This window comes from Danio rerio, chromosome 19 (assembly GCF_052040795.2).
Source record: "Danio rerio strain M-AB ecotype USA chromosome 19, GRCz13ab, whole genome shotgun sequence".
In the NCBI taxonomy this organism is placed as follows: domain Eukaryota; kingdom Metazoa; phylum Chordata; class Actinopteri; order Cypriniformes; family Danionidae; genus Danio; species Danio rerio.
Window position 1 is genome coordinate 8,084,264 of NC_141039.2, and position 71,475 is coordinate 8,155,738.

The window sequence follows — 71,475 nt, forward strand, 5'->3', positions numbered from 1 at the left end:
GGTATCTTTTTCTGAATAGAACCCAATGCTTGACAATTGGAAAATGTAACATTGACATATTGACCTTCATTCTACAACGCGGAAGCTAACTCTCTTCTGCGATCATTTTGAAATTTTGGAAATAACTAGGAATACCTAAAGACTGTGAATAGTCGAACTACTTTTGTAACAAGTGTGTTTTTGAAAATATATAGAAATGTTATATAAAAAAAAATACCAGTTTGCAACATTAATCAGCATAACTAACGTTTTTATGGCTAAAACTCAATGGAAGTGAGTGAAGCCTGAAGTCTTGAGCCAAATAAGTTTCCAATAGATGTTCCCACTCTTACGCAAAAAAGAATAAGATCAATGTTTACTTTTCAAAGCCAAAACACTAATTGTATTGCAAGTAATAAATGAGTCAGATGAAAGAAATGATTTCACAAAATCATCGTCTTGTTCTTTTCAGGACAGCTTTGTTCCCTACCGTAACTCCAAGCTCACGTACCTCCTCCAGAACTGCCTCGGAGGCAACAGCAAAACGTAAGCAGGATGCTAAGGTTTTACTGAATATCATGTTTTGGTACCGTGTTTGAGTGTGTAACTTCTTTATTTTTCTCCTGTGCAGTTTGATGTTTGCGAATATTTCACCTGAGGAAGAAAGCTTCAGTGAATCTCTGAATTCCCTGCGCTTTGCCAGCAAGGTAGTCCTCTAATGTGATCACATCTGTGTTTTTTGAAAATTTAGGTTGCGTCCTAAATGACACATTATACACTATGCACTTCTACACCTAACCGTGTAGTATATGAGGTTAGTGTTGTCCCAAATTGAACACTAATAATTAGTCTTTTACTAAATGGAAATTCAAACTGTTTCCCAGGTAACGTTTACCATTTGCCAAGTTAGTGAAATAAACTACCAAATATTACCTGAGTACATCCACATATAGTCAGCAGGAAGCATAATCGCTCATAGGAGAATTCTGCTTTCACAAAACAAAGTAAAAACGTAAATCCAAACTCAAAGAGCACAAAAAAGGTCTTCTCCTTTATCATTAGCCCTTTCCCTTCTGCTACACGAACAAAGATGCGACAGTTTAAGTGTTCAACATTACACACTTTTATTTGTTTAATCTTTTTTTCTTTCCACACAGTTGAATGAGATGCAGATGCAGTGTCAAGTTGAAACAACTAACTTGCACACGCAGTGCAGCTCCTCACTGTCATTTACATAGCAGTGGACCAATAAAAAGAGCTTGGAGGCGGGGCAATCGTTACAAGTTGCTGTTTACAAGCGCTCTGTAGCTCTGTTTTCATCCACCTATTTTTATGTGCATTTTGGGGATGCGCATGAAAAAAACGGTTTATGGAAATGCCATGATGCGTATAAATTTTGAAAATGCGCAGAAAAGGCTTATCTGCATAACTGAGTAGGATAAACTTTTTATTCGCTAAGAAAAGATGCGCACTATGATGGAAACACTTTAACCGCACAAAGTCCAGTATGCGCATTAAAAGGTCATGTGATTTTGTTATAATTATATCATGTGATGATAACGTGTGTGAATGGACAAACCAGCAGGCTGAGCACATTGTAAACCATCTGAAATGTTGTTTTGGTCATTCTAAATCGTCTTAATGTTTAAGTATTAGTGTTATTATATTATTAATAACCTCCAGAATCAAGAGCGTCTGTACTCCGCGTCTGACACCTTCAAACGCCACCGCACGTTCACTGCGTGTCAGGATTGCCTTCTGAGGCGCAAGTCATTTATTAGATGAAGAAAAGATTGACGCAGCTTCTCCTACTTCAGCAAATTCAGTTCTTACTGTTGATATTTGGCACCTGTTAATCGGGAAGTGACCATTTTGTTCTCTTTGACTCGTTGGATGGAAACACTGCTTTATTCGCATGTCTTTTATGCGGTAATCCAGTTTTGCGCATAAAGTTCATTCGTATTTTTGGATGGAAACATAGCTAATGAGCACCTCCTGCAAGTTATTCTGACTGGTCCAATTTTTTTGGACCTAACAGTGATGAACTGTGCTTTTGGTGTGCATGCATTTTGAATGAGCCCTAAGTGCATCATCCGGTTATTTAAAGCGCACTTATTCCTTTTAGAATTTTCAGAGTGAAAACAACACTATTTATACTACAGAATGGCATAGAATAGTCTATAAGTAAGCGATTTGCAATGCACCTATACATTTTTCACAATGGTTTACGTCTGATTTACTGTGTTGCAGGTGAACGACTGTGTCATCGGAACAGCTTCTGCTAACAAGAAGTAGCCTGGCTGTCATCTCCGAACATCCATTTTAATGCGTTTTTAACTTTTACCTGAACTTCAGTTATTCATTGTATATTCTCATCTCCCTCCATATTTTATATTTCTGTTATGCTTTTTAATGTTCAGTCTCCCTGACAGAGTTTTAATGTTTTGCAACCATCAAAAGCATATTGTAATTCAACCTTTCAGTGATATCAATAAATGTTTCATGGCTTTGTAATGCAGTGGTGATTGTGATGCAAAGTGTAGACAGTTTTGGAAATGCATATGAAAATTGGTCATCTGTGTTTGTGAAAAATGCTAGTACAATTAAAAACAAGGTTACCATTATGTTGACCACTGTTTTAGTAAGACATATTTTGTTTTTGTAAAAACTATTTTAGTATAAATTTTGTTGTTTTTTAAGTAATAGTTCACAGTATGTGCATTTCGATGTATTTTGGATCAAACAAATGCATAAATGGTACATATAGAACCTGTACGTGTGTGTAAATGTTTGCTATATTTTATCTATATGTTTGTTTGATTTGTAAAGCATAGTATAGGAAATTTAACAAAGCAACACAAAGCTAAGGACAAAATCAAAAGACTAAAAAGTCTTGGTTCCTCTTAATTTGTTTGTGTGGATTTGGATGAAATGTTATTAAATATTATTTTATTCTATAAAAGTCTGGTAACATAAAATACTGACATTTAGAGCTTGTTTTCCACCCCATTTTTTTAAAAAGTGGTCTCAATTTTTTTTTTTATATCTGAGGATGTACACTGCATTTTTATTTTATTGTAGTCAAAACTATTAAAAAATGATCTAAGTATATTGTTATGAGTCATTAATGTGTAATTTAAAAGTATATTTCCCTAATTTTAATTATTGACACGATATTATGAGTCCAAATCGATTTTAAAGTGATATTCTCGACGTTGTTATTCTAATAGCCTATTTATGTTGCAATTGTGTATATTGAACGTATATTTTCATAATGAGGTAAATTTGCTGGTGTTGTTTAACGGCGCTTGTTGCCATGGCGACACAGAAAAGGATCCCAGTGTTTGGTTTCCTTTTTCCGTCGGCCGAGTCTACAGCAGCTGTCTGGGATTTCTTAAAGGCGAAACCAGACTCAACACCCGATGTCGGTCCACCATTACACTCGGCGTTCCTGCACGGTGGGAAACGGCGATTTAACACAATGAAAACCTCTCGTTTGAGTGCCTGACGGAGAAATTTAAATCGGTAAGATATCCCGCTTTATAAATTGAGGCTGATTTGGGAAACAATCCGCTTCTGTGCTTCTTAAGGCCACAGACGGTCGGTTTGGCAGCGGTTGGCTAACGTAAATAAGAGCAGAGCCCCCCTGAACACTGACGACAACACAGAGAGGGGCTGTGGATATTTATACGTGGCGAATTAGTTTTAATACACGCTGAATGCGAGCAGATAACAGCTGCGTGTGTGTGTTGAGTTAACGTAAACAATAACGACATTTTAACAGAGAGAAAAATATGAACGCATCTAAGGCGTTATAACCGGATTGAAGCAAAATAATTGAGATTATTAGTCAACAGAAAGGCTATTTAGCAAGCCTTTAGGGTGAAATAAAAAAGTGAAGTGTTCATGCAGTGCCTGGTCAATGCCCCTTGTTCTTTGGACTTGCAATATCGTTTGCTGTGTGTTCAAAGAGAAATAAGACATATTTCATCAAAAATAATGTTGTAACGTTAATATGTTTGTGAAACTTCAAAACCTCAGCAGCTTCGTGTATCGCTCTCTCTGTTGCAAAAATAAATAAAAATGAGAGGAAAAAGAGACTTCGGAAGCTTTGGTTTCTGCTCTCAGCTTTTAAAAAATAATTACCTTCAACCCAAATTTACCTTTTCGAGCAGCAGTTTAAATTCCAGGTAGCATATTTCAACATTATATCCCTTAATGTTTAAGAATTAGGAATAATCCTTCTTATTTTAGCTCACACAACCTGAACTAGCTAATTCAGATCTACATGCAAACTTCCAGATACTCCAGATGTGTGTTGATGCATTTGGAGCTAAACTCTACAGGTCAGGAGCTCTCTAGGACCAAGTTTGGACACCCCGATACTAAGAAAACAATTGGATTGAATGCATCGTTGACTGTCTGTGGAAGTGGTTAAACCTGTATTACATTTAACTACCATTTTCACCCTTTTGGTTCAGCTGCAACCTTCATCAAATACACATGTCTTTAGTTAGCAAGTGCTCCTTCAGATCCTACTCAAGCTGCGTTCACATTGGACTTTTCCTCCCATAGACCTCCATTCACACGCATGCTAATGCAGAACGGAAACGCAAGCTCATGCGTCAAGTTTCGCAGTTTGCTGGGCCGCAAAGTTCAAGCTTGCTAAACCCTTACCTGCAAAATCACACACTTGACTGCGTAAGACCAATCGAAGATCAAAACATGACCTCTCTGGACAGATTTTTATAACATGGACCAATCCTTTGTTTTTTTAAATGTCCAATCATCTTGTTTAATCCTGCCCCTTTTCGCAGCGCCATACTACAGATGTTCGCAAGCTCAAACTCTAATGTGACCAAAGCTTGAGTTGTGTTTGATTAGGGTTGGAGCTATGTAGTAAGGTAGATCTTCAGGAACTGGGTTGAGCACCCCTGTTTTAGACCCATTTTTCAGAATTATCGAATAATTGCATCAGCGAAACTTTTAACAACGGCACTACACATTTTCAAACTCTCCCCAAACAAACACACCTTAATCAACTCGTCAGAACGTTAGAAAAGACTCCAAAACCTGAAATGATTTTGTCAGGTAAGGGTGACATCCAAAATATTCACTGTTGATGTGACTCCAGGAACAGCATTGGGAGACATTGACCTAGAGTAAACATGCCCTGTATTCGGCACTTTTATACCTGACTGGCAAGCAAGTTCTGCTGCTGTGAGAACGTACACTGAGTAACGTAAGTTTGCACTCAAATAAACTATTATGCAATGGCTATTTTTTAAGGCTCGTATTCTTGCAGGAATGCAGTCAGCCACAGCGGACCAGACTTTTGTTGACTCCACGGGTTCGGTGGTGCAGGTGTGCTTCCCCAGAGCGCAGACCTCAGTTCTGGATAGCCTGAATCGTCAGCGCGAAGAAGGCCATCTCTGCGACCTCTCCATCCATGTTCAGGGCCAGGTGTTCAAGGCACACCGATGTGTGCTGGCTGCTTCATCCCCTTACTTCCATGATCAGGTATGGCTTCTATGTCCATTCATGCCCTGTATGTTGTTAAAGTATTTATTGAAGTACAGTAACATGAAACATCATGCTCCCCTTGGTTACTGTTTCTAGGAATATTTCTTATTGAAATACTGAAAACTAAGAAACAATCAGATTAAGTGATTTTAATATCGATCAAAGTTTGTTTGGATAATCCTATTGAAATCCATAGACACTATTTTAATTATGTAGACATGCAAACAAGTTAACAAAGTAAAGTTTAGTTATAGACTAATTTCGAGAGGATCACGTGCTTATTATTGTTCTCAGCTGCTCCCGCATCAGCTCATGGTTGAACTCACTTTAGATAAGATAGTTTTCTTATCTCTATATCTTCATCTTGAAGAATCCCCCCCGAAACCAGCCCCTACTCCCCCTCTTTTCCAGATGCCAGACACAGCGGCCCAGTGATAAGCACTTTTGCCTCACAGCAAGAATGTCTCTGATTAAAATCCATAATAAACCAGATGACATTTTTGTGTGGAGTTTGCTCGTTTTTCCTGGGCTCACATGGGTTTTCCCTGGGTTCTCCGGTTTCCTCCCACAGTTACGCAACCTATGTAAATTAAAAAAAAATGATGATACCTTAGTGAGTACACCTCTCCTCAGCCATACATATCTGTCATTAGCCACGAATAAGCCTGGGGGAGTTCGAGATCTACCTGAGCTCAAACTCCCCTCTCGTCCTGCAAACAGGAGGGAGCCCAGGGCTCAAGGATCTCATAAGCTCAAAGCTCTCTCTCGGGTGTGCATGCCAAACAAGCTTTATTATCAATTATCAGCTAAGTGTGAACTCTTGAAACTGCTCAAAGATGATCTAAAATTAAAAATAAAGGATTTACACCTTGATTAGTTGGGTCAAGTGTGTTAAATCATAGTTGAAGCTAAACTCTAGAAAACAGTGGGGCTTTAAAATCACCTTATACCCTTAAATAGAGCACTATTGGAGGGAGTGGCTATCTATACTGGTGTCTGAAACCATAGTGGATGTTCTGAAGTATACTAAATATATTACAAAATGCATTGCATGTACAATAGGTGTACATGCAATGGGTAGAGAAAACCCACAATGCACTGTGAGAGTTTGCACACCAAATAATGTTCTGCATCCTAAATCCTATCTATGTAAATGTATCGTCATAACAGAAATCAAAATACTTTGTTTCAATACTAGTAAACAGCTTGCTAAGTGTGAAATAACTATCACAGGATCTGATCAAGAATGTGAAAATCTAATTTGTCTGTGGGATTAATCAACCTGCTAAACTCAAATAAACAGCATCCTTTCTAGAGTTCCAGATCAGTCAGTGCTCAAATTCACTCTTTTTAAGTTGACTATATTAGTTGACTAATGTAGAGAATCGTGAATGAGGGTATAAGGGGTGATTTCAGATACAGAAACAAGTCCGAGCATGCTTGAACTAAATAATTAAATGGTGCGTAAATGTTTAAGTATTGATTAAGTTTATCTTTATTAGTCATTTCACAATATTTGATTCTGCTTGAAAGGTGCTGCTGAAGAACATGTCCACTGTCTCCATCCCGGCCGTCATGGACCCTCTGGCCTTCGAGAGTGTCCTCAGCTGTGCATACACCGGCCAGCTGCGAATGCTTCGCGAAGACATCGTTAACTACCTCACTGTTGGCAGTGTGCTTCAAATGTGGCACATTGTGGACAAATGCACTGAGCTTCTCAAAGAGGGGAAGGGAGGTTCCAGTGGGCCTCAGGGATCCGGAGAGAAGGAGAACATAGGACAGGGCAGCGGCACCAACAAGGTGGCACAAGCAGACGGAGGAGAAGCACCTTCTACACCTCAACCTCCCAGCCGCCCCTCCTTCAGTGAGAGCCAGTCCCCAAGCAGCACCAATTACTTCAGTCCTAGAGACGCAAACTTTGGCGGAGCCATGGTGTCCACCATAGCAGTAGGAGAGGGTGCAGTACACTCCACCCCGTCCTACTGCATGCCCTCCGGTGGAGAAGAAGGTTTCATGATCGAAGATGAAGAAGATGATGACGATGAGTTGTTGTTTTCCAGGAAAAGAGATAGAGGAGGTAAGCAAAAGAGCACCTCCTCTGTGTCCGATCAAGAGGTTGGGGTGAGTGACAGCTTTGGTGTCTCGTCGTATCAAGACGGAGATTCCTCACCACCCCAGAAGCACCCATCGTACATTCAGCCAAGCATTATGCCCAGAAAACAGTGGGTGGTGGTGAAGACGGAGCACTCGAGAGATGATGACCTGATCGTGGTGTCAGGAGGAGAGGAAGGAGGCGACGATGAAGAGGAACGAGAGATGGCCATAGTCAGGGAGAGGGACAGGACATTTAACATATCCAATGTTAGGACCCTTTCTGGACTTAGAGAAGATGCTGAAATGGATGCACAGGTGAGTCAGAACTTTTGTTGATATTATCAACCAGAAATACTTGCAACATACATTAAGATTAACTTTCGTCTTTACTCAAATACCCATAGGTTGACTATTGTCAGTCCTCGGAAGACTACCTCAAATTTGAGAGGGGTATAATTGACCAAACATCCTCTCAACACCCTCCTGAGAACTCCAGTCAGTGCCCCAACAGGGCCATGTCTGGCATGCTCGGCTCGGTTCAGTCAACGTCTGCCAGAGCTCAACTCTTCCCTCTGGATATGCAAGGAAACCAGATTCTTCTGTACAATCAAGCTGCCCTGGAGTCTACGTCTCCATTAGGCCTCACAGGCGGAATGTCCGGGGTGTCTCTCAAAGGAAGTCTTGAACACGGAGCGGTCCACTTGCCTAGCCAAGGGGCTTTGGGTAGTGGTATGGAAGGCTTAGACGCCGGCTCTGCTGGCAGTTCAGGCAAGGTCTTCATGTGTCATTGTGGGAAGACGTTCACTCACAAGAGCATGCGTGACCGCCACATCAACATGCACCTGAACCTGCGGCCCTTCCACTGCCCTGTTTGTGCCAAGAAGTTCAAGATGAAGCATCACCTCACAGAGCACATGAAGACCCACACCGGTCTGAAGCCCTATGACTGCCATGGCTGTGGGAAGAAGTTCATGTGGCGCGACAGCTTCATGAGGCATCGCTCGCACTGCGAGAGACGCGGCAGGTCGGAGAGAGCATCTGAGAGGTCAGTCATCTCTCCGCCACATCACCTGAAGCTTCCCTCAGCTAGTGAGCCCAATCAAGGTGGTGCCGGCGCTAGAAGTGGGCTTCCCATTTTGTCTCCGCAACATTCCATCAGCAGCAACGGCGTCTCCTGTCTTAGCATGGCTGCATCGGGGTCTCTTTTAGGAATGAGCTCTCAGAGTGGGTCGCACAGCCTTGGTTCTGGCATTCTGGGCATCGGTGGCAATCGTAGTGGGTGTGTTGAAGACGTCTGTGAGGAAAACGTTGACGAGAGCAGCGTCACATAAGAGGTGACCCCGCATGAGATGAGTGTCCCGCAACACCAGAGCACTTGTCTTTGGTTTAACAGGGACTACCATGCACAGTTGTCTCAATTCTTTACCTCATGTCGGTGAGTGCGCCATACAAGATGTCCCACGTGTGTTTAAAAATAATACCAATGACCAAGTGCCCATTGCTAGCTCACGTATGTATCTACTTAAAGTACAGGCTGCTATGGTGACTATCGAAACCATATCCAGGCCAGGAATATGGGAGGGTCGCCATCATTTTTAAAGCTGCCTCACTAGCACAGAACTTTTGTTCACTGTTGCTCTAAGTGCCATTCCGTTATGTTGTCCGATATTATGTTGTACAGAGGTGTACATTACTGTAACTCATTTGGTCCGCTCTTGATGTGAAGTTTTATTGTACTGTCACAACTATATACAGTATGTTCACTTTTAAATGTGTTGATCTGAAAACAACACGGCTTCCAGTGCTGGTTTCCTTAGACCGTTTCACACCAAGAACGATAACTATAACGAAAACTATAAATGCCCATTCACACCAATGACGAGAACTATAATGAGCACTGAGGGGTTATCAGGTGTTGAGCATGGTTTTGTCTGCACGGGTTTTTATAGGCAGTCACAGATGAGCACGGATTAATTTATTTAAGATTAATATGTCATGTCAGCAACAGTGGCTATTTTCATGAAAAAAAAACTGTTTAATTGAATCATGTAAACAGCACAATTTTAATAGTGGTCCCTCGTTATTCGCGGGACTTACATTCTATAAATAACTCATGATAGGCGAAATCCGCAAAATAGTCAGCTTTATTTTTTTTTTTACAATTTTTATAGATGTTTTAAGACTGTAAACCCCACCTACACACTTTAAACACTTTTGCCAAACAGGCATTAACATTTTAACACATTTCTCTTGTTTAAACACTCTCAAAGTTCAAATCTTCATAGAAAAATAAGTCCAATATTATAGATCGAAACTAAAGATCTAAATTTGATCTTCATTTATTTATTCCGTAATGGCGCTCTACAGCCTCGTAACTTCTACCTTCCTTTAGCATGTCCAGATTTCCAACTTTTTGTGCGATGGCTAGCATCTTCCTCTGCCTTTTAAGTGCTACCACAGGTGTCTTTAATGGTGCAGAACATTTAATCGAAATTGTGAGGTGAAAACTTGCAAACATACCACTTCATACCACACTGCTAGCAAGATTTATGATTGAAGATTTATGTAAATCTTGTCAAGCTGAACGCATTCTGAACTGCACAGGAGACACGGCGCGGAGATTGATTGACAATGGTCAACAGCCAATCAGGACGTAGAACAGAAAGCGCTGTAGAAAAAAATATGCGAAACTGCGAGGCCACGGAAAGTGAACCGCGTTATAACGAGAGAACACTGTACAATATTTACAATCGTTAACCAAATTTGTCTTTAAAATAGTGTTAGTAATTGATCAACGTTTACCTTGTGCAAGTGCAGTTATAAAACTGATGTAGGCAAACTGTACAAATGTCCACAGACCTTCCTAATCATGCGAATTCCGTCATGTGGAGGAACAGAGTTGAACGAATTATACGTTAATAAGTGATTCGTTGTATAAATACTAAAAACTAAAATGTAATTTTATATTAATTTCTTGTTTGTTAGACCACTGCACTAAATTGATATCACATTTGCAATTGGGTTAATGCTAGGGCTGTGTGATTTGGGGAAAATATCTAATTGCAATTTATTTATTTTTTTTAATTGACAGATTCTGATTTCGATTTGATTTGCAAATTTACTTTTGTAGTCAAGCTTTAGCTCTAATCTGTATCGTAGCTTCTTACTGCTAAAATGCTGTGAGTGTTTAAGTGTTTAAGTTTAAGTGACATTAACCTACTTAAACATTTATTCAAATTTGTTTATAAATTGATTTAATTTATGTTACATTTAATTCAATATTTATGAAATATTTAATTCAAATTAAACACTATTTTTTCTCTGAAGCCAACCGTAGTGTGTTATGGGGTTATCTCCTGGTGCATTCGTGACTTTTTTTTCATGTGGTGTAATAGCTGCAAACAACTCTGAAATTGCACTTTGATGTTGCACGCTAGTACATGGAGCGTCACTGTCAGTACTTTTGGTTGACTTTTTAGCAAGACACTCATATGAGGAGCTTTTTTTTGCTGGTTGTTTTATTGCCTCGTGCTGCGGCACCAATTTTGCGAAAGTTCTTTCAAATGACCTGTTTTTGTTCAGTGTCTGTGACTTTGAAACCAAAATATTCCCATATTACCGACATGCTGTTTTTCTTTGATATGAATTAGTCTATTTTTGCTACTAACGCGCCAATCATTCCACTTGTCCACACTTTCCTGTTTGTTTCATTGTGGGCTTTCTGCATAGTTCGATCGCACAATTCTGATTGGGCAGAGCTAAAGTGTGCTCACTCAATTTTCTAGTAAAACTATCACACGCAGACTGCAGACACGCATTTTCTCTGGGTAGAGAATATTATATAGTACATATATATTTCATATCACAGCCTCTTGCGATTAGCTAATCAAACATTTCAAATCACAATTCCTCTTCGATTTCGATTAATCGCACAGCCCTAGCTCATGATGATTTTTACTACACGTTCTACAACTACACAGATACGACATGTCACTGTGTGATTTGGGGAGAATATCTAATTGCAATTTTTTTGTCATATTTCAACTTTATTTACGATTTAATTCAAGCTACAAGCTGATTTTAATTTAATTCAAGCTTCAGCTCAATAATCTGTAAGCCGTGGCAACAATTATGTGACAGCTCTTAAAAATGACTTGTTTTTGTTCGTTGTCTGTGACTTGAAATCGAAATATTCCCATATTACCAATTCTGTTTTTCTTTGATATGAATTCATCTATTAATGCGTCTAAAGCAGCAGATGCTATAATCTCACTTGTCAGCGCTTTTCTGTTTGTTTGTTTTTATTTTATTATTGTGGCAGTAGTTCAGTTGCGCAGTTGTGATTGGGCAGAACGAAAGTGTGCTCAAATTACTAAATTAGTACACTCAATTAGCTAGTTGTAAACCGCCTGTCAGATCACGCGATTTCAGTATGATTTCCTTGATGTAGGGTGTCGTGGGGAGTCGTAAACGACAATGGACGTCGTGACGCAAGATTCAATCATTTCTTCTCGTGTAATGGGGCATAGTTCACGACAACCAATACCATGTCTGCGATGCCTTGCAGAAAGTCTAGCGGACAGGTTTTAAAGCACTTCACCTCAGATGTTATTCGTTACTCTTGTTTACATATATATTTTATATTGCAGCCTCTTGCAATTTTTAACAAATCGTAACATTTCAAATAGCGATTTCCGTTTATTGCACAGCCCTAAGACAAGGTATACACCAAGTCAAGTTTAATGGTTGAACAATAAAAATCAGTATCCAACAGACTTTTAAAAACTTTAAAAAGACTCCAACATTGTTTTATAGTAAACAAAACATTAAAATGCGTTGGTGTGGATGCTAATATAGTTATTATGCTTAGCGTTTTTGGTGTGAATTGGCATTTATTACCATTCTATAAAAAGTTTCCATCACAACTACATCTATAATGGTTACAATATTGTTGAAATTGCGTTCAAATGTTGACAGCCAATCAAAATCCATCCCACATTAAATACATTTGAAGCTGCAGACGACAAAACGGCAGCATATTATACAAATCTGAACATTATTATGGTGTTGACGCTTGGTAATCTATTGAATTATCGTTCTCAGTGTGAACAGCTCTATAATGCTTGAAGCGCAGGGAAGTGCAGGGTTGTGTAGGTAGTTGGATCACTTTAAATAAATCAACTAGCAGTGCTTTTGGCTTTATGCATCTCCTTAAAACTACCCTAAACGTTGAGTGGGATGAATAATCGGATTATGGAGGACAACTGAAGCACTCAGCATCCAACTACTGAACTCCTGCGGTGTATTAGATGTAGCCTATATTGTACTAGTAGTGATAGTGGACATGTTTGCCTTCCATGAAGGCCCGAGACTCGATTTGCAATGAGAAAACGAATGGATGAAAAGCTTGAATGAAGTATGCAAATGACAAGACCGAATGAGCTCAAACATCTGCAACTGCCACGATCGTTTAAGACAGGAAGTTGATTCTGCAGAGCCCTGATTTGTGTTTTAATTGCCAGAGTGGATGTTTGGATGTTAAATGCAGTGTGCGGTTATTGCCTTGTACCACAGATGAACATTCACCACAAAAAAAAACCATATACCTCAAAAGATTTGCGCAAATATTCACTATATTTACAATAACTGAACTGGGATCTGAAGATTGTGGAAGGAATCATGTATCTATCGCTTACCCGCACATTCTTCTTACTTTTCTATCAAACGTGTGTGCATTTCAGATTAGAGGACGGTGAAGTAGAGAACATTCGAAATCCAATTTAAGAGTAAAACCAGTAGGTACAAAATAGCATGATTCGTCGCTCTCTCGATGAGCGATCCGGTTAGACATCTGTATTTTGTATTGATAAATAAACACTATTTGTTCTGTCTACAACTGTTGTGGTGAATCTGAAGTAAATATGAGATGGGCAGTAGTAGTATAAACAATTTCCTGATGTGGACAGACTGTCCACAAGACTCGATACCTGGATGAAAAAGAAATAAAGTTCCTTCCTTGTGCACAAGTGGTGATTTGTTCTTTATTTAACGCTGTTCTCAAGCTGATTTTCTGAAATTTTAACTCTCTGTTTCTCATATTTCAGATTACTCTAGTGATGGATCAATATAGAAATTTTGGCAGATAAAAAAAGTGATAAAGCGATATATTAAATGCAAGCCGATGACCTACATATAGCCAGCTATATAAACTGCTTAAAAAATAGATATATCCAGCTGCAGACCCACACACATTGATATTTAAACATATATGCAGGGGCGCCGCTGGCCGCCACGGGCCCTTTGACAATTTTTCCTTAAAGAAAGTTGGGACATTGTGGGCCCCTAATAACATCTAACTCCCACCCCACTAGCGGCACCCCTGATTATATAGTCAATGACGGATCAGTCGTCTTCTTCTTTCTTGTTTAACAACCACATAATCTTTTTACATTTGTGCAGTTTTGGAACTCAAATTATGTAAATAAAAATTATTAGTTGAACACTTACGGCTTTATTCACGTATCCACATGCACAAAAAAACATAATAGACCATCTACTTGTAGGATAAGGTGTAATAAACTAATTCAGGACCTTAAAGTTGTCATCCTTGGTTAAAATCGTTTTGTAGTATACATGAGCAATATCACACGAGTAGCAGTGTGATTTGTCTGTATATTGGCACTGGTGGGAGGCGTGCATTGCCTTAGTGCCCCCACCAGTGCCGATATACAGCCATATCGCACTGCTAAGAGTGTGATATTGCGTTTATACAACAGTTTGATGGCATAATTGTGTATATAAAAACAAAATCATAGATGGAGGGTCTCAAAAACCCTTTTGTATGAGGAACTACTTTCTTCCACATTGGATTCAAAATCATAAGCTGACATTTAAACAGTTGAGCAGGCATTTTTAAACTTTAGATCTGTAGTGTCTGCTTTTTGCTGGCTGTATGTGGGCGGAGTAATACACAAAGGGTAAAGAGGCTGTACGGGTGCTGATATTACTTAACTATATCATGGCTATCAGCCCATCAGATTCGAGAACCAGACAGAACTTTTGTGTGTGTGTGTGTGTGTGTATGTATGTATGTATATATATATATATATATATATATATATATATATGTATGTATGCATGCATGTATGCATATATATATATATATATATATATATATATATATATATATATATATATATAATTTTTTGTTTTATTAATTATTAACAGTTAATTTGTTTGTATAACTATATTTCTTGTAACTATAATTATTAACTGACTAAGTATCACCATACTACCATAGTACCAGTAAACCGTGCAACCCTAATTTATAGATTATAAAAAAAAAACTGAAGGTAAACAAATACATTGGACAACTTATTTTATTTTTAAAACCTTTTTTTTTTATCCAAAATCATTTCTAATCTGCAATTCTAATTTTTTTTCTCAGTGAAAATCTTCCAGTCGTGTGACGTCATGTGAAAAGCACCAATTAAAACCCTGACAGCCAGTGGCACATCTTAAGTGGATCAAACGACAGAAAAAATCCATAATTGATCCTATTAATATATCGAACTGATAACAATAATGACTAATCATATCAGTTATTAATCAGCCGATACTAAAATAGCAGCTGAAAAAAGCCACACATTCCCACAATGATTTTAAAATGAGAGTTCACTAAAAATATAGAAATTCTGTCTTTATTTGAAGATTCTGATGCGTTTCCAAAGCTGTACAGATAAATGTACAATAAAGACAATGTAGAAAAAATAGCTTCAGATCATATTTTGTGTTGTGGAGAAGAAATCCAAACCGGTTTAGAACCACCAGAAATAGTTTGATTAAAGAGTAATTGTAATTTCGCACATAATACTAACTAATAATAACTTTCAACAGCAGATTTAAAGGAACACCCCACGTTATTTTGGAAATAGGCTCATTTTAAAACTCCCCACTGAGTTACACATTTAGTATTTACCATTTTTAATCCATTCAGCCAATCTCAGTATGGCAGGAGCACTTTTAGCTTAGCTTAGCATAGATCATTAAATTAGATTAGACCATTAGCATTCCGCTCAAGATGACAGAGATTTGAAAATCTTTCTGTTAAAAGCATATTAAAGTGTAGTTACACTGTGTTTTACACTGAGAGACTGACAGGAAATGAAAAGTTATTTTCTAAGCTGAGATGGTTAGGAACTATACTTTCATTTTGGTGTAATAATCAAGGAACTTTGCTGCCGTGCCATGCACAAATTACGCATTGTAGACAATGTAACTACAACTTAATACACTTTAAATAGGAAAACTATCAAACTCTTTGGTAATTTATGAACAAAATAGTCTGGATGAATTAAGAGTAATTATAATTTCACATAATGCTAGCTTTAACTTTCAACAGCAGATTTAAAGGACACACATTATTTTGTAAATAGGCTCATTTAACACTCCCCACCGAGTTACAGAGTCGCCTTTTATCATGTTTAAATCCATTCAGCTGAACTTGGTTTCTAGAGGGAGAAATTTTAGCTTAGCTTAGCATAATTAAATCGGATTAGACCATTAGCATTTCACTCAAAAATGACTGGCATTTTCCTATTTACAGCTCGACTCTTATGTAGTTGCATTGTGTAGTTCACTGATGAACTGATGTGAAATGAAAAGTTGCTATTATCTAGGCAAATATTTAAGAACTATTTTCTCAATCGGGCGTAATAATCAAGTATCCTTGCTACTGTACCAAGGCTACACTAGGTGAAATGATATTACGTAGCTTACATAATGTAACAATCGAGCACGAAATAGGAAAATTATCATACTATTCGGTAAATTATGTACGAGATGCTAATGGTCCAATCTGATTCAATTATTTATGCTAAGCTAAGCTAAAAATGTTCCCGCCGGACCAGAAAAATCGGCAGAATTGATTAAAGAATGATTAAAAAAACAACGGTTAAACTATAGGGGACATATAAAATTAGCCTATTTTCTTAAAAAAAAAAAAAAGAGGAGAGTCCCTTTAATATAACTCCAATTCTCTAGATATACTCCATTTTAAATATCAATTAAATTTCTTGAGCAGTGAAATAAAAAACATCTTTAATATGACAATATTAATCTATTGAACAGATCAGCAGTTGACAGAAATGGTCTCAGTGTCAATGTGAAACGCAGGAAGACACTCAACTCTTGTGCTTTATCCCCTGAGAGCAGTTAAAGGGAGAGTTCACCCAAAAATAACACGCGTTAATATGCCACATACTGGAATATTCTAATCAAATAGTCCTGAAAATCCACATGAAAACAAAGAAAAACAAGAGGAGGAGATTTTAATGTCTGTTTTTTATTTTTGGGTGAACTATTTCTGGCGTCCTGTGAAAACAAGTCTTCAAATGTGGCGAGTTGGAGCTCAAAGTAGCTTACGACTTCAATTATGAAAACCGATTCCTGTAGCTGTTAAAAAATAATAATACTCCACAGTGCGCTGTACAAAGTTATCAAGTCAAACACTACACAAAATGAGATCGTTTATTGATTGAGCAGGGAAATCTGGCTTCCTCTAAAGACTCTTGGTAGAAATGAGGATTGCGTCCGAACCCTCAAAAATAAAAGCATAAATATGAGGTGAAGTAAGAACGTTTAGAGGCAAGACTCATTTACAGTATTCCAAAATACCTCTAGAAAGCCCCAATCAATAACGGCATGCCATTATGTATAAAAAGTAAACTGGCATGAATGGTGGAGGTTCAAAAGCGGACTGAACCAATCCTAAAATAAAATAATAAAATAAACCCTTTTGTCCTCGGTTCACATTAGCAGGCACTATTGGAGCAAGAAGCTGACTGGTTGCCAGTTCAGTACCCTGTGACGGCAGGATTCACTCGGAATCAGACAGAACGATCACTTCCTCCGGATCGCATTGTGTTGCTACGTTTACCTGTGAACACATGAAGGACAGGAGTTAGATGAGATGGAATAGGTGGATTTTTTTAGTGTTGTCTAAGATATATACAGCAGGTAGGGCTGGGCAATTTTTACGTTAAATTTGAATTTACGTTTTAAGACGATTTAATTTTATATTAAATCAAGGTATCGCTATTTTTTATTATTTAATATTAGATACATTATAACTGCACCAATGCGCTTTGGTCCACTCTCTGTATTTCTCTGCCTGACTGCATGTCTGGGTTTCAAGCATGGTAGTGACGGACTGAACACAGAGACTTGACAGCCTTATTTAACCCAATGCATGAAGATGTGGGCATGCATCGCAGAGCTGCTACAAATACAACAAATACAATAACTTAAGTGTTAAGTTGTGTATTTTTCTTTTGTTAATACCCTTGCATCAAACACACTTTGGTCCACTCTCTCACACTACTGCAGCACTGCCTGACGAGGGGATTTACATTCAGACTAATGCAAGTAAAATCCTACATGACTTCACGCTTCACCAAGTCACGTCTGTGTGGATTGTCAAGACATATTTCCTTATCAAGTCGATAAACTCGATCTCTCAACATGTATGAAGGATGTAAAAACCTGCCATGTGAAAAACCGCACTGATCTTAGTTTGGTTTGAACACGAGCAGAGGTGAGCAGTTGTAGCAGTGACAATTGAAAGACACACAGACCCATCAAGATTTTTACACTCTGCTGAAGTCTGAGCAATTCATCCTCCAATGAGAGGCGTCTTTAAGCTGCCATAACTAAAACGCCTTTTGTTTAATGTGCTAAATACATTTCAGTAAATCAGCACTTTTCTTGTTCCATTGTTATTACACATCACCCTTTTTTTTTTTTTTTTATTTGTTTTATTTTCATGTAAGTATCGTTTGGGTTTTACCAAAATCTGGTTCAGTTCCATGTCAACCGCTCCTTCAGAAATTCGCAGGAAAACTGGACAAACCATCTCATCCAAATTTAAACATTTTATTTTCACAAAAGATGCAAATTATTATTAAAACAACTAACCTACTTTAAATATGTAAAAGAAATCGCTTTTGTACATTTTATTTGATGGGGACACCAAAACAGGATGTTTAAGCCCAATCCCAATTTTATTTTTGTACCCCTTCCCATTAGCCCTTGAAACATAGGGTTAAGAGGAAGGGCTTCAAAATTTACCCCTAAAAAATAGGACAGCACTACAGCACCTGCACACATCACCATATGCTGTAGTTATTCCAGTTGTGTTACTTTTTTGTATTTACCTTTAGAAATTCACTGAATGAATTTATCATGTTATTATAATGATCCAATGTGGCAATAAGAGTAGTACTGTGTATTTACACAGTGGCCATATTCATCTATATAAACAAACAAAAGCAACTTTAACATTATAGCAGACACTGTGAAAAGCTCATTCACGACCACTAGTCTTTTCTGACAGAGTATTCGAGTGTCATCGAGTGTCTGATGAAAACGAATGTTGTGGGGCTACTATGTGAAGTTTCACAAACTAATTTCGAGAGGAGCACGTGATATGATCGATCGCAGCTGGTCTCTCATCTAGAATCATTAGTTAGCCAATCAGATTAATCCAAACTCACATTAAGTAGCCCGGCTAAAACTACTCCCTTGTCCTCGTTTTCTGAAGAAACCCCCCATCCACCCCATTTCCCCCTTCTCTCCTTTAAAAGAAGGAGCTCTCGAGAACTTTCTGATCTCGTACCTCCCTGCATGCTCATCGACCAGGCGGGAGCCCTGGGCTCAATTATCTCGGAGCTCAGGGTTCTCTCACGGGACAGCATGCCAAACCCCACTAATAGCCTCAAGCAATATCTAAGTGCGAACTCTTGAAACAGGAGTTATTATTAGAGATTATAGATTTAGCCTTTTTTTTAAAGCATTTTTTTTTAAAAAGCATGACAGTAAAACACAAACACTGTTATGAATGTAATAAAACATGTGCTTGTTAGTTAAACAAATTTGAAAATAATGACAAAAATACTAATTTGTGTATCTTCTGACTTCCGGGTGCAGCCCTGCTGCCGTTGTGGCTGGTGTATTCTGGGAAATTTTCGTACCCCTTGGATTCAAGTGTGGTCCTGAGAAATCTCTGTTTCAAGGGATATCTAGACCTTCCTTTTAACCCTACGCCTTAAAGCTAAAGAGAATTGGGACACCCCTACCCCTTCACATGAACGTGCAAAACGAGAGGTAGGGGTAAGGGGAAGGGCTAAAGGGTAGAATTAGGATTGTTGTAGTTAATTTATAATAGTTTATTCTAAATACCAAGCATAAAATGTGTTATATAAATGTGTCTCTCATTCATTAGGGACTAATCCAAATGTTTGTGCACTTTTAGGATTTTTTTCTATTAATGCTAAAAAGCTAATTTTAACGTTTAAAAAAAAACTTAAATTAAAACAATTTATTTCTAAATATTGTTACTTTATAAACTATATTTATAGAGCTAACTATAATTATCATGAAAACAATAACTAATTTGAACATAGAAGTAAAAAACACTTTTCCCCCCAGGTTCTGCAGGTTGCAAGGTCCCGAATTCTGCTTGCCAATCTTAAGCCAATTGTTATCAATTGTTTTGGTACAATTTGGAATTTCCCCAACCAGCGCAGAGCCCGGGGGACCAGAGGGAGTGCTCTGACTTGGCCCCGCCTAATCCAAAAAAGACTTTTAAAGATACTAAATAAATGCTGCTGTGAATGAAATGTACATGATTCTGTTCTGCTAAAATCAGCTTTTCCCCCAAAGTAATGTTGTAAGAATAACATGCAAAACCGAGCATCAGAAGCTCTTACAGCAGTGTTTCAGTGCACGTTACCTTATTTTTCTTGGGTGGTGGTGTGGCTTGTGAGTTCCTGGCTGTTTTTCGCGGTGGTGTCTTCAGACAGGTCAGATCTTCCTGTTCAGAGCAGCAGATCACTCCCATATCCAGAGGAATATCACTGAGACAAACACAAGAACAACAGCGCTGCATTAATGAAGGAACAGTAAACTGAGAAAAATATGATAGAAAACTTCCTTTTAATTTTAAATCTGTGTATTCTTCATTTCTCTGAGGAATAGAGAAGGAAAGACCCCAACTCTTGGATTGGCAACATCACAAGATACATGACAATGCAAAATTGATGAACAGATTCGTCTTTGGAGTCAAAGAAGGGCAAATCTACGGCTTTATTTCCTTTCAATGAAAGCATTTTACAGTTTCCTTGGTTGTGTTTTGGATTATTGTCTTGCTAAAAAGTCCACCCTGCTTTCATCTTCGCAATCCTGCTAATGTAGATGTTGGACTGAAGCAGGGCAAAGGATTACTGAAGAACTACTGAGAGATTTCAGCTGCTGTCTGGTCTTTCACTGCCTTTCTACACCTCCCTTTCTTCATGTGTTCCAATACTTTTTCCCGGCATCATTTCATTTTATTATACAAGTTTATTTGTAAACTATTTAGATTTGTTTTTATTTTATATATAGAGTTCTTCGTCAACATCTGGTGGAAAGTCAACGGCACCTTTGAAGAAAAACGATGATGTGTTGAATACTTATTTCCTCCACTGTCTGTCTGTCTGTAAGAACGATGTTCAACAGAACAAGGTAATTTTCACAGTATGTCTGATAATATTTTTTTCTTCTGGAGAAAGTCTTTTTTTATTTCAGCTAGAATAAAAGCAGTTTTAAATTAAGGTCAAAATTATTAGCCCCATCAACCTACATTTTTTGGAGGTGTTTTGAAAAATATCTAGTAAAATATTGTTTACTGTCATCATGACAAAGATAAAACAAAAATCTGTTATTATTAATGAAAACTATTATGTTTATAAATGTGTTGAAAAAATCTCTCCGTTAAACAAGAGTGGGTTAATAATTCTGACTTCAACTGTGTGTGTGTATATTGTATGTATGTATATATATATATATATATATATATATATATAAAATCTGTATTAATAAAATAAAAATAAATGAAAATATAAAACAAAAAAATATGTATTTTTAATAACAAAAATATAAAACATCTGTATCTGCATAAATAATTATTATATTTATTAATTTTTATTATTATTTAAAAACATTTATTTTAAAAAATATTATTTAAAACACAAGGTAATTTTACTTCATTTTGTTATAAACATTTTCATTGTACTTGTCATGACAGGCTTAATTTGGATAGTTTTTTCTCATGCAAAATAATTCTCCATATCTCACATTCCTTTATTGTATTTTGTTGTATGGAGGGAAATTGTGAAAGAGATTAGATCTACTTCAAATAACAGTATAAGCTTATGATTTTCAGAATGTATATAGAAGAACAGATCTGATTGCAGTTTTATGGTTTATTCAGTTGGAAAATGTATATATGTATAAAAAGAATAAGATGACAAAATAATGAGAGTTTATTTGAGGATTACTGTTGTGGATTAGCATTTATTGTTATGGATCGTTATTATTATCATTTTCTCAATAGACTGATTGGCGCGACTGTGCTTTCAAAATGGTTTTAGGGGTGGTCAAATGTATATTTATATTATCTATTATTTAAATTATTAAAATTATTATTTTAAATGCATATCAGAGTCAAATATTTCTCAGTAAAAATGGACTGACTCCCCTTTACATCATGTTTTGGCATCCATCAGGGTAGGATCAAGCCCAAAATGACTTTATGACATTTGTAGTAGTTCTAATTCTCATGCTAAGCTTATATGATGGAGTGAGTTTTACCTGTCCTCAGTGCAGTTCCCGTTGTGAGCAGAAGTGTGGTTCTCTGTGGATCTGCGTTTCCTCTTCCTGTAGTTGCCCGTCTCGTCGATTAGTAAAGGGCTGGTTGGGAGCAGCGGACTGCAGTTGGCGGATCTCGTGACGGCTGTGGACGACTCCTCGGATACAATGGACACAGTCTCAGTGCTTGCAGACACAGCTTCAACGTGATTGGAGGAAACCTGTTCGGTCTTGACTTCAGCTAGAGAGTCTGTGTTCTCTGGCTTGATGCTCTCCGGCTTGATGGTCTCTGGCTTGATGCTCTCTGGCTTGATACTCTCCGGCTTGATGCTCTCCGGCTTGATCTCTGTGGACTCGAGGCTCTGTTTAGCAGGTCCGTTCGTGTTTGTATTTGTTTCTGCAGATCCTTCATGTGTGCTGCTGAGCGGAGACTGCTCCTCATCCTCTTCTGTGTCCTGAACAGAGGATTTGATTGACAGAGGAGAGCTTTCATTGATTGGCTGATCGTTGTCACTGATGTTAGCAGGCTCCTCTTCCACATCTTCTTCATCATCTTCTGAAATTGGGAGAAATCAGGGTTAACTCAGTGAAATGAGGTGATTTCTAGCTTTTGGAGATGATTTGTTCACTTCTTACCTGGACCAGCTTGTTGTTCGCTGGCCTGGATTTCGTCTTCAATGTCAGGATCTGAAGAATCGTCCTCTTCTTCGTCTTCCTCCTCTTCTTCTTCATCTTCCTTCTCTTTTTCTTCTTGCTCCTCCTTTTCTTTTTCTTTGCTTTCACTCTGTTGCCCATTAACAGCCTGTACAAAAAATAGGAAAGATTTATATTAGTGTGTGGTTTCAGACTTGCATATGAATAAAATAAGCTTGACTGTCTTGGAAATACAGAAACAGGATTTAGTAAAATATTTTACGTTTTTTTTTAATGAATAATAAAATAGTTGATTCATTAAAAATATTTTTTACTTATAAATTATTACAATAATTAATTTTTTCAAAGAAATAGAACTTTGTAAATAGTTTGAATTAGATTTTTTAAAATTGTTTTTTAATAGAGAGAATAAAAGTTATATTTATATATATATTTATATACACTAAAGTGCACTGCAACGGGAGCACAACTGTAATCATGTAAAACTTTTTTATTTTTAAACATTCCAACTTTGAATTTTAGAATGTTCTAAATTAATAGGGCATAGGGGGATAAATGGAAATAGAAAACAGCCAAGAACTATGTTTTTTAACTACAGCTCCAGAGGTGTAGTTTCATGTGCTCAAGTATGCGAATGTTTGTTGGAGCGATGGATTTGGAAAAGGGCAAATCAACGAACTATGTTTGTAACGACGGAACTTGCAAACTTAGTTTGCTAATGATGGTTTTGGGAAAAGCACCCCTGAATAGTAATACTAAACAAGTTAATCTTCTTAACAGTAAGACTCTGAGCTAAGATACCGAATTTCGCTCTGTGCTACCATCACAAAGGGTCTCAAAATAAAAATAAATAAAAAAACACAGGGACCTTAACCCTTAATAGTCCATCTTGATGGAATTTTCACAAACCCTTTGCAAACAGCTCCCTATTTATTTGCACTTGACACTTTCTTGTCAACACTCCATGTTTCTGGGAAAACATTGTGCAATTCTGAGTATGTTTCATGCAGTTGAGTGGGCTTGACAAACCACCTGTAGGAGCAGACACTCTTTTTCTCTCCATATGCACCAGACACTTTTCTACAAAAGCTTTATTACTAGGACTCAATAATAACTATAAACTAAACTAAGAATTGTCATGGCATCTATACATTGCTAAGTGTTTTTTTCATCCTCATTAGTAAGTCGCTTTGGATAAATATGTCTACTAAACTAAGAAATGTAAATATGAACATTTATAATCTTCTGTAGATTTTTGGATATATGAACAACAAGAAATGCTTCATTCGTTTACCTCTTTTTTCAGTCTTTCTCTGTCTTGTCTTTTCTTGGTTTCCTCCACTTCCATATCCTCCTGTTTATTGGCGTATTTGTTGATGACCTCCTCCAGGCTGCTGATGGCCACGTCTCTATTAGAGCGGAGTTTACGATGCAGTGCTGGGTCCATGAGTGCAGGGTCTAATGCTGGAGAAACACACATTGCATGACCAACTGCACTCCATCTGCAGACTGATGAACTGAAAAATATATATTTTTATACTAATAATTTTTAATAGGAGGTTGATTTGAGATTGATTCTCAAAAGCTGTAAAATATTTTCTAAATACATTTTTCTATATAAAAAATATATATTTAAACGGTCAAACACTTGAGTGACCATAAAATACAGGTTTATGTATTAAAATGGCAATTTGGTTAGTATTCATGTGAAAAAAATTATTTGAATCTAAAGTTGAAGCAATTCAGGAGACATAATCAATGTATAAAGTCTTAAAGCGACCACAGTCTAATAATTTAAATTTTTATGCCTTTAAAATTAACCAAAGAAAAGATAAAAATAATGAAACATTTAATACACTTTGCCTGCATATTTTTCCTAGCTTTACTAACATGTATTTAATAACTTAATTGAACTATTTTGAATCTACCAATATTTATACATTAGTGTTGCCACATTAATGGAATTTCCGACATCGATACGATACCTTGAAAAATATCAATATTTGAAACAGCGGAGAACAAATTCTGCAAAATTAAAAGTATCCAAATGAAGTAACAATATATTGTTTAACCATCGATATCACAATGTGATCGTTCGCAATAGTCACATCGCAGGATATGCAATGTTGAGTCTGGATTATAATTGATCATTTTGCAAGTGTTTTTTAAGGACTGTGACTGTGTGAGGGTTTTAAAAGCATTCAGGCCTAAAAAATTGTATTGTTTGTAACCTTGAAAAATAAAAAACGATTACAATAACGATCTAACTGTTTATAAAACTAAGACTATGCAGTAATATTTTTAGATTTGATTATTCATTCTCCATTAACCTGAATATATTTTGACTCTTCGGAAAACAATAAAACAAGGTTTATTTATTAGCATATTTTTCTTTATTGAATTTATCCATTCTTGTAGACTGTTTATTATATTTTATGCACTCCCCTACAGAACATTTGCAATCAAACTAAAATTATAGATTCTTTACAAACATTTATTCAACTCATCTAGTGAAATAGTATTAATATCGCAAAATATATCAAAGTGTAATTTTTCCAATATTGTGCAGCATAGTAAAAAAAACAACAAAAAAAAAACAATACTAAACCATGTTATGCACATATCAAGTTTTCTCAGCAGTCCTATATATAAAATATATAAAACAACAAAATTAGCACAATCTCATTTAATATTCTGCTTAAAACAAAAGTGTTAAAAGTCTTATTATTAATTATTCATTTCCCTGCTGGTATCAAAACCAACCAAAAGTTGGTTGGTACAAAAAGATTGTACCATTTTAAATATTTAAGAAATGATATTTATTGATTTTTTATCAATATCAAACACTATACATACATGTTTTTAAGTGTATGCATGAATATAAAATGGGGGCCACCGTCTTTGAAACCCTGTGCTATTTTTCATATTATTATCACTCCTTCTCACATTCATCTGATAAAAAGTCAAATAAAATACACATGCACCTGATCACTTTCTAGAAATATCAATAGCATTTGTATTAAAGTATTTGTATTTCCACTGTATGCAGCATCCGGTCATGCACCAGCCGGCTGAAGGAAAGTTTCTTCCCTCAGACTATCAGGCTGATGAACACTTAACACACCCACACACAGACTCTTCCATAACCCTTACAGCAAACCATCAAAATGTAGCATGCACTGCACTTTAACCAATCCATACTTGAAACAAAACTACCTACAACGATGTGGACACCTATTCATTGTACATATCGCTGTCAATTTCACATTGTCACTGTGTTTGCACTGTCTGTATTTTGCACTGTCGTTGTATTTGCACTGTATCTGTATTTTGTCGTGTCTGGAGTCAGCACCTAAGCTTTTCACTCATCATAGCACACATGCTGCTGATGATGCGACAATAAAAGTGATTTGATTAGCAAATTCCCTGACTTTTCTGATTTTCACCTACTAAAACGCTAAATTTCCATGACCCAGACACCTTACTTTTCACTCAAGAGCAGTGTAATTTAATTATATTTTGATTAATGGGAAGTACTATTTAAAACGTATAAATAAAAATCCATAACTTGCACAAAAAACCCCCGACTTTTAATGCCTGCAATAGAACTTTTAAAACGGATTAAATCTACATTTACTGAATCGATTGCTTATGAATCAGAATCTCAATCAATGCCCACCCCTAGTTTGAATCATCAAAAATTCAAGTCATTAGATTATTACAATATGAGCTTTTCCTTCTGAATTAGACAGTTATTAAATGAAACTGATTTACTTGGTTTGTATGGATCTGTGAGATGAGAGCCGAAGTTGTAGACCATGTCAAGGTGTCGTCTCTCCTGTAGTTTGTTGCCCGTCTCTCTGAAGGCTTCTTGGGAGATCTGTGCTTGCTGTTTGCGGGAGAGCTGGAGATTGTAGCGTTCGTTGGCTCTCTGCACAATCTTCAGGATATCGCTGTAGTCTGGAGGATTGAGAAGAGCTTCTGAACTGTTGATGAAACGCTCAACCTGCTCAACAAAAAGAGAAGAAACAATAAGAGATAATGAGAGAGGAAAAGGTTTGGGTAAACATTGATTCATTTATTAATATTAGGCCCCTGGAATAGGCTAGTTCAATAAGCATTTTTGAGTTTTATCAGGAGGCATTTAATGTAAACATAAAATAAAATAATATTCTCAAATATAATAACACAAACATTTAAATTAATTTATAATTGATTTAATTAAAGTAAATATATGACAAAAACTAAACTTATTTTTATTTCTGCAAGTTACAAAGAAACTATACAAATAAAAGTATAACAACAAAAAATAACAGGAAAATATCATAATCAAACTAATAAAGCTTAAATTAAAAACAGATAATCGAAAAATAACACATTTATTTAATCAACAAATATTTTAAAATCATAAATATTCCATTAAACTGAATTAATTTAATTTAATTTAAGTAAATGTACTAATTTCTGCACTATTGAATTATAAAATATTAAGGTTACAGTAGTTAATGAAAACCAAAATAATTAGTTAATAATTAAATAAACCTTAACTTATAATTTTAAATACATCACAAAAACTAAACTTTTATTTCTGCTAGCTGCCAGGAAACTATAATAAATAAAAGTATAACATCAAAAATAACTACAAAAGACCATAATCAATAATAATTTAAATTCAAAGCAGTTAATCTAAAAATAACACATTTTAAACTATAGCAAATACTACAATCGTTACTTGATGATGCTAAAAGAAAACCAATCCATACTTATGAACCATTTTTGATCCCTAAAACAATGAATCTTCAAGCAAATACAAATCAATGATATTATAAATCATGTTTTACTTGAAATAAACACACAAAATAAAACAGTATTAAAAAGAATCATCTGATCAATGATCGCTATCATACATAAATCTCTATTTATTTCAAATTTTCTAGCCTATGCTTTAAGGGAATTTATTATAAACTAATTAAAACCTGAGCTAAAACTCCCCTCTTTTTAGAGAGTCTAGATATTAGTTTTTAAATTGCTTTAATGTATGAAAATAAAGTAAAAAAACTGTCCAAGCAAAAGCCCGCACCTTCTTGTTGATCTCTGGGTATCTCGTTCCACTGTATGGGATCTTCTGCTCGATCACTCGACCCGTCAGAGTGTTACAGCCTTTCAGCTCACACAGCTTCTCATAGATCTTCATCATCTGACACCACAAAAACAGCTATAACAACTTCTGAACGTTCACAACTTCTGCTATAGATTTCATAGATTATACATCAAAACAGATTTAACTGAATCTTTGAATACAAGTTAAAAAAATGGCAGAAGTGAATGGGGTTTGTAATCATGTAATTTTTTTAAAGAAAATGTTGCCATTTTTTAATTTTTTGTTGCAAGTAATTTTACTGATATTGTATGTGTAGTAATGTGTTTTTGATTTAAGGTTGGAGCGGTGCATTGGGTAAGCTAAATTGTCTGTAGTGTACGTGTGTGAATAATAGTGTATGGGTGTTTTCCAACGATGGGTCAGCTTGAAGCACATCCACTGCGTAAAACATATGCTGCATAAAATGGAGGTTCATTTCTCTGTGCCGACCCCACATTAATAAAGGGACTAAGCCGAAAGGAAAACGAATATATGCCTGGCAGGAGGCAACAGATGAAATTTAAGGGCAAACTCACACTGTACAGTTGCCTTGAACCAGGCCAAAGCACGCTTGTCCCCCTTCCGTCTCCCCCGACGGCCCGCACTCACATTACATTCAGGCCTGGGCACCCTTACGTCATCGATGCTGTACTGTTCAGTAAGCGCTTTCGCTCAGCACAGTGGACATTTCTTAATCAGTTGTATTGTTTAAGTCATTTAGAATGCGGTGACACGCAGTAAAATATTTCGCCGAACAGATCCATGACTTTTGACGCTCATAAACAATCATAAAGACCTCGTGCTGCAGGAATTAGGAGGTTTGCTGAAGGTGCAGCTGTCGTGCAGTGAGGGGTTTGCGTCTTTAAAATCTACAACAGTTTGTGTTCATTGAACAGTACGAATGATAATAATGCCATATTAAACAGTCTTGTAAAAGTCACGTCTCATCTTCAGTTTCGGCCTCTGGTGCACTTTGCTCATATATATATGACATTTAACCGTGCCTGAGCCCGATTCAGAGCACTCACACTTCTGAAATGATCCGGGAAACCCTGGGCACGGTTCGAATAGCATAGTGTGAGTACGCCCTAAAATTCTTGTGACTAACTTTGGCTAATTTAAAGTTTTTCTCTTTGAGCATTGTCCCGGCTAAATAAATACAGAAAGAACTAAAATCAGGAATAAACAAGCTGACCTTGCGTTTAAGTTTGTGCTCTTGAATATAACTGGAATCTTCTTTCTCCAAGTCATCCAAACTCAAATCCCCCTCCTGAAGCCGGCGGATCTCCTCATTATACACTTTCAACAGGTTTTCCAGATACGCAATCTGAAAAATGAGAGACACACAAATTACTGTAACCGTAAAATAGACACACTTATTTGTTTTCCTGTGATTTTTTGTTTCTTTTATAAATATTTTCCTAGTGATGTCTAACAGAGCAAGGAATTTTTCACAGTATTTCCTATAATATTTTTTCTTCTGGAGAAAGTCTGACTGATTTTATTTTAGCTAGAATAAAAGCAGTTTAAAAAGGTCAATATTATTATCCTCTTAAGCTATATATTTTTTAGATTGTCTGAAGAACAATCAACAAGTCATACAATGACCTGGCTAATTACCCTAACTTGCCCTAATTAAACCTTTAAATGTGACTTTAAGCTGCATACTAGTATCTTGAAAAATATCTAGTCAAATGTTCGGTACTGTCATCATGACGAAGACAAAAGAAATCAGTTATTAGAGATGAGTTTCTATCATGTTAAAATAATGTGTTGAAAAAATCTTCCTTCCGTTAAACAGAAATTAGGGGAAAAGGAGGGCTAATAACTCCGACTTCAACTGTATATGGTTAACTTATCTTACAGTACCTGTCTTCTCGAAGCTCTTTTGGTTTTCTTTGACTCCTCTTCCTGCTGTTTGACATCTTTTCCTCCGTCTTGTTCACCCTGAGTGTCCTCTTTAACATTAACCCCATTGCTCTTCTCCTCAGGTTTGGCCTTGACAGAAAGCGACTGTATGGAGCTTCTCTTCCGCGGCGTGTGCTGCTTCAGAACAGTGCAGAGTTCATTAATGTAGACGAAGGTTTTGCCAGCGTTGGCCTGGGCTCGAGTGAGGCAGCGGCCCAAAGTGTTACGAAACTCCACAGACGTCAGAAAGGTCGGCAAAGCCTTGGAGTATCTGGTCTGCAGGTAAGTCATGACTTCTGGATGTTCTTGCGAGTGTTTTGAGCAGTGCTCCACAAACTGGAGGAACAGGATTGGAGTAGAAGCGAGACAAGAAAGAAGGCAAAATAAACAAAATTTTAGTAGGATAACAAAAAGAATATTTCTGTTATCATTTACCCACTCTTTACTCTTTTTAAATCTTCATAAGTTCTTTCTCTTGTTAAACACAAACAAACATATTTTGAGAAATGCTGTAAACCTGTAACATTGACTTCTATAGTATTTGTTTTCCTACTATTGAAGTCAACTGCTACAGGTTTTCAGCATTCGTCAGAATGTCTTCTTTTATTGTTCAACAGATAAAGGACTAAAATCCTTTAGGGTAATATCATTTATCGGCCCAGCCCTACTTGAGGGTGAGTAAATACTGAGTAAATGTCATTTTTAGGTGAACTATCCCTTATATTTACAGCTGGCGTACATTTTTTTTTAATACTGGGGTATTGTTTTATCATTTAAAAACAAAAACATATATTTCAGACCACCTTATAGAATGCATTTAACAAAGTATGCTAGACAAGTGCAACTGTTTTATATGGTGCCTAATAAGAGAGATAAAAATAAAAAGAGAAAATTATGATTTTAGGCATCATCATAATAAAAGAATCATATAATTCCTACATTAGAATTGTGTTAAAGCATTAAATGAGACATGCAATGTTAGTTTTATTTTTTCTGAGCAAAGAATAATGACTATCCTACATTTTTACCATTTTCAGATTTTTAATTAATATATTTTCCGTACAAAAGACAGACACTCAAATGTCTTAAGGTGTTGGTACAGTTTATCTATCAAAAATATTATTAAAAGTTTATAAAAATCAATTGAAGATCTATTAGAAGATTTAAAATGCGGTCTCAAAATACTATTTAACTCAGCTGTCAAAATATATTGCGATAAATGATATTATTGTATTTTAAGACCATTTCTTATTAACACCACTCATTATAAAAGGCCAGAATGACAATATAATATCACCAAATGCAAGTACACTCATGTCCATGTGTTGTGCAATAAGTGGATACAGTTGAAGTCAGAATTATTAGCCCCCATTTGAATTTTTTTTTTTCTTTTTTTTTAAATATTTCCTAAATGATGTTTAACAGAGCAAAGTAATTTTCACAGTATGTCTGACAACAGTTTTTATTCTAAACAAAGTCTTATTTGTTTTATTTGGACTAAAATAAAAGTTTCATAATTTTTTAAACACCATTTTAAAGACAAAATTATTAACCTCTTTAGGCTAATTTTTGTTTCGATAGTCTACAGAACAAACCATCGTTATACAAAAACTTGCCTAATTACTCTAACCTGCCCAGTTATCCTAATCAACTTAGTTAAGCCTTTAAATGTCACTTTAAGCCATATAGTAGTGTCTTAAAAAATATCTAGTCAAATATTATTTACTGTCATCATGGCAAAGATAAAATAAATCAGTTATTAGAAATTAGTTAATAAAATTATTATGATTAAAAATGTGTTGAAAAAAAATCTCTCTGTTAAACAGAAAATGGGGAAAAAATAAACAGGGAGGCTAATAATTCTGACTTCAACTGTAGATTATTGTGACAGATCTAAAAATTACTGTAAACAAGCATACCTCATTGAACAGTTTCTCATTCTCCACTTTCAGCACGTGTGTGTCCTTCTTCGCGCTGGCGAATGGAGACTGTGTGATGTGTGTGGGAGCCGGCACCGGCTGACTCTTCACTGGTGTTTTTAAGTGTTGCGCTGTGGCTTGAGAACAGGATGCAGACGTGGAAGCTGCTTCTTCATCGTCATCATCGAGGATCACAATGCTTTCCATCCCTGCTCCGGCCATCCGGAAGGGAGGAGAACGAATTTGCTGAGGAGTAACGAATGTGGAGGTGTCAGGCCTGCATTTCAACTACACCAAACACCTGAAAACATACCAGTTACTATTTATGGCTGTGTCGTATTTAGGCCCTGTTATTTCTATGATGTTGAAAACATGAATTGAATTGAATTGTTGAGGAAGTTGGAGCTAAACCCTGCAGGGACACCGGCCCTCCAGAACCAGGATTGGTGACCCTTGGTCTACGATAAGTATTATAATATAAATATAATTTCACAACATTGACTTATAACTCTGTTTGGAAAGAATTCTTAGTTTTAGATTCATTTGGATAATTTTGTAGGCAAATAAATTATGTATAAGATATAAAAAGCTTAGATGAATACAACAGCATAAAGAAGCTAATTAAATAAACTGTGTTTTTTACATTTTTTTGTGGAATCTAACATAATTCAGGAACAGAAAATCAAGAATTATATGTAAAATAACACTATATAGTGTTCAATGTATAAAAAAATAAATAAACAAATAAATGAATCGTTGTGAAAGCTTCAAACTTAATAACGTCTTAGTTTAAATTTCCTTGAAATCCTAGTCACAGGTCTTAAAAAAAAAAAACACATCCAAAAACAATCTTTCACAGTTAGGGTTTAGTTTTATTCACAATTAATTATACTCCACAATTAAAATCTCAACTCAACATTGGAGATCCTGCGATGTGACTATTGCAGATTCATACATTGCAATACTGATGCTGAAACAATATATTCTTCAGCCCTAATCATAACTATATATAAAAATAAAAATAATTACACAACATTTTATTCATGTTTTAATCTTAAAATGATTTTTAAAAATGAAGAATATTTCAGATTACCTAAATATGAAATTGTATAATATAATTGTATTAATATATATTTGTAACAGCAAAAAGCTTGTCCTGTTCATCGAAATGTATCTTTTTAATTACTAAAATGTAATTCAACCATTAAAACTGAAAACGTTTTTAAATTAAAATGGGAAAAAAGACATTTTGAGTTATAAAATAGGGGATTTCTGGGCAATGTTTTTTTTCCTTTAAAAAAAAATATTCAGTTTTGATGGCCAAATAAGCTTTCAGTAATCAAAAGTTTGTAACAGTTTCACTTTACTCCAATGAAAAAGGAATGTAAAGGTTAAAATGAAAAGGAGTTATATGGCCTTAATATGAACAACATTTAAATGTCAAATCAATTTTTAAGTGAAACTGAAACTAGCAGGATGTAAGAAATGTACAAGGGACAAGGTGATATTTTTGGGTGTATTTTACAGAACAGCATATCCAAGAGCATGGTTTATCTATCATGACATCAACACAATAGGTATGCGTTTTAAATATTTAATATTTATGTATTCTGCTTGTCTGTACATACTTGAGCACTGAGCATTGAATTGATCAAGACAGTCAAAATCCAAACTGGTGTTTCAAAATCAGCATTTACCTGGAAAACAATAATATCAACAATGTCATTTTTGGGACAAACGCTTAAACGCATAACCCTTTAACTCCCCAACCAAGAATAGTTTTGGAATTCCATTTCTTAACTCCCAATGTCGATAGTTAACACGTTTAATGAATTTTTGTCAACACATCCCATAATTTCTAAAATATCAACCTCTACCAAATGGTTAATATGTTGGTTTATTTACAGTAAACGTACCTGGAATAAATACATATACTGTAATATGAAAAATCTGAAAACATGAACTGTATAAGACCAATGTATTAAAAAATAAATAAAAAATTCAAAATAAAACATTTTTGAACACTAAATCATCTTTACTTTTTGAAGTATGTCATAAATTACCTCAGATTCTACTTTAATACGATTTCTGGTTGAGTTTGCTTTACAATAAAACCAAAATCAAATGTAGACGTGCAACAGGATTATATTTGCTTAATTTTTTTTTGTAAACCAACAATGCCGTGTGTGTAACCATTATTTAAATTGAGGTAAAGCTGGTGATATATTTGCACATTCATTCATTTAACGATCTCTAAATTGTTTACCACACTACTTTTAATATTAGGTCTGAAATTGCATTTACGTATGACTTCAAAACAACATAAGCACCATTTTATTGACTGTGAACAATGTTCTACATTGATAGTCATCGGCTGCTAATATAATTTCTCCATTTAGAATTTGCAAATACTTTTATGAGATTATATTAAGGAGAAAGTCCAAATGTGGAAATAGAAAAACTTCATCTACAGCTGAGGTCAGAATAATTAGCCCCCCTTTGATATATATATATATATATATATATATATATATATATATATATATATATATATATATTTTTTTTTTTTTTTTTTTTTTTTTAATATATTTCCCAAATTATGTTTAACAGAGCAAGGAAATTTTCACAGTATGCCAGATAATACTTTTTCTTCAGGAGAAAGTCTTATTTGTTTTATTTCGGCTAGCATAAAAGCAGTTATCTAGTCAAATAATATTTACTGTCATCATGGCAAAGATAAAATAAATCAGTTATTAGAAATGTGTTATTAAAACTATTATGATTAGAAATGTGTTGAAAAAACCTGCTCTCTGTTAAACAGAAATTGGAGGAAAAAAATAAACAGAGGACTAATAATTTAGGGGGGCTAATAATTCTGACTTAAACTGTATATAATTTCTGTCAAATTTGTAATTAACATTAATTACTGTAAAATGAACAAGCTCTAATTCCATAGATGAAGTGAACAATATCACATTAAGTGTTTTCTCCCCATTGAAATCCAAGTAAGGAATAAGATAAGCTTAACACGGCTTAATGTTCCTTAACAATAAGCAGTTAGGCTTTTTTTCTCATAACAGACTTAAATAGGGGAGAAAACACTTAATGTGAAATTATTCACTCTGTTCACTTTATCTATGGAATAGAGTTTATTTGACGTAAATTATGACAGATATGTGGGTTTCTCTGGTTGTTGTTGTTGTTCTGATATACTAAGCCACGTTTAAAATGTCCCTATTTTTCTGAATTGAAGAGAAAACATTACATAGTTAAACGAAATACTATAATTAAATATCTAACCAGAATTTTAAAGACAGGAATCTTAAAATCGTAGCCAAATGCTACTTCATATTGCTAGCTTTCGATCATGTGATAATGTGACACAACTATGATGATTCACACACAACAAACTCGGTTAACTAGTACTTATGATTCGTCACCATCTTGATAAAAAGAATTATCAGACATTAAACAAAACCACACAAGACGTATAACATGTATCTATATCCAATAATATGCCTCCACATCCGTCTCCTATAACACAATAACAATACGAGTGAATTTGAGCGGTAACTATGTTTATGATGTCTTTTGACTGACTTAATACCATATCAACCAGATTTAACTGGATGTGTCAATGAGATTTTCACACTGTTTACACTTAACATAAATATAAATGTAATAATTTCAGTTATTTTGCCTTTTGGTTTGAAGACTGTAGCTCTTTAATTCGGACATGCCATACAGACTCCTTCCGTTTATTTGTTAAAAGCATTAAAACGACGATAGCTAAGGTGTAATTTCATATTTGTCAGTTTCCTCACAACCTTCGCAAACGCTTCGTGATTATGTTTAAAATAAAGTCTTATTCGAAGTCGATCAATAATAGACAAAAAACACGAACTTACGCGCTCGGATCCTGAAACTCGGCGCTGGATCTTTGTACAGCTCAACATGCGGCGCGCTGGTTCGCTGACGGTCAGTATACTGATCGCTGATTGGGTGAATGCTTTGCTTTTCTTCTGCGATCTGTTTGCTACGCTAATCATTTAGATGCGTATCAGCGCCTCGTAGGGAACTGGAGACTCTAGAATAAACTGATTGTACAGTTCTTCAGATAACAATAACATGATGTGGTAATGAAGCAAATTTAATTTCTTAGCGCTAGCAGGTGCTCATCTAGTGTTTTGCTTCTCCAGAAACAAAACTGATACTTATCAGGGAGCCACTAGTAGTGTGAGGGTTGAATTCTACAATTATTATGTGCTGGCTACCTGAGAGTAAAAGAAAATAAAGAAAACAGGCAATAAAAATCTCTATTATTTTTCCAAACACCAGACCAGAGGCCTACATTTTGAAGAAAATTAAATAAAATAACAAATTAAATAAATAAGCTGAATTATTAATTGTTAACTGTATTAACCCTTTGATGCACAAGCTATAAAATAGATATAGAAAAAATAAGCAGAGACAGGTCACTTTAGACCCATTTAGTGCATCAAAGGGTTAATAATGAGTTGATTATTAATTAGAAATAATTAATCAATTTATAGAGCAATGTTTTTCAAAGATTTATTTTATATAAAGTAGGCCTTAATAGCATATCATAAAAAGCACAATCAACAGATTAACCTTTTAAAAATGTATTTAAAATACATTTCAAAATTAAATAAAAATACAAAATCCCAAGGGTGACACAGTGACCACAGAGTGGTGGAAAGAGTACTGAAAAATCATAAGTAAAAGTACCATTACTTGCCTAAAAATGTAGAGCAAGTAGAGTAAAAGTATAGCTGTTGTAAATATTACTTAAAGTATGAGTAAAAAGTACCTCCTATATGCAATTTGACAATAAAAGACAAGACAAAGAAAAAATAAAGTAGTAACTGCAGGTTGAAGGAAAGTGGTGGCGTAAACGTACAGATAAAGCACTAAACATGTACTCAAGGGAAAGTGAAAGTACACATTTATAAAACTACTTAGTAAATTACAATTCCTGAGAAAAAATACTCAAATACAATAATTTGAGTATTTGTAGTTAGTTACTTTACACCACTAGTGCTTAGCACTGTCGCCTCACAGCAAGAAGGTTGAGTGCCAGCTGGGTCAGTTGACATTTCCAAAGATAACATGCTCCAGTTTCTCACATAGTCCAAAGACATTCGCTATAGGTGAATTGAATAAACTAAATTGGCTGTAGTGTATGTGTGTGAATAAGTGTATGGGTGGTTCCCAGTACTGGGTTGCATCTAGAAGGGCATCCCCTGTGTAAAACATATGCTAGATAAGTTCCTGGTTCATTCCACTGTGGCGACCCCTGATGAATAAAAGGACTAAACCGAAGGAAAATGGATGAATAAATGTTTTGGAGGCATGTTTTGGAGTTCAAAGTCTAATGTAAGAAATGTTTTATTACTAAGTGCATGCATGGTTTAATTATAAGCACAACAGGAGAACAATAGTAGAATGCACTTTTGGAACTGGTATTGGATCATTGTTGGCACTTTGAAAAGGAAATGTTGGCAATGCCGGCAGTTAGCTCTCTGCGACTCTCACATGGTCGCCTACTGAAGCTAAACAGGGCTGCACTCGGTCAGTACCTGGATGGGAGACCACATGTGAAAGCTAGGTTGTTGTCAGAAGTTTTGTTGATGAGACCCAACCTGTGGTCTGTGTGGGTCCTTATGCCCCAGTATAGTGACAGGGACTCTGTACTGCTCAGTGAGTGCCATCTTTTGGTTGAGATGTTAAACCAGGGTCCAGACTCTCTGTGGTTGTTAAAAATCCCAGGAAGTCCTTTGAAAAAGGGAAGGGTTTAACCTAAATCTGCCCACTGGCCTTTGTCTATCATGGCCTCCCAACAATCCCCATGTCATAATTGGCTTCATCATTCTGTCTCCTCTTCACCAATCAGCTGGTTTGTTGTGTGCGGTCTGGTGCAATAAGGCTGCCGTCGTGTCATCCAGGTGGATGCTGCACACTGGTGGTGGATGAGGAGATTCCCCCAATGAGTAAAACGGTTTGAGTGCCCAGAAAAGCGCTATATAAATGTAAGGAATTATTTTTATTGTTAATAATAATTATGCTGAACAAAATGTATTATGACGGATGTGTTTGGAGATCAAATGTGTGTTTTCCACCATTATTTCAGTCGGATGCAACGTGGCACAATGTTGATGATCGGCATTCATAAGTTCTCAAGTGACATTCCTGAGCTGACTTCAGTCATATGCAGTGTTTAGTGTCTCAATGAAGAACGGTTGCTGTAATCAAAAACACACACACAAAAAAAATGAAAGCAAAAGTAAGAAGTTTTACAATGAATTATGCTTTCCTTTTAAACTTTTAAAACTATACAATAAAGCCCATAAACCATTATGTGTTTGTTTCCTCTTTGACAAGTTTTCACACCTTGACCATTCATTCATTCATTTCCTTTTCGGCTTAATCCCTTTATTAATCTGGGGTCGCCACAGTGGAATGAACCGCCAACTTATCCAGCATATCTTTTACGCAGCAGATGCCCTTCCAGCTGCAACCCATCTTTGGGAAATATCCATGCACATTTATTCACATGTAAATGTTTCTTCTTGCATTTTAGGAGACAAAGAAATGATGAAGAAATGATGATTGTCGTGATGTTGATCTTGTTCACAAAAATACACCTAAACACACACAAATACGCACGCACGCACACACACTAACTTGTTGGGATCATATACCTCTGGGATAGATCTTTCTTATGGTTGTAAGTGAATTATGTCTCTAAAGAAAATCATTGGTTTCTTTAAAGTTTTTGTTAATTTTGTTGTTTTTATTATCATGTAAATCACATTGATCACAAAAAAAAAAAACATTTTCTGCAGGAGATATAAATAAATTAAGAGATGGTTTCTGGCACCAAATGCAAACACCATTAATGAAGCTTTCAGAAAATGGTAAAAATTCAGTCCTTTGTGCAGTTTGTGGTGTCCATCAGTTTAAATAATCAACCAACATTTGAGCTTTATATTGAGTTATTTTGGGTCTTCTTCTGTTTGTATATGTTCTTCTTTTTATTTCTTTATTTTTAATGATTTACAGTTATACAGAGTAATGATTGGTTCCTGCTTGAAATAATTTGTACATTCAGAACCAAGTAAACCTTTACATCATTAGTAAAACAGTACAGTAAATAATATTTTTCTTTTATTGAGGTTATACATTTAAGATCAGTGCCTAATTATTTTGTGTTATCTGACTTTACAAAAATTGTTGAAGGAGTGGATTTTCTGATGGATGTACACTCCAGGATGGAGTAACACATATCTTTTTTTATATCACATTATATCACACATATCCATTTTATGATATATAATAATAATGTTGAATTTGCTTTTAAGAGCCTATTATATATTGACATTAGTGCCATCCCTCTTCAGAGTAAAACTTTAGTCTGTCTCATTGCTTTTTATGTATGCCGAGTTATTTGTTTTTTCGGGATCTTCAGGCACATTCAAGAGGTCACTGAGACCTCTCATGTGGAACTAGATGTTTGCTGCTATAGATATTTATTGTACTGCTAGAAAGCAAGACATCCCTTGTAGTAGATAAGTATTTACTTTGTGTATGTGTGTGTGCTCTTCATTATTGTGGGCGACTGGAAGACTGTAGCTGAATTTCACCTCTGGTCATCATGACCACAGAAATATCCTCCTGTTATGTCTGACCTTTGTATTTGACGAAATCATTAGAGATATTCTCCGGAATTGTACAAACACTTGGACATTTTTAAGTTTATCTGTAATTTAACCAGAGGTTACAACTTAATTAATACCTCAATAGAGTGTTTTGTTTTTATATGTAATATGGCTGTTAAGAAGACTGATCTCAGAACTGTAGTTATTGCTCATTGAGTGAAGGAACTTAAAGAAACTAAAAAAAAAAACTCAAAAAAAGCTTTTGTGTGAAAATCAATATTTTTTTAAATATCATATTTAGTGTTTATATCAAAATAAGCAGAAATTTAGTGTTTTTATTATTTCTGGGACAAAATTAACAAGTACTGAATATATATATATATATATATATATATATATATATAGATAGATAGATAGATAGATAGATAGATAGATAGATTAAAACAGTTTATAAATAGATAGATAGATAGATAGATAGATAGATAGATAGATAGATAGATAGATAGATAGATAGATAGATAGATAGATAGATAGATAGATAGATAGATTAAAACAGTTTATAAATAGATAGATATATAGATAGATAGATAGATAGATAGATAGATAGATAGATAGATAGATAGATAGATAGATAGATAGATAGATAGATAGATAGATAGATAGATAGATTAAAACAGTTTATAAATAGATACATAGATAGATAGATAGATAGATAGATAGATAGATAGATAGATAGATAGATAGATAGATAGATAGATAGATAGATAGATAGATAGATAGATAGATAGATAGATAGATTAAAACAGTTTATAAATAGATAGATAGATAGATAGATAGATAGATAGATAGATAGATAGATAGATAGATAGATAGATAGATAGATAGATAGATAGATAGATAGATTAAAACAGTTTATAAATAGATAGATAGATAGATAGATAGATAGATAGATAGATAGATAGATAGATAGATAGATAGATAGATAGATAGATTAAAACAGTTTATAAATAGATAGATAGATAGATAGATAGATAGATAGATAGATAGATAGATAGATAGATAGATAGATAGATTAAAACAGTTTATAAATAGATAGATAGATAGATAGATAAATAGATAGATAGATAGATAGATAGATAGATAGATAGATAGATAGATAGATAGATAGATAGATAGATAGATAGATAGATAGATATAGTTTAAAACTGTTTGTAAATAGATAGATAGATAGATAGATAGATAGATAGATAGATAGATAGATAGATAGATTAAAACAGTTTATAAATAGATAGATAGATAGATAGATAGATAGATAGATAGATAGATAGATAGATAGATAGATAGATAGATAGATTAAAACAGTTTATAAATAGATAGATAGATAGATAGATAGATAGATAGATAGATAGATAGATAGATAGATAGATAGATAGATAGATAGATAGATAGATAGATAGATAGATAGATAGATTAAAACAGTTTATAAATAGATAGATAGATAGATAGATAGATAGATAGATAGATAGATAGATAGATAGATAGATAGATAGATAGATAGATAGATAGATAGATAGATAGATAGATAGATAGATAGATAGATAGAATAAAAGTTTATAAATAGATAGATAGATAGACAGACAGACAGACAGACAGACAGACAGACAGACAGACAGACAGATAGATAGATAGATAGATAGATTAAAACAGTTGATAGATAGATAGATAGATAGATAGATAGATAGATAGATAGATAGATAGATAGATAGATAGATAGATAGATAGATAGATAGATAGATTAAAACAGTTTATAGATAGATAGATAGATAGATAGATAGATAGATAGATAGATAGATAGATAGATAGATAGATAGATAGATATAGATAGATAGATAGATAGATAGATAGATAGATAGATAGATAGATAGATAGATATAGATAGATAGATAGATAGATAAATAGATAGATAGATAGATGGATAGATGGATAGATGGATAGATAGATAGATAGATAGATAGATAGATAGATAGATAGATAGATAGATAGATAGATAGATAGATAGATAGATAGATAGATAGATAGATCTCTTCACCTAACAAAAAACTCATTGTCCCAAAGGGTTGTGTATTATTAAATAGATATTGTGTAATATTAAAAAGAAATAAATCATACAATTAAACAATCATAAATGTATGTTTAATATTTTTATTTTCAGCATCTGTACACCCAGCATTAAAATCAGTCTATATAAAATACTACAACACAGAGAAAGCATCCCAAACACCGATACAGCAGTCTAAAAATCCTAATGTCAATCTGATTATTTACAAACATTTTACTGTAAATTGTTCAGACGACTTTTCAGGAGAACAATAAAAACAGAAATAAAAACAATAAAAACTGCTTCACAGAGAGCTTGAGACGAGATGAAAAATCCCAGATCCAGGTTTATTTTTCCTTCTAAAGATCAAACAGAAACACAATGATCAGACAAAATGTTCTTAATAAAATCTTTTTCAATAAAATTGAAAGTGAAAGTGGTGTTTAGAGCTTAGAGAAACAAAACTCACCTTATCATTTAATTCAGAGTCACCGGAGTCTGCATGGAAATTTACATTTATTAATAACTACATTTAAATGGACATGTTTGTATGTTTAACAGTGATCTCATAATCTCCTAATCACACACAGCGACTAGTGTAAGTTTACTGTCATGCTTTAAACTCACCAGAAGAGCTGAATGTCCAGGAGAGAAACTTGATCATGCCATAAAGAAGAAGAGCAACAGCGACCATCGCCATCGAGTCCTCAATAGATGGAGCTGCGACACCTAAAATCAACAACAACAACATAATCATAATAAATAAAATAAGCACATAAGTATAAAATAATATATAGATTAAATGCAAGTCAAATATTGTAAGACATGATCTAAAACAAGTCGCTACACAATCACATGAACATACATTATTATTAGTGCTGGGCGAAAATGAATCGCTATTAACCACATTACAAAATAAAAGTCTGTTTTGACTGTAGTTATCGAAAGCGTGTGTACTGTGTACATTTATTTTGTAAAAAGAGACAAAAGTCAAGACGCTAAATATTTTTGTGTCATGTTAACTCTAGTTAGTTTATCAGGTTTCATCTAAATGTTTTTAAGTTATATAAAGTTTAACTTGATATTTTCTGTCAGTTTGATTGATGGAAGTTAAGATAACTAGAAAAGTTAACAAAAAAAATTAAGGAAGCAGGACTTTTTACTTTGAAATGAATACATTTGTTTGAGAAAATGTTAATTATATTTAGATATAAAATATATATGTATATGATACAAATTATATATAAATTAAAAAGTCAATTTAAAGACTATTTAATTTAAAATTGAAATTTCACAGGAGGGTTAATAAATTTAACTGTATAAAGTTATATCTCACCGATGACATTGAGTGCAGCAGAGGCTCGTCGTGTTCCTCCGTCATGTTTGGCCACACAGCTGATCTCTCCGCCCCGAGCGAGTCTCAGTTTAGTGGAGTCGAGCTCCAGACGGCTGCTCTGACTGAAGGTGCCATCAGACGCCCGTCTGTGACCCGTTACACTGCCCTGACCCAGAGAGAGGGACTTCCCATCAGCCCCGGTAAACTCCCAGCCCAGATCCAGAGTGTGAGGAGCAAAACCAGACGCCTCACACTGAACCGACAGCACCTGTCCCGGGACCAGCAGAGGAAGAGGAGAGGGGAGGATGGAGAGAGATGGAGGCTCTGGAGAAAGAAGAGACAGGGGTTATTACTGTAGATACGACTGTAGATTAATATAATAAATACAGATAAACCCAGCAGAACAAAAGTAGAACATGGAGAGAGAGAAGACTGAGATGATTAATGACTGAGATGATTATTGTGACTATAGATTAATATAACAAATACAGAGGAGAAGGATGGATGGAGAGAGATTGAGACTCTGCAGAAAGAAGAAAGACAGAAGTTATTACTGTAGATATGACAGTAGATTAATATAATAAATACAGATGAAGCCAGCAGAGGAAAAGAAGAACATGGAGAGAGATGAAGGCTCTGGAGAGAGGAGAGACAGAGGTCACTATTGTAGATATGGTTGCAGTCAAGATACACCAAGAATTTTTATGTTTAAATCTGGAAGTTCCTAGTTAAAGTGCTTGATAATCTGGTTCAGATGTGTCTAATTGGGGTTGGAACTAAACTCTGCTGGAGACCAGCCCTTCAGGACCAAGTTTGGGCACTCCTGGAATAGAGCAATGTTTCCCAACCCTGTTCCTGGAGGTACACCAACAGTACATATTTTTGGATGTCTCCCTTATCTGACCCATTAACTTCAGGTTTTAGAGTCTCTCTAATGTTCTGATGAGGTGATTCAGGTGTGTTTGATTAGGGAGAGGTTGAAAATGTGTACTGTTGGTGTGCCTTCAGGAACAGGGTTGGGAAACACTGGTTTAAAAGACATTTAACAGGTGTCCAAACATAGACGTCTTGGCTAAAACACAGCTAAATTTGACTGAAAATATCATATATTTTTAACAACAGCCTAAAATTAGACTAGTCATTAACTCTTGTGTATTGTTCACATTTACCACCCTTTCGTTATGTTGGTGGCTGTTTTTGCCCCATTGACTTCCATTATAAAGACATTTTTTGCTTGCAAAGTCGTGAAAGTATATAATCAAGCATTCCTAATTGTTGGTGGTTTTATCTGCTGGGAACTTGTCATTTTTACTATGAATAATATGTCAGAATAATATTTGGCTTGACCATATGTTTAGTTTAATATCCAAAATGCATTATGATAGCTAAACCATGTGATTCCGCCACTAAATGTATAATAACTGAAGCACTCGCTCCTCTCACCAACGATCTCCAGGTCCACAGCCACCTGTGCCAGCAGATGAGGAAGGTAAACTGTGCAGATGTAAGTTCCTGAGTGTCTGACTTGAGATTCCTCCAGGATCAGAGAAACGTTGCCTGTTTGATAGAGGCCTGTGATGTCCATTTCAGCTCCGCTCTCTGACGTCTCTGCAAAGCGATCATTCTTGCCGTCGTAAGCGAGCACCAGCCGTCCTTCACCCCTGAACTGATAACGCCACTCGATGGAGAATCCAGAGCCGTGAAGAGGAGAAGACGGATCAACCCAGAACCCACAGTCCAGCAGAACCGGCTCTCCCAGTCTACAGCGAACCACTGGAGTTTTGCTGGACACACTGAGGATCACTTTGAGGAAGAGAGAGAAAAACAGAAGTGAGCATGGTGTTATTATGTACTGTTTAAGTAATACAGTATATTATTGACATGTAACATTATGCAAATACATATATTACTCTGTATCTGTATTATACAGACATATAACATCCACCGCCGGTCAAAAGTTTGTGTCAATAAGATATTTTACAGTTTAAAATGAAGCCAAATCTGCTCACAACAATGACAAATTATTAATATGTTACTATAAATGACTTATAATTTTTTAATGTTGATAACATTATTTCCTGCTTCATACATTACTTTTTTTAGGATTTTTAGATGAAAAGAAAATTAGAATGAAAAGAATTTATAATACATTTATATGTTTACTTTATAAATGTCTTAACATTTCCTTTTGAAAGATTTACTGGGGTACTTTAAATGGTGTTATATAACACTCTCCACAAAAATAATAATATTTATGTCTTGATCATCAAAGCATAATGAAGCTTTGATCCCACTTATTGATCCAAAACTTTTGACCATTGGTGCTCCTAATTAGTTTTTTTCCCCCCACAATATAAGAAACTGAACTGTTTACCTTTCGGGTCTTTAGAAGCTAAAGGCGCTCTCATAATATTGGACAGTGTCAGCTGTTCATCAAGGCCTTGTGCCGCCACTGAAAACCAATCAGCTTGCAGGTAGACTGGACTCTGGGCGGAGTCAGTGAGAGCAGAAGCCCATCTGACCATAGAGGCGTGAGGCATGAAGGGGTTAATCTCACATTTGGGTTTATTTACTGAGCCTTTAGGAGGATTCAGAGCAGCACTGCAGAATGTGCCTGCTGGATCTGGAGGAGGACAGAGCAGTAAAGTTTAGTTATCATCCAATATAGTATTTGTTGTTTTACATTTTAGCACATTGTCATTACACTTACACATGACATGACTGTAGTTTTGGATCTAGTTGGTGCAGAAAATGGATGAAATACAATTTTAAAATAGCTAGATAGCACAAACTATATAATACAAGCATCACAATCAGATTAAAAATAAAAAATATTTATTTAATTTAGGTACACCTTACTCAAATCTTCTTTTACTTAAGGGAGTACTTGGTGAATTATTATTATTAAACACTGAACAAGTCAACACACACGTCTTTAAATGGTCATGATCACTGACCAGTCACATAGTAGACTCTGGATGAGCTGATGTCTGCAGGAGGATGCAGTTCAGTCTTTATTTCTTCACTGAAGGCTTCAGTTCTGATGAACATAAGAGATTTCTCTTGACTCATTGGGGTTGATAAACCTCCTCCATGACCAGGCTTCTCTTGTACAAACCAGCACTCCAGAACCGGACATGCACCACAAACTGCAAGAGAAACAAATAGGGTCCGTGATCATACAAAGACTGAATGTATTAAATAGTTCAATCCGTGCAAAACTTACCACCAAAACACAATGTAAATACGATGATTGATATCTTGTATATGGTCGAAAATCCAGACATCGTTGCTCTGCAGGTTAAACTTATATCTATGTGTGACTGCGCTGTTTGGGGGTTTCCAAAACAGTAGAGCTTTCACAACGGTTTCACTTTCACAACGTGTCTATAAAACATACGCAGTATTTGGGGCGCATGCGCATTAACTGCTGCTTGTTTAGCGTTAAAAATCCAGATTCATTTTAAGTTTAGAAAATTGTCGTGTGACAGATTTTTCACGTAACATCATTTAAACATATAGTAACAAATAACACGGAATATATCTCATACTATATGTCTCCAATACATGTATGTTTTTCTAGTAGCTGTTTCCACTGGGTGGCGCTCAACAAAAGTCCAAATGCGTCTATGGATATGAAGCAGGATTTTTTTTGCCTTATGATCACGTTGTTTCAAGGAACAGAGTGCAGCTCAGGACACAGGTGAGCTAACCATGTTAAAAACAAATGGCAGATTTTTACAAAACAGTTACAAAGGGTAAAGTAAACAGACATAATTTAGCTTATTTTCAATGCTGTACTTGACTCAAGATCTCATCATATTTGCAGATAACATGTTTGATTAATTGATTGTTTACCAAGAATACGAATGAGAGAAAGAGTATAATTGTGTATAGTGTTGTAAGTGGTATAGCTCGGTGGTATACATCTGTTATAAGAAAATGGTGAACCCATATGCTTATTTTAATAAGTGGTTACTTCATATGGCTTCTGCAATTATACTGTTGCTTTCTATTCTAGCTTATTTGCTTTTTGAGACTAAGTCGCTTATAGTAGTCAGTGTTACTTTATGGTATATTTTACTGTATATATTAATCAGTTTTATCAACACATTCAGTTGTTGTATATTACTAATGTAGATAATTCTGTTGTTTGAATAAACATTTTTTTTTAGTTTTAATGCTCTCGACACAGAGGTGAAAACCGACAAGCTATTGACAATTTGTACAATGTAGGTATTTAAAAAAAAATAAAAATCTTACTAACCTAACTTGTGTATATATATATATATATATATATATATATATATATATATATATATATATATATATATATATATATATATATATATACACTTACATGTAAAAGCATCTCATGATGCATTTTATTAACTATTATGATATATATATATATATATATATATATATATATATATATATATATATTTTATTTTTTTTTTTTTTTTTCATTAGTTCTCCATTGTGAATTTGTTAATAGAAGGCTGATAAAATGAAAAGTAGACTTAGTTTCTGAGGACCACACATCCTTATATTAATCCATTATTTTTACCTGTATTTTTCTCTTGTGTGGAATATCTATTTTTTCTAAAAACTTGTACAGTTCAAATAAAAAGCCCACACATACAATGTATATTGTGCACATATTCACACAAACACTAAGTAACTAAAATAGGCACACACACAATGGTTTTAATATAAGGCTGGATAGTGGGTTTACTTTTTGAGTAGTTTAACCAAGACTATTTAAACACATTGAAAAAACAAGGAAACGATTTTTTAAACTCAGTAATACAAGATGGCTGAAAAGACTGAAGACACAGGTCTGCATAATGTCTTTATGATCTTCATTCCTTTACTTTCTAAATCATCCTGGGTTTAGATTATTACCCAGGTGATTTCTGATGTAGCATCAACTCTGGATTTCTATTGGCCAGTATTTACCTGTCTGTTTCATTGAAGGCGGGGTTTCTCTATCTGCTCTGGAAAGAGGAAGTTTACTCTTCGGGATTTGTGAATGAAAGAAGATGGCTGACAGAATTACACAAATGCAAAAAATGGAGTACATACTGCTGCTGGTTGTCTGTCTACCTTATGTTGATGGTGGTGAGTTTGATTGTTTCTTTAAAAAGTAGATGTTTAAAATAAAGTATTCATCACTTTTATAAAAAAAAAAAATCCAATAACTTGGAGACAGATTAACCATTTCATGCACGGTGTCCAGTACAGACATATACTTTAAATGTTTTGAATCAATTACATTTATAACCCAGCCTCCAATGTGCCGAATTTTACAATTATTCATTTGTACAGTTCAGTTGTTGTCTGCAATTGTATGTTTCTCACTTTGTTGTTTTGAGATATTGCCTCATGCATTCAAAATGGCGGACGGAGAAAAGAATGCAAAAAGGGACCTTATGAGTACCTCATGCCACCAAGATTAACATTAGCCTATACTGTACCTATACATAGATTCTGCTTACTTTTTAGTTTTTTGTTTAAATTCTGATATTAATTAATGATTGAATGCTTTTTTGATCCATGCCTGTAGTTCAAACTGGCACCCATGTTTTTTGATAGACCATCTGCTGGTCTTATGGTTATTTGTATGAATGTTTGTATGTTTTCCTAATTGCTGGACGCTCTTGGTTCATCACCCTTAATCTGGCTTACAAATATCGCAGTCAAGTGAGCTGCCAAATGAGAACAACCAGTCAAAGTTAGGTGTAGACCTGTATTTTAATGTACTTCTGTTTGAGGAATTTTGTACAGAAGCAAGGGGCAGCCAAAAACATTTTCAAGCCAATTACATTTGACAAAAATTGTATAACAATTTCTTTTTCAGGATGACATTGACTGCCAAAATGCATCACTGATCATTATTTCATGTCAACTATGGCAGAATTTTTAAGCAATAGCAGTAGAAAAAAACAGATGTGTTTTGCAGACTTCATTTTTTTGCCTTGTAAATTGGCATAAATGTCATGTCTACATTTAAGAAATTATCAATATCAATGAAAAAAGCATGCATTTGATCAGTGTTATAAATTATTTCGGCAGACTTTTGCAAAACTCTGCAATAAAATATATTTCAGTGTTATATATTTTCATATTTATAAAAAAAATACATTTTTGATTTTAATTTATATTTAATTTATATTTAACTTAACCAATAACTGCTGAAATATATGTCTTTGTAAGGTTTTTGGCTGCCCCTTGCTTCTGTACGCAATTCCTTAAACAGAGGTGCATTAAAATACAGGAGGCAGCTACAGCTAGCTTGACTGGTTGTTCTCATATGGCGGCTCACTTAACTGCAGTTTATAAATAAGTTTCTTAAATAAGTATGATTTCTGCTTGCTTAGTCTTTTAAGTGTTTATACTCTGTCTGTTCATTAACATTTATCAACATTTTCCTAGCTCGTTTATTGGGAACCAAACATGGGTTAACTATTTATTTTGCACTTTAGTCAGTTGTGGCGGTTTTATATGAAAAGTGTATTTATTTGAAAATGCAATAAAAGGGTAAAAAAATAAAAAAGTTATTTTAAGAAGACAGTGCCAGGTTTATCAATGTATTATATATTCAAATGTTATGCATACACACACACACACACACAAACATATATAGTCTGTATTTTGTTCATCATGATAATTAAAAATAATTGTTTATTGTTTTAGCAACGCACACCTGGAATGCCTATTACACTGCAACAACTGGATTGAGTCAGTTTCCAGAGTTTGTGGCACAGAATCTCATTGATGGTCAGTTGATGGGGTACTTTGACAGCAAGACCAACTGCTTTAAGAGCCAATTTCAGTGGATGGAAGATAAACTTGGGACAGCATATGATGAGCAACAAACTAACATTCTACAGCGCCATACTGCAAAATTCAAGAACAACATTAAAGTTGCAATAGAGCGCTTCAATCAAACACAAGGTATAACTGTTTTAATCCTCTTAGTTCTTGTCTTTAAAAGTTTTCTAATTGTTGTAATATATAAAACAGTAGCAGTCATATTAAAATAATAAGTGTGTTGTAAATGCTAAGTTAGTTATACAGGATTTGTCTTTTTTTCTGGTCAAGACAAGTAGCTAATTTTACAACAAGTCAGATACATGTCCAGTATTAAAAGTTAGACAAACCACAATTTGCAAAATGTCCCCCCATGTGTAATAATAAAAGACAAGGATAAAGACAAAACACAAGAGGACATGAATTGAAAGGAAAATATTAAGAAAGAAAAGTTTTTTCAAGGACGTGTTTAAATCATGTATGTGTAATTTTGTCAGTCAGTGTTAAGTTAATTGTTTAGCTGTGCCTTTACTGAATGAGCACTGTGCTGTGGCCGACAAATTGCAATGTGACTGCGTAATTTCTTTTTTAAAATTATTTTAAAACCAGTTTGACACATTTTAATATGTTTATATGTTTTTATTGTTGTTGTTTTTATTTTCTTTTTTCATTTATTCTTGTTTATGTAGAGCGCTTTAAATTATTATTGTATATGAAATGTGGCGTATAAATAAACTCGCCTTGCCTTAATTTCTCAATTAACTATACAGTTGAGCAGCAGATCCCACTTCTCAGCTAAAAACTAATTTAACTTTAATTAACAAAATATTAATTTATATAACTTTTAGAAGAAATATTGATCAGATAATATGTTTAATTAATTGTAAATAATAAATCTAAATGATGTATGTTCAGTTAAATTGTCATTTTATTAAAGAAAGTATCACTATTGTTTTTCAGTATTTCTTTCTTCAGAAAGAAAGATAAAAACTTGTTTCTCTCTGGAGCTCCACAGCTAGTGGCTATTATTTTTTTTTCAGCTTTTACAGAAGACTCAAGGCAGCATAAGCATTTATGATGATCAACCTTGCCCTAAGATCAAATTGTTATCTTCTTAATGCATATCTTTTACGACCAGTCAGATTAATTTGTCAAATAGGCCTGCAGTTTTCTGATTTTTTTCAGGACTAAAAAGATTTTAACACAGATAAATTAGATCTGTCGCTGTTTTTTAGGTGTGCACACATTACAGGAAATTTACGGTTGTGAGTGGGATGATCAGACTGGAAATTTAAATGCATTCAGACAGTATGGATATAATGGAGAGGATTTCCTGACTCTGGATTTTATGGAGATGAGATGGATTACTCCAGTGCAGCAAGCAATGATCACCACACAGAAGTGGAACAATGACAGAGGCTTCATTGAAAGTGACATGAATTACTTCAGGTCTGAGTGCATTGAGTGGCTGCAGAAGTACTTGGAGTATGGAAAGAGCAGCCTGATGAAAACAGGTGCATCAAATTATATGCACAATTTCAATGTGCAGGTTTTCATATTCATGTAAGCCATTATTAAATTTTAGTTCTCTCTCCAGTCTCTCCTCAGGTGTCTGTGCTGCAGAAATATTATTTCTCTCCAGTTGTGTGTCATGCTACAGGCTTTTACCCCAGTGGAATAAAGATCTCCTGGCAGAAAAATGGACAAGATCATGATGAGGATGTGGAGCTTGGTGAACTTCTGCCCAATGCAGATGGAACCTTCCAGAAGCGCAGCACTCTCAATGTTAAACCTGAAGAGTGGAAGAACAGCAAGTTCAGCTGTGTGGTGGAGCATCAGGGGGAAAGAATTCTGACTGAAGACGAAATCAGAACTAACAATCGTAAGTAACGTGCAGTCTGACACAGAGGGATCCATTTGCAGTACATTTATTAAACAGTTTAATAACAGGCACACAATACACACTAGTGTGCAAACTCGCATCAAACCAAGTAATACTGGGTCGATAGGCTGGTGGCTGGCTGTCAAGGAGTGTGTTAGCAGGCATGGGTCAGAGGCAGGTGGCGTGGATCAAAGGCGAGGTACAAGGCAGGGTTCGAGGCAGGCGGCTTGGGTCACAGTCGAGGTACAAGGCAGGGTTCAGGGCAGGCAAGGCAAGGTTAATAAACAGTCCAGGTAATAACAGGGAGATCGGGCCAGGAGATGAACGCTCAGTAATGTCAGCAAGGCAGAACAAGACTTCGCACTGGAGTGAGTGTTTGGGCTGCTTATATGTGTGTGTGTGTGGATCATCAGTATGATGTGCTGCAGGTGTGTTGCAATCAGTGTTTGAGCATGACGTAATACTTAGAAGTCCGATGATGACCTCTGCTGGCCAGCGAGGGGGATGACTGGGCCCGAGTCGGTGACAGTTATATTGAGTGCCTATAGATCATGACACTACAAAATGTAAATATATACCATTTTATGTAAAGTTATGCTTAATATTTATCATGTATTATTATGTCAGAGACAACATTCTATAAGATTAGACAAATGGCATCACACTCAGAGTTTAGATTTTTAGTATTTGCTGAATTCTACAGGTTTCTATCATAGTCAAGCTCTTAGTAATCTGCGGTTTTTTTTCTAATCAGCTTCTGCTACCATTGGCATCATCATTGGCATTGTACTTTCTGCTGTCCTACTGCTGTTTATTGCTGTTGCTGGGTTCGTGGTGTATTGGAAAAAGAAAGGTGAGAAGAAATATTGTCATTGCTGTTGTGAATATATTGTGTTACACATGTGTGTGCTGCTACAATGTGTGAAGTTACTGAACTAAAAATTCACCTTTTTTTTTTTTGTTTAAAGGCTTTAAACCTGTTCCTGCAAATCGTAAGTTTTTTTTAACAATACCTTTTTAATATAAATGCATCAGTAACAGTAATGCATCTGCCCTCTGTCCCAATGTGGCTAATATTAGTACACTTATACAGTAAAGTTCCATTAGTTAATCCCATTAGTAAACATAAACAATTAAAACTCCCTAAAATATTTATTATTTTTAGTGAATGTTAATTTCATCATTTACTAATACAGGAATACAGTCAAAGGTACAAAATATAGTGTGAATACTGTATGTGAGCAAACACTGAACAGTTTTATTTTCATGAGCTGACCTTAAATAAGATGTAAACATGCACTGATAATTGTTAGTTAACGCTAACATAACTAGAGACAACTAATGGGATCTTATCGTAAAGAGTTATCAAACATTTATATATACAAATCTGTAAAAGAAATGTTTTGATCATGTTAAATAAAATAGAAAATCAAATTAGCTTTTATTTAAATATCCCCTTATAAAATATTAGTATGTGATATGTGGAGGACCAGCGGTGGCACTAAAAAAAATTGAATAAGTTACCAATTGAATAACTCAAACATTAATGTCTAGAATTCATAAATTAGTGACATAAAGGTTGACTTAAACAGTAAATTATAGACTTGCACTGCTCTAGGTGGAGCATCAGTATACTTTTGTCTGCTCTAAACATTTTTTTATTTTGCAGCTTCTGACTCAGTTGCTGAAAAAACCAAGAGTCAAACATGCAAGTTTCTTTTTTTTCCCTAAAATCTTCCAAAATTTCCTAAAAAATCTTGAGCAGTGTATTCTTAATTTTTTTTTGTAAAATGTCTATTTTCTATGCAGCTGTGAACTCTGACAATGACTCTGGCTGTGGCAGTGGATCAGACAGTGTTTCACACAAAAGCTCAGACAGTACATCAGACATCAGCTCTGTTTGCTCCGACAACAGCTCTGACAGCACCACAGCTTTATTACGTAAGTGTCTTATATTTATTTATTAAAATAAAAATTTAATTACTAAAAATTCACCTCTTTTTTGTTTAAAGGGTTTAAACTTGTTCCTGCAAAGTGTATGTTTCTTACAATACCTTTTTAAAATAAATGCATCAGCAAACAGGTCGGATCTGCCCTCTGTCTCAATGTGGCTAATATTAGTACACTTAAACAGTAAAGTTCCATTAGATAATCCCATTAGTGAACATTATCGTTCTCTAGTTATTATATATTTATATATTCAAATCTTTAAAAGAAATGTTTTGATCTTGTAAAATAAAATAGAAAATCAAATTATTCAAATAACCCCTTATAAAATATTAGTATGTGATGTGTGGAGGACTAGCGGTGGCACTAAAAAAAGATTGAATAAGTTACCAATTGAATAACTGAAACATTAATGACTAAAATTCATAAATTAGTGACATAAAGGTTGACTTAAACAGTAAATTATAGACTTGCACTACTTTAGGTGGAGTATAAGTGTACTTTTGTCTTGAGCAGTGTATTCTGGATTTTTTTTGTAATGTGTCCTTTTTCTATTCAGCTGAGAACTCTGACAAGAACTCTGGCTGTGATAGTGGATCAGACAGTGTTTCACACAAAAGCTCAGACAGTACATCAGACATCAGCTCTGTTTGCTCCGACAACAGCTCTGACAGCACCACAGCTTTATTTTGTAAGTGTCTTATATTTATTTATTTATATAACCAACTTCCTAGTCGCAAATGAATGAAGTCGCATAATGATGTATTTTTTTGTTCTTACAGGAAACAGACAAAAATATGACAAAGAAAACTGAACCTGATAATGTTCTGACACTTGCATGCAGGTTTTGATAAATTTGGACATAGTTTAAGGTAGGGGAGAGCGGGGCACAAAGTAACACTTTTTGGTTTTGGTCAAATAATGAACAAAGTAATGGGGTTAGATAAACTTTATTTTTTACCAACAACACACAAGCCTCTCCTACAAATAAGCACTGACATTTTGATCGCCGGACTTATGGTTTCTGTGCACAATTATCAAATGTGCCAGGAGTAAAAATGTTACTATTTACCCCACATGCGGGGCAAGTTGTAACAGACAGAGAGTTAGTTGTAACACATGCTTACGAAAGCAGATTTCACACAATTAATTAAATTTCTGTTTACTGTAAATTGTAGCTATATTTTCTCAGTAATTGGCTCATTTCTTTTTAATTTTAGCATAAGACAGTATGTTCATTTATGTATTTGTTTAGTGGAAACATATTTGAATCTATTTACATTAATTTCCATTAATTATTATTATATTATGCATTTATTTGCATTATTAGCTATAAAATATATTTTTTTCTATTAAAAAATAATTTTTATTTAAGAAGTTCTCAATATTCTAAAGATATTTAGCTTGTTTAATTGGTGTCCAACAGTGTGAGGCTTAAATAAAACACCCTGTTACAACTAACCCTGCTGCATCATGTTTTCCTTAAAACTGGCTAGCAGTCACTGTGCATTTTTTTTTTACATCTTTCAAAATGGTTTTATCTTTTAGCCTGGAAGACAATGATCACAACAATATAAGATTTTTCGTTCATACTTTCACACATTTTTAAAAAAAATATATATATTGTCTATAATTAAAAATACTTTTACGCTGCTGAAATGGTTTCTCCTGTGTTTCTCATCCAAATTTCGCCAAACTTTTTAATAATTGGCAGAAAGACGTCTGCTAACACTGTGGTGTAAACCTCGTAAGCATGCCATGGTTAACCCTGAGAAAATACCATAAAACTCCGTATTACATTTAACCCCTCGTTACTTTGTGCCCCATTCACAAGTGTAAGTTTTTCCGTTTATTTATGGTAGTGTATTGCATTATGGGACTTTGATCTCCACTCTGGCAACTTTTGTTGAAAATTTAACTCTACAGTTAAGCAAAGTGACTTTTATTGAGATTTTAGTAGTTTCAAATAATAAAATGTATGAGCAATAATATATAGGAAAATAAGTCTAAAATAGCAGAAGCTGTACTGGCAGCTTTTACTGTGTATGCTAAAAAATGCAGGGTTCCATACAATTCCTTCATGTTGTCCCAACGCAAATCTATTAAATTAAAATAATAATTTGTGGATTAAACATAAAAAATCAAGTTGCCCCCCAGAAAAACTTAAGAAATGTGTTTCAACAAATTTTAAATAAGTAGTTTGTTTTTAATGCGTAGTTTAAATAATTAGTATCACTTTATACTTTTAAAAATATTATCAACATTTTTTCGAACATTTTTTAAGGTTAAAAGTTGTTGGTGAAAAGACCAAGGTCCCATAATGCAATTCATACATTCATTTTCCTTTTGGCTTAGTCCCTTTATTAATCAGGGGTTACCACAACGGAATGAACTGCCAACTTATCCAGCATATATTTTACGCAGCGGATGCCCTTCCAGCTGCAACCTATCACTGGGAAACATCCATACACTCCCATTCACACACATACACAACGGCCAAATTAGCTTACCCAATTCACCTATTCTACATGTCTTTAGACTGTGGGGGAAACCCACGCAAACACAGGGAGAACATGCAAACTTCACAATTTCAAATTAACTATGAGAAAAAAATAATATGAATCACAAAATACAGAAAGCTGCTAATTTACCTTTACATTGTATATTGGCCTGTATTTAGCCAAGTGATTTCATGAGTAAAAAAAAACACAAAGTACTAAAAGGATGTCATGACTTAATCAATAATGTATCAGGTGGAGGGCATGAAAATGTCACTTATTTTCTGAGGTATTTTTAATCACTTTTTTCATGGTGTTGATTGTGCCTTTATTAAAGCTATTGTTTTTTACAGAAATGCAGTCAAATTTTGGCAAGTGTTCATACGAAGATACTTAATGTGTAAAGTGTAAAGATTCATAAACAAAACTGTCAAGTTTTGTTCTATATGTGGTTTATGAATGTGAGTGTGTGCGTGTCTGTTTGGTTTAAAGCTGACCTATTATGCACTTTTTTTTTTACAAGATGTAAATAAGTCTCTGATGTTCCTAGTGTGAATGTGAAGTTTCAGCTTAAAATACCCCACTAATAATGTTTTATAACACTGAATCTGCCGCTTTTAGGCATTGATTTAGAGCAGGGGTGGCCAATCCTGTTCCTGGAGATCTACCCTCCTGCAGATTTCAGTTGCAACCCTTATCAAACACACCTGTCTGTAATTATCAAGAGGATTTCAGTGTCACGGTCGGTGAGGGAAAAAAAAGGAGTGCAGACCCAATTGCAGAAAAATGAAGGAATATTTATTATAAACTACAAATAAAAATAAAAGGCAAAACAAAACTACCCCGAAGGGGAAAACATTAATAAAAAGGCAAAAACAAACTTGACAGGGCTGGCAGGACAAAACAGGACTGGAGACAACAAGACAGAGTAATATCGACGACGAACTGACAAAGGACTGAAAACATGAGGGGGATTATAAAGCAAAAAAGTAAATTGAAACACAGGTGAACACAATTAACTAAATATGGGTTAACAAGGAGGGTGGGACTAGACAATAGACGGGAGAGCGCATGACACAGAGAGACAATACAAGCCATGCGCTCACATAACACAACACTGAAGCACACGACAAAAGCACGTGACCAATGTAAACACCGAGCCATGTGCTTTGACAAAAGACGCAAGACACGAGCACACGATGAATGAAAACACTCACCATGCGCTCACATATGCAGCATGCATGCTTCATCCCAGCGCCGACCAAAACCGAAACCAACAAGACTGAGACGCTGGGAATGAAACACCATGCTGCTGACAGACGAAAACACAAACACGAGTACAAGAGCGCACGCGTCTGAGGGACGCAGAGCGCGCGCGCGGCCGCGTCAAGCAGGAGCGCGCACACTCTACGTACACCCACGACGGCGCGCGCTCACACAGAGACAGAAACAGGACCAGACATGAGAAGTGTCAGAGCTCTGCCACCAAAACAAGAATTTTCAAGACCAAAGTGGCAGAACCCTGACATTCAGGTCCTAATTAATTGGTTCAGGTGGGGTTTGATCAGGGTAGGAGCTAAACTGTACAGGAAGGTAGATCTCCAGGAACAGGATTGAGCACCCCTGATTTAGATTGTGCCCTTTTAGTGACTGTCGCTTTAAATTTAAATGAGATTGTGCTCTTTGGGCAAAGCTAAAAATGCTTATGTGTCAGCATAGCAGCAGATTTAAAACAGCTGCTTCTCACTCAGGACTTTTTTTATGCTTTTTATGGGAATCGCCACGAATGGGCGGGGGTTTCCCTCTTTGATAACATGTACAACGGGAAAATGTTAATTAAAGTGTTTCTGCACACTGCTTTTTAATCAAATGTGATTCTAAAAAATAGAATTAGTTAATTTTTACCATTAGAGGCTGAATATATTCACACACTGTTACCACACAACTGTGTTTAAACCGCTTACAAAAGAGTTTTTGCATAATAGTTCCCCTTTAATTAGTGTAAAAGCATAAGTTTGTGTCCTGAATGTACTTTTTTCAGTTTAATTAAAGGAGGGATTGTGTTATACTCGGAGTGCCTTGATATACTGCGGATTTAAGAATGTTAAATGTTTATGTTGCAAATTTCTGTTAATGAAGCAAGATGACTGTATATTACATAAGCTGTAAGTTTCTCTGGTGCAAATATATATTTATGTTTTAAACTCTTTCACTTGAAAATTTCCCCCTCTCTCTTATCCGTTCTCTACCTTCTAGATTGATGATGTATATGAGAATTGTTATTAGTGTGTTTGGACTCATATCTTAAGCTTTCAGTTATCTGGCCTCAGTAATGATTCCTGGGCTAGTCTTTTGTTGGTATGGAATTTGTATTTGTTTGTGGAATGCACTTACCTGTACTATATGTTAATAAAATAACCTCCATGTTTACCTGTGTGATGAAATTCACCTGCCTTGTGCCAAAGAAGGAAGCTACCTACATTACTTTCCTGTTCTTATGTTTACCTTCTCTAAGGCTTTTATTTTGTTACACACATTCTGTTTTGCCATGTATGTGCTCTTAAAAATAAGGCGGTATCACTTTACTTGAGAGGATGTTCATAAGACTGTCATGAACCCTTTATAATCATGACATGACACGAACGAGTGAGATTTTATGCATGCTTATGACAACTGTTAAGTGTCATTTGCTCAGTTATGACATTTTATATGCAAAGATGACATTGTTTGTTATGACAAATTGAAATTAAACTTATCATAAATCTGTCATTAACATGATTGCCATGAGGAATTATAATTAATTTTCTTTCGGCTTTATCTGTGATTTATTATGGATTGCCACAGCGAAATGGACCACCAGCATTATAATTGTCATGAATATTTTTCTGATTAAGATTTCAGTGGAACAAACTGTATTTGTCATTAAAAGTGTCATTACTCTGTCAAATGTTTAATAGCATAATTATTTAATGACATTTTAATGACAAATTTAGCTTGTATAGTGGAGATCAAAAAATATTAATGATGGTGTTAAAAAACTCAAGACGTATTTATAATGGCTTCATGAAAATCATGTTTATGACAGATTTATGACAAGTTTTGTTTTCGAAGTAATGTCAGGTTGTCATGACAAAGACAGGTTGTGATGTATTTGTTTATGCCAGGTTGTCATACCAAACAGTGTCATCTTTGCATTTAAAACGACTTAGCGAATGACACTTAATGACAGTGGTTATAAGCATGCATAAAATCCATAGACTGTGAAATAAAATCCCATTCACATTCATAACGTCATGTCATGATTATAAAAGTTTAATGGCAGTCTTATAAACACCTGTTTAAGTAAAGTGTTACCAATATATCTTCTTTATTGGCGTTAATGATTACACAAAGAGATTTTCATCTATTATCTATTTCATCTATTAGTGGGTGTCCTTCCAGCCCCAATCCATCACTGGGAAACACCCATACACTCTCATTCACACATACACATACACTACGAACAATTTAGCTTATACCAAATTCACTTATACTGTCTTTGGACTGTGGGGGTAACCGGAGCTCCCGGAGAAAACCCATGCCAACACAGGGAGAACATGCAAACTCAATACACCAACTGACTCAGCCGGGGCTCGAACCAGCGACCTTCTTGCTGTGAGGCGACAGCGATACCCACTGCGCCATCGTGTCGCCAATGTAAACTATTGTATATCTTAATTTTTTGAGAACAATTGTTTCTTTATAATGTGTTAATTTGCTATTAGATTGCTTAAAGTCAAGGGATTGTACATCTACAATCTGGTTCGTGATCAGAGCCAATTCACACATATCTGACCCATTTTCTACAGAATATTTGCTGGTTTTGTAAAAAAAAACCCTTATCAACCTTTTTATCTTGTAAAAGTCAGATGCATCATAGGGCAACTACAGTCATGGTCCAAAATTAAAAACTTCATCCCACCTTGTTAGAGTTGTAATATAGTGTTTTATCTGTATTTTCAGTTATCCAAACAAATAACAATTAAAATAATACTAATTCCTTAATATATTTTATTCTGTAAAAGCAATGTACTGTAAACTTATGAAATTAGAATAATACTTGATTCTATATGAGGTTTTACTTTACACTATGTTTAGGAATTTACAACTTTTTTTTCTTCTTCAGAAAACCAAACAAAATCAGAATCTGTTTATAGAGCCACTTGGGCTCCAACTCCTCCTCCTATAAGCTGTTTTGATGCCCCACCCCTAACACCAACCCCCAGTGACATCACTTGTAGAAGCTCAAGTGGCTCTGCAGTGAGTACCACTTGACTCTTTTTGGTTCATTGCGAAAGGTTGGAGGGACAGGTTAGGCTTAGTTATTGATTATTTCAATAACTTCAGCACTTTTAAAACACGTCTTCATAAATATTGCTATTTAAGGGTTGTACAACTTAAATTTAAAGTCCAGTTCTTTCAAGCACCTTGTCAAACTCATTTACCCAATTCAACCATGCACTGTAAAAAATTTGACCTTAAATTCACAGTAAATTACTGGCTTATAATTGCATTACTTTCACAGTAAATTATTGTGAGGTAGTTCACAGTAATTTACTGTGGTTTTGTCACATTAAATTATTGTGAAATTACAACCATATATTGTAACTTTACAGTAGATAATAAAGTCTGTTACTGTGATTTCACAGTATTATCTTGTAGAATTAACTATATTTTACTGTGAATTTGCAAAACGATTACTGTGATTTAGCAGTATGTTGTAGTTTAAATACCTGATTTAACTGTAAAGTTACAATTATATCCCGGATTACTTTAATTTAACAGTTTGGTGCTGTAAAATTTCAAAGCAATTTTAGGTCACACAAAAATGAAAATTCTATCTTGATTTACTCACCCTCAGGTTGTTCCAGCTCTGTTAAAAATGTTTTTTTGTTAAACACAGGAATAAAAATATCAAATAATCCTCTTTGTGTCCAAACAACCTGAGGATGCGTAAATGACGACAGAATCTTCATTTTTGGGTGATCTGAGAAGACTCTAAAATCAAAATAAAAACAAACACACATACATTTTACAGATTTATTTAACAGCTTAATGACATCTGTGTAAACATTTCAGAAAACTTTCAAAAGGTGAAGGTGAAGCCTCAAAAAATACTATAAGAACATATTCATAAAAAAAATCTGACATCATATGTAGCATACATATAAAAAGCAGTGCTTCAGAGTGCGCTCTCTCTGTCTCTCATTATATATATATATATATATATATATATATATATATATATATATATATATATATATATATATATATATATATATATATACATACATACATGAGAGAGAGAGACAAAACTTCTTGCTAAATTAGGCAGTCGTCTATTCAAGGTCAATCATTTTCCTGATAATTTTACACACTTGCTGGTTGATGCGTCTTCTCTGCTTCTTTGACTTCGTCTGTCTCCCATCTCCAAACTGGTGCCCAAAAAGCACCTATAAGCAAAAGGGCAGACAAACAGTTAGCTTCATACAACACTACTGGGACACTACTGCTGCACTACAGAGCCAAATTACTGTTAGCCAAATTACTGACAATACTGTAGCTCAGTCAAACTGCAATTATTTAAACAAAAACATCTGAAAAGCATTTCCATCACAAACACACAATCAAGAACAGTCCAACAACAAATAGTGGCTTTAATGACCTTGGCAGAGCATTTTAAAACAGTTGATTTGATTTACATCTTCTGTTTACAGACTATAATCTAATGCTGGGTTCACACTTATTGCAAAGTTAACACATGCATCACAGCACTTGCTCTTGAATACTAGCAGTATGTTTCTTGCATCAAGCTAATTTTTTATGATTTAAATATTAGGAAAATTTTGCAAAAAAAACTTGATTGAAGTGATACAGCACTTGTGTTGTATTCATTTCAATCAAGTTTTTTGCAAATATTCCAAATATTTTTCAACGTTTTTTGAGTTTCACTTAATTTGTGCTGCCCAGTAAAAATTTCCCACTATTTATGCATTTGCAATGACTTGTATGTAATCCACTCACCTGAATAGGTAACTTCACATATGGTATAAGAGCCCCATCCTTTTAAAGACAGCTTCCCCTCTGGTCTCCAGCACAGACAAACAATTTGTGTCTGCAACACGGCCCTTTATAACAAGGGGACAAGGGGAGTCATGACTTGTGCTCCTATACATTCCTTGTTTAACCCCCCCCCAAAAACAAGCCCTGTTACAATATTTATTGTAGACATTACCTTAAATTCCAGAGTGCAAAAGGCAACTTCAGCATACTTCAGTTTCAGACCAGATTCAAAGTCAGTTGTGAAATCCAGGTGAGGTCCCATGACCACTCGACCCTCCAAGGAATAAGACTAAAAGGGGGAAAGAAGGACTAAATTAGAGGTGTTTGTGAATAATTAAATTTGTTTGTAGAAACAAAGTTGACATTCCATGCTCTGCCTATTAAAAACCAAGCAAACAAACACACATGCCCAGTAAAATTGCTAATAAAAATAAAAACTATAGTTTAAAAAAATCTTTGTCTAATATTTACTACTACTGGAGGTACTGGTGGAACTTCTGGAAGAAGAAAAAGAGTTTGTACAAGAAACTGCTCACAACAAATCTGTGAAAAACCTGACATTTAAAAAATCTAATAAAAATGAGGAAGGTTCAACATTACCTTTAATAATCAAGCGAGGGTTGATTGGTAGCATCAGTGTTTCAACATCAGTGGCTGTAAAAAAATTTGAATATAATAAGAGTAGAATAAGACTCAACCTAACACACGCACACACTCTATATATATATATATATATATATATATATATATATATATATAGGTTTAGATTGTGATAATGAATTTAGGTTATATTTGTGTGCTCAGAATTTACTCACCTCACACTTTAGCTATTATCAGGTACACCTGAACACCAAAAAATAAAATCTACAGTTAGTGACAATATACAATTAGTTCTCATTAGTAAATGTTAGCACTGCATTAACACCAGTGAGAAATATACAATATGTACTGTGTTAGTGTTAGTTTAAAAGAATACAACTGAATTGTATTATAAGCCTCATTTAATAAAACAGTTAAGACTTGTTTCATAATGAGTTTAGTTTATTTAACTAACTTAACGTTAACGTTACAGTGAACAAAATTAACATACATGATGGTCACTAACCGTAACGTTAACTTAAGTGAAGGTCAGAGCTTACCTTAACGTTATAGTCATTTCACCTTTACTTCAGTCTTGTACTGAAACAGAAAATGCAGTTAACAAGAAGTTAATTAAAGAAAATTTCCTTTCTTTTTTCAGGGACTAACGTTAACGTTATGCTAATACCTCAGAAAACACTATCTGGCGTCGTTAATTTCTTGCTTTAAAAAAAGGCGCGCTTAAACCCTGTCCGTGCGAGTAACGTACAACTAAAGTACTCGGTAAATTCCTGTTAAATGACATGCACTATACAGAAATACACATACAGCAATCATTTAACGGACAAAAGTCATATTTTAACACTTACCGAGGATGAATCCGTTGGGTGAAAAGACGACGGCGTTGTCTGTGGTGATGGCGCTTGTTTGCGGTCGAGTCGAGTCAGTTCTGTTCAATGAATCGGCTCCTTTAAGTGAACAGTAAAGAGTCGAATTCGGCTCCTTTAAGTGAACAGTAAAGAGTCGAATTCGCCTGAAAACGATTCCGTTTTGTATAATATTGTAAGACGCAAACATATAATTCATTAATATTTCATCATATTGCTTGGTTCGTGTACTGCTTGTACACGAATTGCTTGTTGATCACTTCGAGCTCATGAACACGTCTGATAAAATATCTGAATCTGATTCAATGTCACACGAGTCCTGAACCGAAGCAGTGCAAGAGTAATATATTGATTGAAATATAAAGTTAATTATTTTCTTAGCCATTCAAAATATTACATATCTCTGACTTTAACAATAAGAATAAAGTTCGTTTGGAGTGTATTGAGAATTATTATTTTTTCCTCCCAGGATTCATTTCGCACCAAGCTGCATCAAGCTGTAATGGTGGATGAGAAGGCACATAATATTATAAATATTGCTTGTAATATGTAATGAAATAAAGTTTTAACACTTTTTCATGCGAGAATGTAGTTCTTCAAAACTCAAATCTGTGACTGTTAGTAAAGATTGTGTGTAATTTTAAGTGTGTTTTGCCGGTAGCGGAGATCTATGACCTCCAGGCGGTAACGGCGCTCTTTACTCATGTATCCGCCGAGAGGCGCCTGTCTTCAGGCTAGACATTGGGACAATTGCCCCGTCTTCGATGGCTCTATATGCGTCCGAAAATGAAGTTTTAACTGTTTTTCATGCTAGAATGTAGTTGTTTAAAACTCTAATCTGTGGTTTATTTATATAGATAAAAAAATAATAATTTATATATATATATTTAATTCTGAGATTAGTGACCTCCAGGCGATGTCAGGTGCCCAATACTCATGAAACCGTCTAAAGCAGACATTTACCCTGACATTGAAATAATTGTTGGCTGTTTAACAGTCTTTGGTTTCATTAATTAATTACTTTTTATTCCAGTTTATTATGTTTTGCCTAAGCACACAGTTATGTTCATTAAATATTATTTCCTATTCTATGTTAACTGTATAAAATTAAATAAAGGTGCAGTACAATCAAAAAGATGTTGGTAACCAAATCGTTTTTGGGGCTATAACATTCTGTTATTATCTGTTAAAAGTTCATTTGTATTAATTTCTACGTTGAGTTTAAAAAAGGTTTGAATTTCTATAACTAACGTGCAAAAGATATAGCCCTTTTCACAGTAATTTGCTGTAATCATGCTACCTGCCGTAATTTCACAATAAAATTATGAATACAACATATTACTGTGAATTTTTCAGTTAAATACTGTGAAGGGATACTAATGTAATTTACTGTGAAAAATTACAGTAACTTGTTGTGAAAACCTGGAAATTTTTTACAGTGTGTGAATGTTTCTTTACCAAAAAACAATGTAAAAGCTATTGGTTGACTGACATGATTCAAACACATTTAACAATAATTCTAGACCCTATACATGCTATTTGCTTGTATGCAGGTCGGTTAAAATAAATTAATAAATAATCTAATAATAAATAAATAAATCTCATAAATAAAATAAAATAATCTAAAAACACAAACAAACCAAACCAGATAAAAAACAATCATTGATATTTGTTTTTATCATTTCATGACGATCATATCACATGAAATCATGTTTTATTCAACATTTTTGTAGGTGAATGAAACATTTGCAGCTGTACATGTTCAATACTGTTTACTTTTATATCTGCTTCAGGCCCTGCTATTGAAAATCACTTCAATAACACTTTGTCAAGGTTTTATGAGTATCAGAAGAAACAACACACAGAGTTCTCTTTACACTGTCAGTTTCAACGTTTTCATGTTTACAGAGCACATCACAGAATTAATATTTCAATGGCCTTAAAACAAAGAAGTGCCAAATGATATAAAAAGTAGATACAACATCAATATATTAAATTTTATACCAATTATAATTTTACAATATAATTTTAATACCAAATGTGAACACCCAAACACAGAAGCAGGTCATAAACACACAAACAAACAATTTATTCAGTTTTATTTTAAACTTTTTTGCAATATAGAAAAAAAGCATGTTAATTGTTGTCATACCATGCATGGTAACTATAGTTTATGTGTATTATTTTTAGCAAAACTATGTTTATGCAAATCAATACTTAATTAATACATAACTATATTTTACTATAATAACACTCTTTTTATTATTCTCTGCTACTTTTTATTATTTTCACCCACCACAACAAGACAATAAAGTCATTTGTGAAGGCTTCTATCAAGAAGGGGAACATTGTCTGCCATTATGAATGGTCAACTGCTTGTCTTTCTCTATAAATTATTTAAACAGAAAAAAAAAAACATTATAAAGACAAGTCAATCAGTGCTCCCACATTATATAATTTTGTATAAGGCACAAAAGTTCATCAACAAACAGCAGTCCCTCTTTGGAAGCTATTGGCTGTACTAGTAGCCTACGTTAAAAACAATATGCGAACCAAAAAAATCATACTTTTCTAACACTCGTCAAGTAAATTTAAATTTCAATATAGTATCTACTCGAGTAGTAGGTGAACTCAGCCATTGTCCTGTTGTAGAATAATTAAATCAAGATTTATATACATTCTTGCTTTAAATATTATTGCACAGTTATTTAAGACTTTTTTTGGCTTCACTTATTCATGTATAGTTTTTGCCATCTCACCTATTTACTTGCTAAATTTGAAATAAAATAGTTTTGCTTTTAAAAAAATAAAAGATTAAATATTAAGCTTGTTGTTTCTTTCTTTCTTTCTTTTTTTTTTAAATTAGAATATGCAAAAAGGTACACAAATTGGGATCATATATACAATTACATAAAAAAATCAAGCAACAAAAAACAACAAAAATATAGTCAGGTACTGGCAGGTGTGTGTGTGTGTGTGTGTAAAGGTAACTTGGTGGACAGGTCAGAATACATACATAAAGGACAATAAAAGATAGTAAATGAAACAAGCATCATAGATATAAATAAAACATATAACAATAAACCAGTCAGTGGTAAGGAGTGACAACAATGCTTATAATGTATGATAGTAATAATGACAGTAAAAAGAAAGAAAGGACAACAGCTTGTTTTTGACACCCATGTAATACTATCGCCTACAGGACACCCTACACACAAACATTCTTCACCCAGCTGCTTACTTTGTGAGTTTAGACTGCACTCTTGTGGGAAAACAGAGGTATACAGTTGAAGTCACTATTATTAGCTCTCCTGAATTATTAGCCCCGTTTTTTTTTCAACCAATTTCTGTTTAACGAAGAGAAGATTTCTTCAACACATTTCTAAACATAAGTTTTATTAAATCATTTCTAATAACTGATTTATTTAGTTTTTGTCCTGATGACAGTACATAATATTTGACTAGATATTTTTCAAGACACTTCTATACAGCTTAAAGTGACATTTAAAGGTTAAACTAGGTTAACTAGGCAGAATAGGGTAATTAGACAAGTTAACGATGGTTTGTTCTGTAGACTATCAAAAAATATATAGCTTAAAGGAGCAATAATTTGACCTTAAAATGGCTTTAAAAAAATTAAAACTGCTTTTATTCCAACCAAAATAAAACAAATAGGACTTTTTCCAGAAGAAAAAATATTATTAGACATACGGTGAAAATTTCCTTGCTCTTTTAAACATAATTTGGTAAATATTTAAAAAAAGAAAAAAAAAAATTCTAAGGGGGGCTAATAATTCTGACTTCAACTGTATGTTTAGGGTTAATGGACAATTTTCAGAATTTATATATATATATATATATATATATATATATATATACGTGTATTCATGTATCCAATGAAGGGCAATTCTATGAGTAAACATTTTTTTTGCTGATGCCAGAGGTTTGAAAGTATGTAATTCTTTTTTTAAATAATGATGTTCATACTTTTTACATTTTAAAGTAGCCTAATGGGCTGGTGAGGAAAATAAACTGTCCATATTAGACAACAAATATGCCAATAAAATAAACGCTACATATCTCAATTTTTTGTAAATGTTAGCGAGCTAGCTTAAGAGGATGCGGAAAGTACTCCAAAATCTGAGATCACAGCCTTTCACTTTTCCCACATTTTGTTATATTACAGCTCTATTCCAAAATAAATAAAATGTATGATTTTTTTTCTTTAGAATTCAAAACAATACCCTATAAAGACAGTGTGAAAAGTTGTTTGAAATCTTTGCATATTTATATTTAACAAGAGAAACTAAGAAGCAATTAGCACCAATTACAGACTAAAGTCCAAGTATGATAATACAAATTTGACAAACCTACATTCTGGTCAGTTTCTCTCATTCTTTTTTGTAAAACCAATCAAGGTCCATCAGACTGAAACAAAAGTGTTGTTGCATAGCTATTTTCAAATCTCTCCAGAGATGCTCAATCGGGTTCGGGTCTGAGCTCAGGCTGGACCACTCAGGGAAATCCATACAGTCGACCCATTGCCGCATGTTTGTTATCTTGGCTTTGCTAAGGGTTGTTGTCTTGTTAAAATGTGAACTGTCACCCCAGTCTGAGGTCCAGAGAGCAATGGAGCAGGTTTTCATTATTGATCATTCATTGTTAAATTCATCTTTCCCTTGATCCAATGTGTCCTAATATGTATTTTTACTGTTGGATCTTATATTATATCCAATTAACTGAATTTACATGCATTAAACATCTCAAGGATGATAGGTGGAAACAAATGACAATTTTTTTTTCTTGTTTAACAATTATGCAAGCTTCTTTCACATTGTTTGTAATATATTGTGGAGAAAACATAATTTTCAAAAGATGTTCTTCCAAAACTATTGATTTTGTTATAGAAATAAAAAAAATTATGAATACTTTTTTCCAAAAACATTTATTTCTGCTACAGAAATTAAAAGACAGAATATGTTCTTACAAAAAATATAGATTGACACAGAAAAAATATATATAAATATTCATTTTTTGAATATGTTCTTCCAGAAATATTAATTTTGCTACAGGTATAAAAGTCTGAGTATGTTCTTGAAAAATACAGATTTTCTTACAGTAAAAATACTTCTGTAATATGTATTTTAGCACAGAAAAGTATTTAGCTAAAATTGTATTTATTTTTAGCACAAAATCTAAAATGGGCAATGTTTCTCTAAGGACTGAGAGTCACTATAGTCAGGTAAAGATCATAGAGATTCAGAACAGTGAAAATATTTAAAGCTTAAAACAAATTATTACTGTAAACAACTGAATTTCAGCACAATTTTTATTAGTTTGGTTCATTTCATGTAGCAAAAAATCTCAGACAGTTTTGTCCTAAAAGTAAACAGTGGCAGTAGGAGTGTAGTATTTTTTAAATAACATGACTGTATGTTTAAATATTTTTATTTTCTAATTCTGTACATCCAGCATCAACATATGTCCATATAAAACACTCACAAACACTCCCCAAAAAAAAAAAAAAGATTTCTGCTGCTTGTTCAAACTCCTTATTTAAAATTAGTTGAAACAACACAATTCTTGAGATTCTTTTGAGACAACTCAATTGTTTTATCTTTAATCCACTTAAAAGTGTTAAGTTAATGAATGCAACATGAATGACTGTGGAACCCTGCATTTTTACAGTGAAGAGTAATCATGCCAAACACAAATACAGCAGTCTAAAATTCTTAAAGTCAAGCTAAAACTATTATTTACAAACATTTTTACTGCATATTGTTTAGCCCCTCAAGAATGATTAAAAACAGCTTCACAATGAGACGAGATGTAAAACCCCAGATCCAGGATTATTTCTCTTTCTAGAGATCAAACAGAAACACACACAATAAACAGACAGACAGTTGAAACTAAAATCTTTGTCAATGAAACAGTGAAAGTGCCTTTTAGAGCTTGCGAGAATATATACTGACCTTATCGTTTAATTCAGCATCTGCATGAAAGAGAAATGAATTAATAACTGCATTCAAATTGATGCGTTTGTATGTTTAATAAAGTCATTTTTTTAATCACACACCGCATCTAGTGTGAGTTTACTGACTTCCTTAAAACTCACCAGAGCTGAATGTCCAGGAGAAAAACTTGATCATGCCATAAAGAAGAAGAGCAACAGCGACCATCGCCATCGAGTCCTCAATAGATGGAGCTCCCACACCTTAAACCAACAACAACAACAAAAAAAACATAAGTAAAATAAACACATAACTATAATAGAATATATAAAATAAATGCAAAAAGAAAAAGAAATAATCTAAAATAAATACTTACACAAGCATATGAACATTCTCCATTATTAGTGTTGGGGTAAAATTATTTGCGATTAATCACATCCACAATAAAAGTCTGTTCTGGCTGTTGTTAATTAAAGTGTGTGTACTTTGTACATGTATTATGTTAAAAGATTAAATAGTCAATATTTTTATGTTGCTTAAAATTATTTGAATAAGTTAATCAGGTTTCAACTACATATTTTGTAGTTATACAAAGTTTAACTTGATATTTTTAGTCAGTTTGATTGATTAAAGTTAAGATGACTAGAAAAATTTATTTGATTCAACTAAAAACTTTAAGGAAGCAAGACATTTTTTTAACCGTGTAAACGCAAGCATATATTTGAGAAGATGTTTATTTACATTTAGATATTAAAAATATATCTATATGATAAATAAGAATTTCTGTGTGACAAAATTGAGTTAAATTTAGAATACAAATTACACATGATGGCTGATAATTTTAACTGTAGAGTATCTCACCGATGACATTGAGTGCAGCAGAGGCTCGTCGTGTTCCTCCGTCATGTTTGGCCACACAGCTGATCTCTCCGCCCCGAGCGAGTCTCAGTTTAGTGGAGTCCAGCTCCAGACGGCTGCTCTGACTGAAGGTGCCATCAGACGCCCTTCTGTGACCCACTACACTGCCCTGACCCAGAGAGAGGGCCTTCCCATCAGCCCCGATGAACTCCCAGCCCAGATCCAGAGTGTGAGGAGCAAAACCAGACGCCTCACACTGAACCGACAGCACCTGTCCCGGGACCAGCAGAGGAAGAGGAGAGGGGAGGATGGAGAGAGATGGAGGCTCTGGAGCGAGAGGAGAGAGAAAGAGGTTATTACTGTAGATATGACTGTAGATTAATATAATAAATACAGAAGAGAAGCGTGGATGGAGTGAGATTGAGGCTCTGGAGAAAGGAGAAAGACAGAAGTTATTACTGTAGATTAAAACGAAGATTAATATAATAAATACAGATAAAAACAGCAGAGGAAAAGTAGAAAATGTTTAAATCTGGAAGTTCCTAGTAAAAGTGCTTGATAATCTGGTTCAGGTGTGTCTCATTGGGGTTAGAACTAAACTCTGCTGGAGAGTTTAGACCCTCCAGGACCAAGTTCGGGCACCTCTGATATAGAGCAATTTCCCAATCCTGTTCCAGGAGGCACACCAACAGTACATATTTTTGGAAGTCTCCCTTATCTGACCCATTAACCTCAGGTTTTAGAGTCTCTCTAATGTTCTGATGAGGTGATTCAGATGCGTTTGATAAGGGAGAGGTTGAAAATGTGTACTGCTGGTGTGCCTTCAGGAACAGGGTTGGGTAACACTGGTTTAAAAGACATTTAACAGGTGTCCAAACATAGACGTCTTGGCTAAATCTGACTGAAAATATTATAGATATTTAACAATAGCCCAAAATTA

At 34.6% G+C, this 71,475-nt stretch overlaps 6 protein-coding genes and 1 long non-coding RNA gene across 26 annotated transcripts in view; 3 read left to right on the forward strand and 4 right to left on the reverse strand.

Moving 5' to 3' along the window:
* The window catches only part of kifc1 (kinesin family member C1), a 9,831-nt gene extending 6,874 nt beyond the window's left edge, over window positions 1-2,957 (forward strand). For 2 of the 5 annotated variants that reach the window (NM_131206.2, NM_001044954.2), the window contains exons 14-17: window position 1; window positions 452-525; window positions 611-686; window positions 2,230-2,957. The exon at window position 1 is cut by the window's left edge and continues 139 nt beyond it. In NM_131206.2, the coding sequence (NP_571281.2) occupies window position 1; window positions 452-525; window positions 611-686; window positions 2,230-2,274 (196 nt within the window). In that variant the 3' untranslated portion in view covers window positions 2,275-2,957. Of the gene's footprint in view, window positions 2-451; window positions 526-610; window positions 864-917 lie in introns of all 5 variants that reach the window. The other 3 variants (XM_087293881.1, XM_087293882.1, XR_015515705.1) reach the window with 2 other exon arrangements.
* A 443-nt stretch (window positions 2,958-3,400) lies between these two features.
* zbtb22b (zinc finger and BTB domain containing 22b) lies at window positions 3,401-8,927 on the forward strand. The gene is made up of 4 exons (NM_001311347.1): window positions 3,401-3,504; window positions 5,285-5,499; window positions 7,036-7,911; window positions 8,001-8,927. Exons 2-4 carry the CDS (start codon window positions 5,287-5,289, stop codon window positions 8,925-8,927), a joined length of 2,016 nt encoding a protein of 671 aa, NP_001298276.1. The 5' UTR covers window positions 3,401-3,504; window positions 5,285-5,286.
* A 6,353-nt stretch (window positions 8,928-15,280) lies between these two features.
* daxx (death-domain associated protein) lies at window positions 15,281-35,891 on the reverse strand. Of its 8 annotated transcripts, none has more exons than XM_087294623.1 (12): window positions 35,811-35,891; window positions 33,531-33,599; window positions 31,903-32,148; window positions 29,945-30,319; window positions 29,271-29,402; window positions 28,016-28,132; window positions 26,710-26,941; window positions 24,230-24,399; window positions 22,918-23,083; window positions 22,285-22,834; window positions 20,387-20,510; window positions 15,281-17,533 (listed from the first exon to the last, which is right to left on the reverse strand). In XM_087294623.1, exons 1-12 carry the CDS (start codon window positions 35,856-35,858, stop codon window positions 17,474-17,476), a joined length of 2,289 nt encoding a protein of 762 aa, XP_087150749.1. In that variant the 5' UTR covers window positions 35,859-35,891; the 3' UTR covers window positions 15,281-17,473. The 8 variants fall into 8 exon arrangements, with proteins under 8 accessions (XP_087150749.1, XP_087150752.1, XP_087150750.1 ...); XM_087294626.1 differs by having other exon boundaries at window positions 31,903-32,203; XM_087294624.1 differs by having other exon boundaries at window positions 35,603-35,891.
* A 5,861-nt stretch (window positions 35,892-41,752) lies between these two features.
* On the reverse strand, window positions 41,753-46,378 carry tapbp.1 (TAP binding protein (tapasin), tandem duplicate 1). 2 transcript variants are annotated; one of them, NM_130974.4, is made up of 8 exons: window positions 46,242-46,378; window positions 45,973-46,164; window positions 45,390-45,638; window positions 44,459-44,818; window positions 43,016-43,339; window positions 42,307-42,408; window positions 42,149-42,177; window positions 41,753-42,038 (listed from the first exon to the last, which is right to left on the reverse strand). In NM_130974.4, the coding sequence occupies exons 1-8, from the start codon at window positions 46,300-46,302 to the stop codon at window positions 42,027-42,029; spliced, it is 1,329 nt and encodes a 442-aa protein (NP_571049.2). In that variant the 5' UTR covers window positions 46,303-46,378; the 3' UTR covers window positions 41,753-42,026. The 2 variants fall into 2 exon arrangements, 1 of the variants encoding a protein (NP_571049.2); XR_015515700.1 differs by having other exon boundaries at window positions 41,770-42,038; window positions 43,016-43,870; window positions 44,018-44,818.
* Window positions 46,379-46,619: 241 nt separating this feature from the next.
* Window positions 46,620-58,588, forward strand: mhc1uka (major histocompatibility complex class I UKA). Of its 6 annotated transcripts, none has more exons than XR_015516190.1 (12): window positions 46,620-46,718; window positions 47,996-48,139; window positions 49,715-49,975; window positions 51,067-51,345; window positions 51,429-51,713; window positions 52,468-52,566; window positions 52,682-52,705; window positions 53,383-53,421; window positions 53,523-53,654; window positions 54,220-54,351; window positions 54,443-56,798; window positions 57,770-58,588. XR_015516190.1 is itself a non-coding variant. In NM_001423392.3 (11 exons), coding segments are annotated over exons 2-11 (1,311 nt in total). In that variant the 5' UTR covers window positions 46,675-46,718; window positions 47,996-48,081; the 3' UTR covers window positions 54,445-58,585. The 6 variants fall into 6 exon arrangements, 4 of the variants coding, with proteins under 4 accessions (NP_001410321.3, NP_001430414.1, NP_001038925.2 ...); XR_015516191.1 differs by having other exon boundaries at window positions 46,653-46,718; window positions 57,764-58,588; NM_001423392.3 differs by having other exon boundaries at window positions 46,675-46,718; window positions 54,443-58,585.
* A 2,924-nt stretch (window positions 58,589-61,512) lies between these two features.
* On the reverse strand, window positions 61,513-63,794 carry LOC147832457 (uncharacterized). Of its 2 annotated transcripts, XR_015516458.1 has the most exons (8): window positions 63,709-63,794; window positions 63,400-63,439; window positions 63,076-63,103; window positions 62,861-62,914; window positions 62,732-62,757; window positions 62,433-62,549; window positions 62,222-62,325; window positions 61,513-61,650 (listed from the first exon to the last, which is right to left on the reverse strand). It is a non-coding gene; the product is annotated as an uncharacterized LOC147832457 (long non-coding RNA). The 2 variants fall into 2 exon arrangements; XR_015516459.1 differs by lacking the exon at window positions 62,732-62,757.
* Window positions 63,795-69,037: 5,243 nt separating this feature from the next.
* The window catches only part of tapbp.2 (TAP binding protein (tapasin), tandem duplicate 2), a 4,714-nt gene continuing 2,276 nt past the window's right edge, over window positions 69,038-71,475 (reverse strand). The window contains exons 5-8 of one of the 2 annotated variants that reach the window (NM_001130611.2): window positions 70,539-70,862; window positions 69,842-69,940; window positions 69,699-69,718; window positions 69,039-69,587 (exon numbers count right to left, since the gene is read on the reverse strand). In NM_001130611.2, coding sequence (NP_001124083.1) covers window positions 69,576-69,587; window positions 69,699-69,718; window positions 69,842-69,940; window positions 70,539-70,862 — 455 coding nt within the window. In that variant the 3' untranslated portion in view covers window positions 69,039-69,575. Of the gene's footprint in view, window positions 69,588-69,698; window positions 69,719-69,822; window positions 69,941-70,538; window positions 70,863-71,475 lie in introns of both variants that reach the window. The other variant, XM_087293745.1, reaches the window with a different exon arrangement.

Excerpts from the sequence above, each read along its gene's own strand:
- zbtb22b (NM_001311347.1), top strand. The coding sequence starts at position 5,287 with ATGCAGTCAGCCACAGCGGACCAGACTTTTGTTGACTCCACGGGTTCG. Across the intron at positions 5,500-7,035 it reads CCCCTTACTTCCATGATCAG|GTGCTGCTGAAGAACATGTC; the intron begins GTATGGCTTCTA and ends TCTGCTTGAAAG. Across the intron at positions 7,912-8,000 it reads ATGCTGAAATGGATGCACAG|GTTGACTATTGTCAGTCCTC; the intron begins GTGAGTCAGAAC and ends AAATACCCATAG.
- daxx (NM_001442323.1), bottom strand. The coding sequence starts at position 35,677 with ATGCTTTTAACAAATAAACGGAAGGAGTCTGTATGGCATGTCCGAATT. Across the intron at positions 28,133-29,270 it reads AGCACAAACTTAAACGCAAG|ATGATGAAGATCTATGAGAA; the intron begins GTCAGCTTGTTT and ends TTGTGGTGTCAG. Across the intron at positions 24,400-26,709 it reads CACAGATCCATACAAACCAA|CATTAGACCCTGCACTCATG; the intron begins GTAAATCAGTTT and ends GTGTTTCTCCAG.
- tapbp.1 (NM_130974.4), bottom strand. The coding sequence starts at position 46,302 with ATGTCTGGATTTTCGACCATATACAAGATATCAATCATCGTATTTACA. Across the intron at positions 44,819-45,389 it reads AGCTTCTAAAGACCCGAAAG|TGATCCTCAGTGTGTCCAGC; the intron begins GTAAACAGTTCA and ends TCTTCCTCAAAG. Across the intron at positions 42,178-42,306 it reads CTGGACATTCAGCTCTTCTG|ACTCCGGTGACTCTGAATTA; the intron begins GTGAGTTTAAAG and ends ATTTCCATGCAG.
- mhc1uka (XM_087294985.1), top strand. The coding sequence starts at position 48,061 with ATGGCTGACAGAATTACACAAATGCAAAAAATGGAGTACATACTGCTG. Across the intron at positions 52,567-52,681 it reads GGTGTATTGGAAAAAGAAAG|GCTTTAAACCTGTTCCTGCA; the intron begins GTGAGAAGAAAT and ends TTTTGTTTAAAG. Across the intron at positions 53,655-54,219 it reads CAGCACCACAGCTTTATTAC|CTGAGAACTCTGACAAGAAC; the intron begins GTAAGTGTCTTA and ends TTTTCTATTCAG.